This window comes from Mesocricetus auratus, unplaced genomic scaffold, assembly GCF_017639785.1.
Source record: "Mesocricetus auratus isolate SY011 unplaced genomic scaffold, BCM_Maur_2.0 Super-Scaffold_100018, whole genome shotgun sequence".
Taxonomy (NCBI): domain Eukaryota; kingdom Metazoa; phylum Chordata; class Mammalia; order Rodentia; family Cricetidae; genus Mesocricetus; species Mesocricetus auratus.
Window position 1 is genome coordinate 22,978,542 of NW_024429199.1, and position 72,089 is coordinate 23,050,630.

At 41.3% G+C, this 72,089-nt stretch overlaps 1 protein-coding gene across 2 annotated transcripts; it reads right to left on the reverse strand.

Moving 5' to 3' along the window:
• Window positions 1-16,933: 16,933 nt before the first annotated feature.
• Window positions 16,934-55,369, reverse strand: Stx7 (syntaxin 7). Of its 2 annotated transcripts, none has more exons than XM_040758302.1 (10): window positions 55,250-55,369; window positions 48,249-48,398; window positions 27,993-28,062; window positions 25,826-25,919; window positions 25,030-25,167; window positions 24,206-24,258; window positions 23,515-23,611; window positions 22,247-22,319; window positions 20,102-20,184; window positions 16,934-18,360 (listed from the first exon to the last, which is right to left on the reverse strand). In XM_040758302.1, exons 2-10 carry the CDS (start codon window positions 48,331-48,333, stop codon window positions 18,268-18,270), a joined length of 786 nt encoding a protein of 261 aa, XP_040614236.1. In that variant the 5' UTR covers window positions 48,334-48,398; window positions 55,250-55,369; the 3' UTR covers window positions 16,934-18,267. The 2 variants fall into 2 exon arrangements, with proteins under 2 accessions (XP_040614236.1, XP_040614235.1); XM_040758301.1 differs by having other exon boundaries at window positions 55,244-55,369.
• Between the last annotated feature and the right edge of the window lie 16,720 nt (window positions 55,370-72,089).

The following is a 72,089-nucleotide window of genomic DNA, read 5'->3' on the forward strand; positions in this document are numbered from 1 at the left end:
CCTAGCTTACTAGAGATCCCTGGAGTGTGTGCAGTGACACACAGGAACATGTGTGTTGCAGCCAAAAAGAGAATACAGAAGGAGGCACCTTTCTCCATGACTCTTGCTACTCTGAGACTGAGCTGCTAGGGCCCTGTTTCTGGCAGTACATGGACCACTTCCAGCAAGGTTGTTCAAAACCTGTGGATGTGTAACTGCTCTGGGGAAACCAATGCATTTATGACCATATGTGCTATTCCAGTAGGTATTCTGGGAAATCAAAACTATATTAATTTAGCATGAGCCAATAGTAAAATCTCTGTGTGATACCAATCAGTGATTATTTGATGACAGACAGTGAGAATTCAAAGATTCAGGTCTCATAGTTGGGCAAGGAAAGACTATGTTAATCATTAGACCATTCAGATACCAGTCTAGGAAGGGGTGGAGAACTGCAATGAATGTGGGAACATTTGTAAGACAGGATCAGATTCAAGTGGAACCCCAAATCCTTACATGAAAATACTTAGTACTTACTTCACTTTGTGGACTCTACATACCAAACATAATCCTGAGAGAAACTCAACATGTTTTCTTGTTGGGAAAATTTTTCCAGTATAAGAAAAGGGAGTTGGTGCTCTCTTCAATGCCGAAAAATACCTATGTCTATCCATAAATGCATCCCATAGATACTTACTCCTGACTCTGTCTGCTATTCTCAGTTGGGACTTTCTATAGTTTGAATACAAAGTACATCCCACATGTTTGTTTTAGGTACTTAGTTCTCAGCCATAGTCACTGTTTAGAACAGGGGTTCTCAACCTGTGGGTTACAACCTCTTGGAGGGTCAAATAACCCTTTCAAGTAGGTTGTATATCAGATATCCTTCATATCTGATATTTACATTATGATTCATAACAGTAAGTAGCAAAATTACAGTAATGAAGTAACAATGACCATTATTTTATGGTTGGGGGTCACCACAAGATATGGAATTCTATCCTAAAGGGTCCCAGCATCAGGAAGGTTGAGAAACACTGGTTTAGAAGGCTATGGAACCTTCAGGTATTAGAGCTTCAATGGAAGAAGCAGATCACTGGGGTCTTGGGGTTTATAGCCCAGATCTACTTCCTGTCTCGTCTTTGTTTCCTGGTCTCCCAACAAGTGCTGCCACGGAGTGTTCAGCTGCCATGCGCTCTCCACCATGATAGGCTGACTGTACTCCTGCAAACTATGAGCCAAAGTAAATTCTTCCTCTCTTAAATTACTAGAGGTAGGAATTTGCATCGCAGTCAAGAGAAAAATGACTAATATGGCAATCCTGGACATGATTTCCCAAGACATTTCTTTGTTTCTTATAATACCTCAATTATTCCCTCAAAGCTGAAAACAATAAATATTTACCAACTAACTGCAAACTACTAACTCCACAGTTTGAAGTGTTGTGAAAAAGCCATGGGTGAAAATGCAAAACATAAGTATGAAATTCAAACTCTAACTGAAATAAGTTCTCATTCCATTTTAACCATTGAAAAGTTCTCTGGTCAAAACGGTAAAACATTTACATACATAATGTATTCTGTTGTACATATTTAATGCCACATAAAATTTTTGTCTGAATATTCTGGATATAAATTTTCAGTTGGCTACTTGATTCATACCTCTCTATGGACTTGGTATCCTTTTACCTTTGTGTTGACTTGTCCAGTCATCTTTCTTCTGAAGAAAGACTTAAGCATAGAATATGTGAGAATTGTGATCATTGACTGCCATGAACAGATGGCCTCTTTTATGCCGTTTACAGTTATTGAACTTTAGGGAAGTATATAATTGAAGGACAGTAATATAAACATACAACACAATTTACCCAAGTATTTATAAATCTCTTTAAATTCATGGGATAAGAACTTCTGGCAGATTATCCTAAATATAAACAGTATTGATTTTTAAATGTCAAAAGTTGCTACTCAGTCATGTTCTTTGTTCAAATGGAGCCAAATGAAATAATAACTGCCACTGCACAAAATGATTTTAAATAAAAATACAAGACTGGAAACAGTGAACAGCTTCTTTACTCTCTTCCTTCTAAACTTTAGAAACATTTAATAGCTTCTGACATCTTACGTCTGTGTTACGTTGGGTACTTAACATCTGTCATTATCAGTGATAATCTTAAATGATATTAGATGTATAATTTACTTGATTAATCTTACTGATTTCCCTCCTGCAGAATATCTTGTCTACCCATCTTCATTTTACCTCTAGTCAACTGATTCAAATTATATGCCAAGAAATGTGGACTATTCAATTTTTAAACAGCAAGTTTTCTAACTGAGAAAAACAAATTTGCCATTCAATGTTTCAAGCTCTGTCTTAGAGAAAACTTGTGATATTACACTTGAAACTAACATATATATATAATCAACAAGTATATATATACATATAATTTTGTTTCAGAGTTATTTATCCTTTACACATGAATATTTAAGAACCATAACACCTGGGCTGGAGAGATGGCTCAGTCTTTAAAGGCTAGGCTCACAACAAAAAAATATAAGAACCATAACACCACACAAATACCCTAAAAAACAAAATCCAGTTAAAGCAAGTTTTCTTGGCTACCACCCGTAGGATTGTAATAGAATGTCTGTAAGCATGGCAAGAGCCACATACATCCACAGCATCCAAAAGCATACTTCCAAGGGACCAAAACGAACATAGTAAGTGTTATACACAATCTGATCAACTAATGTTACTCACAGGCCTTCAGATAGGAAGAAGAGTCATCTACTCACTGATACTTTCCATTGAATCTATAATCTGTTTAGTTCTAGTGAGGCCTCTCCTAGAGTCAGAAGAGAAAGTTACCTTTCTCTATGCCAAATGGGAGAGCATACTCTACAGAGGGAGTTCCTATTCTGAAGCAAAAGGAGGCACATGTTCCATTCTGATCAAGGTGTTGAGTTAAAACTTTTTATTTTTATTTATCAAATAAAACAATGAGTTTCCTTATGGCATGTTCAGATATAAATGATAGTATTATGTTCATACTCACCTCCTCACATTGCCCTTCCACATCTCTCTTCTCTCTTGTTGCCTCTCTTCCTTCTCCCAAACAGTCCTCTCTCTGCTTTCATGTCACATGAGGAGAGAGAGAGAGAGAGAGAGAGAGAGAGAGAGAGAGAGAGAGAGATTCCACAAAGGAGATAATACTTATTTCTGCTTCTCATTCCCTTTCTTGTTCCCCTTCCATTTTGCCCTATTCCTCCATCATAACAGTATCCATTCTCTCTGACTAGATTGCATGTATGTGATAAAATGTATTTATCTGAGTCTGACTTATTTTTGCTTCATATAATGATCACTAGTTCCATCCTTGTCTTAATCACTGTGCTATTGCTGTGAAGGGGCACCATGACCAAGGCAACTCTTAAAGCAAAGTGTTTAACTGGGAGAGTTGCTTGCTCTTCAGAAGTTTAGTCCTTTATCATCATGGCAAAGAACATGACAGCATGCAGACAGGTACTGAAGTGCTGGCTGAGAGCCACATTCTGATCTAAAGGCAGAAAGAGAGACAGAGACTGAGCCTGGGGTAAGCTTTGTGAAACCTCAAACCCCACCACTAGAAACATGCTTCCTTTAACAAAGCCACACCTCCTAATCCTTATGATCCTTTCAAACAGTGCCGCTCCTTGATGAGTAAGCATCCAAATACACGAGTCTTCAGGGGCCACCTCTATCCAAAACACCACAGTCCTTTTACCTGAAAATGACATAATTTCATTTCCCTTTATTGCTGAATAAAACAATGTATATGTATTCATCTGTTTGGCATTCATCTATTGTCAAGAAGCTACTTTGTTCCCATACCTTAGCTCTTGTGAATTCAACCCTTTTTTAAAAAGCTGCTGCTATTTTAAGGGAGATTATGAGCTCATGTGACCCACGAAGACTTCAACTCAAGCATGATGCAGTATGTATTGACAGTTAATGTCCCCAGAATGTTCAGATATTAAAGCTATGTCATAAAGCCTAGGCGTTTCCCACTGGCAGGAGAGCAACAGGAGCAGTTTAACCTTAGGCAAAGAACATGAAAGGTACCCAGGAATGCATTTTGGGGAAGTGAAAAGAAAAAAAAACTCAATGCATCTCGTCTTCAAGTATCAAATTGGTAGAGAAAATGATCTCTAACCAGCCATTTAGTTCCTGGAGTCATGAGCTATATGTGTTCCCAGACTGCAGACTTTTTGCATTTAGAAGTGGTTCTCATAGTGGAAGCTCACCTCCTGCACCAATACGCACCTCCACCTGGACATATGTGTTCATTGATTCTTCCGTTTTAGGTAAGGTCTCCCGTAGAGCACTACATGGCCTTTATCATGTAGTTCAGGCTGCCCCTTATCATGTAGTTCAGGCTGCCATCACACTTGCCAGAATCCTGGCCTCACTTCCCAATTGCTAGGCTATAGGCATGCAACACCACTTCTGGCATTATCTTCAGTTTTAAATGTTTTTTTTTTTCTTTCTTCCAAAAATATAGATGATGGATGTAAAAAAAATCAACACCAGAATTTTCTTTTAAATTCATTTGTTTTATTGAAAGTTAATTAATAATAACCCTTTTCTAGTGAAACTATCTTAGAAGGGCAAGTTGGAATTTGTGATGTGTAATTGAAATTGTCTTTAAATCAGGTATTGCTGATTTTTTTCATTGATAGAGACAAGAAAAACTCTACCACCAAGTATTTTAATAAATTAAAAACAAAAGACAACTTTGAAGTACTTTTTAAAAATTCTATAAAGGACTTAAAAATGCTATAGGCATATATTCATTGCACACAGAGATGGGTTTCATAAAGTCATTTTCATTCAATTAGGGTTTCTGCTTTGTTTTATTTTGTTTTGCTCCCCCCCCCCCACACACACACTGGTTCAGATTTGAGGAGTGCATTCATATGACAGGAAAGGGCTGAGGGGTTGGCCACATTTTGAAAGGAATGTATTAGTGACTGTTACTACCCTCACCTCTCACATCCGAGTTTCTCATGCATCTTCCCATGGTGGCTGGGCTCAGGACAAGAGTGGACAGAGTTAGAGGGACAGAGTAAGGTGCCAAGCATCGGAGATTTGGCTAAATGCTCCTCAAACACATAAAAAAAAAAACAAGGGAACTTACTCCAAGTCAAACACATCTAAAGCCTGGCAGCTAGGAATGCTGATAAGAAAGAACATGTGAGTCTGTCTGTCTGTCTGTCGGCCTGTCTGCTTCTGGGTTACCTCACTCAATATAATCTTTTCTAGTTCTGTCCATTTTGTTATTTCACTTTCCTTTATAGCTGAAAAATATTCTATAGTGTGTATGTAAGACATTTTCATCTTATACCCGTCAGTGGAAGATCACTGGGTTGTTTCTCTTCCTTAACTACTGTGAATAGAGCAGTAATGATAATGACTGGATAAGCATCAATGGAGTAGGATGTCCTTTGGACACACGTCTAGAAGTGATATCACTGGCTCATATGGTGGACTTATTTTTAGCTTCTTGAGAGTCCTCCACACCCATTTCCAGAGTGGCTAGACCATTTTGCAATTTCACAGACGGTGAATGAGGGTTCCCTTTCCCCCACATCCTCTCTAGCATTTGCTGTCAGCTGTTTTATTAGATCTTTGCCATTTTGACAAGGGTAGATGACCCCTCAACTTTGCTTTGACTTGCATTTCCCTAATCGCAAGGGATGATGAACATTTTTTTGAGATATTTCTAAGCCATTTTTATTTTCTCTTCTGAGAACTCTATGTTCAAATCCCGAACCCATTTTCTAATGCATTGTTTCTCTTTGGCCAGGAAAGTGAAATGAGACCATGAGGTAAGGGTAGCAATGGAGAGGGGAATATCAGGGTACAAGTGATTCAAAGGGGGAAATGGGGGGGGGAATGCATGCAGGGACTTTATATAGAGAGGGGAGATACATACAGAAGAAGAAAGAGGATAAAATAATAATAAGTATGACAGGAAAATCCATAAGGAATCATTATTTATCTGCCTAAAATTACATATAAGTCTGTGTATACACATATACTTTAAATGAAATTTTTTCATATGGGCTGACAAAGATTCCCCAGTCAAAATCCACAGACTATCTAATAAGAGTCCTAATACTAGGTATTAGAAATCTTTGTTAAATTATTGGTCAAGGCTGTCTACGAGACTACCAAAACATTGTAGGCTATTCCAAGAGGTGGAATGTAAGTCCTTGTTGGGGAAGACACCATGCACTTTAGATGTAGGACCTAGGGGACCTGAGATGGCTCTGGTCTGAAAGCCTTCTCCCTGAGGACTAGCTTCCATGGTACCAGAAAGCTTCATGCAAGCTTTCAAGGGAAGGAATTGTCCTTTCAAGGGAAGGACCAATTGTCCTATCCAGTGGTGAAGCCGATGTACCACGACAATGACCAGTGTGGCATGATAACTGGAGGGACAGTAGTGGCCCACATACCTGAGCAGTAGCCAACAGCACTCTACTTGGACTTTACAGCTGCTCAACAAAAGGGAAACTATGCCTGGTTCGAGAAACCCAGACAACTACCCAGTGCTAGCGGATCTTAGATAAAAACCTATAATCACCAGGCACCTTAATAAACTAGCATAGCTCTAAACTAACTATTAATATTTATCTTTATATCCACAGATTAGTATAGTCCTCAACCTTCATCAAACAAAGTTCTCATCATAACAGATGGGGATCATTACAGAAGCTACAAGTGATAAAAAAAATGCAAGAGAATAAGAGATTGTGTGGTGCCCAGTCCCGATGGATACATACACAACACCGTTTCTGCAGGCAAGACAGGGATTATTGAGGAAGAGAGGGAAAGATTGAAAGAGACAGAGAAACACGAAGTTTTCTATGAGATTGAGTCTCCTAGAAACAACAGAGAGCCTACCCGCCTGAAGTCTTATTAACATGGCTGCCTAAACAAGAGCTGAACAATGACACTAAATGACATGCTAACAACTTGGAAGGAAAGCTTGCAGGACCTCAACCTTAGACTAATAACTACTGGCCAACTGGGGAATGTTCAGAGCAGGAGAAATGAGTTTCTCAATTGGTTATGCAATTCCAAATGGTCTATCTTGAGATCCTATACATACAAGTAACATTATATAAGGACTCAGAAGGTTGTATGTTTACATTTATATATTTAAGATATATAATACACATATACAGTATATGTATGAAACAATAAAGAAAAAGAGGTCATGATTTGAGGAAGAACAAGGGGGGTGTATGGGAGAAAAGGGAAAGGGAAAATGATGTAATTATAGTTAATAAAAAATAAAATATAGGAAATAAAACAAATCAGTATTTTGTAGTTACAAAACAACAAAAAAGGACAGGCTCTGCTTGAAAACGATTGGAAGTCGCAGGCCTGAGACCCACATATCTGAGGAATCATGAGGATCAGAGGTCTCAGAGTGGAGGACTGGGGACACAGAGCTGTAGGAGCGGCACTAGTGAGCCAGGACTAGCAGAGAAAGGCCAAGGTTGCAATAGCACAGCACAGTTCTGTCCTGAGAATCCTGAGAATCCTGGAGCGCTGGCTGTGTGCATATTCCAACAAACACAGAGACTGCAGGTTGAGCCCACACTCAGGAATCTACTCTTTAATCAATACAATTTATTGAATTTGTTCCAATTTGGGGTCTACTGACTGTACTTCAAAAGCCCCAATTTAAGAGATCAGAGGCTGTGGAGTGGAGAGTTGGCTCAGTGGTTAAGAGCACACACTGGGCTATCATTATCAACACAACACGGGAATCAACAAGAATGTTTTGGGGATCATTGTTTTCATGTGTTTGTACAAAATGACAAGCCTGTCATCATTGAGCTGATAGTATTATGTAGAAGATGTAAGCTTTATCCTTTCCACTCATCACTGGCTGGCCCCACATGTTCTAGGAGATTCTTTTGAGGAACACAAGGACGGAAACTCCTTGCTGGCCAGCTGCAAAGCAGGCCAATGCAGGTACATGTTTCCAGATCTGGAAAGGAGGGAACCAAACAGCTCTTCCCTGAGAATTTTTAGTCCAAAGACAGTTCAACAAAGAGCAGCTTTTTAATATGTTTTAACCCTAAATTTAATAGAGTAATAGTCCCGGTTGTTAGTTAGATGACAAAATCTCAGGCCCTTCTGTCTTTTGGAATTCCTCAGGTTACAAAAGATGTGTTGCCTTCAGTCAGCATCCTACCTCCAGTTCCCTTCCTGCCAGCAGCTCCTGTTTTATAGGTTTCATTTGATTTTCTGCTCAATGATAACTGCAGGAAATGAAGCTTTGCTTCTTCATTTCCCACTTGGATGTTTTGAGTTTCCCTTTCTTACCTTATTATAACAACCAAAAGCATGCTCTGATGTTAAATGGAATTGGTGAAAATGGTCCAACTTGTCATTTCCATACTCAATCTCAAACATTTTTCAGAAAGTTTCCTTGTCTTCATAGTTTGTTGAGGGCTTTATTGTGAGTGGATGTTGGATTTTGTCAAGCACGTTTCTACATCATGCGGGATTTACTTATTCTATTAGAATTGTATATTGCAGTAATTGCTTATTGCCTCTAAGATGTTGTAATTCTTTTTAAATGACACAGGGTCTTACTGTGTAGCTCAAGCTGGCCTGGAACACACTGTGGTTGGCTTGGAACTTGACACCTTCATGCTTTAACTTCCTAAGTGCCACTATGCTTAGCTCAAACTCACATACTAATATTTATTAACACAGATACATAGTTTTTAATCACCCTTTTAATATCAGTGAAAAAAGAATAACTCTTTACAAACAAAATTATCATAAAACTCAATTATGCTGCCAAGCTTAGATAATTTCAAAACCATCCTAAATAAAAATAGGTAAGATGTACTGAGATAGTAGATAAGGTAAGAGAACAAAAGATTTTGTTGCTTCGCCAAGGGCAATATTTCTACTTGCTTCAACATCTTGCTCTGTCCAATGTTTCCCAACCAACAATTTATGCAATTTTTTTCAACTTCTCTTTGCTCTGTTGCAAAGAGCTCCAGCCAAGGTTATTAGAAGAGATGATAATCAAGTGTCGATTGGAAACATTAGGCGGGAGCAGTGGAGCCTTTAAGATGCTCTCAATACTATGATTTTTTTTAAGGAATAGAAACAAAAGCAAGGAACACTGTCTGTAACAAGTCATAAACAGCTCTGACAATGAGGAATGACCCTCAAGCACTCTTCTTTACTTCAATCATCCTTCTCTGGACCATTCCACCAAGTCTTAAAAGTTGAAATTGCAGACAAGAGGCATGCCCTGCATTGCAGTGAATTTTTCCCACCTGCATGTTTTCTACCAGCATACTTGATCTAAACATGAATCTCACAGCACGAACAATAAGACCTATTGTTTTGGATTTTCCATATCCCCCTGAAGATCATTTATTGAAGGCCTTTTCCGCAGCTGGTGGCACCAATGGAAGATAGCCTTTTACTAGGTAAGGCTGGAGGTTACTGAGGTGTGGTCTCAATGAAAGTGTGGGGACCATGGCTTCTTCCTCTCTTCCCTCACAGTTTTGCAGCCACCATGATGTAAGCAGCTTTGTTCCCGACTGACAGCCTGCCTCAAGTCCAAAGGGACAGGCTCAAGTGACAGTGGGTTGAACCTTTGAGACTGTGAGTCAAAGCCAACCTTTTCTCCTTTGAATGGTTTATCTCGGGTGTTCTCTGACAGCGATGGAAAGCTGGCTGGGACACCTACATGGTTTTTTCTAAACCTGTATTCTGTGATCATTATGAAAGGAATGGTGTGTTTAGAGTGGAAAGGTACTCCTTATTCTATCTATTCAATATAATAAGCCTAGAGGAGTCCAAACCAAAACATGTCGTTTCCTATAAGTGATCAAATCCTTTCCTCAATAATATTATCCCTTTCCATATATTTTGTAAAACTACGGCAAGATCAGTAGGTACTTTAAATGCAGTCAGTGCCAAATTAGTCAACAACTAAGTACATGATGAGGGTACCCACAAAACAGAGAACTCAGAAATGAGCAAGGAAAGCTTAACTAATAATTTTTTTATTATTTTGAAATAAGGAAGAATCACTTTAATGCCAGTATTGGTACAAGTTTTATAACATTTTGAATTTCAAATAGGGTTGTCATCATAACTGCTACATGCTTGAGATGTCTAAATTTCTCAGCCTAGCCCCCAAAGCACTCTAAACATGGAGGGCAAAGGCATGACAGATGAGAGCTAGCTATTTTTATTGCGAGGGCTTTGCGGTTCTCCAAGAACATGCAGTTTCCCTGACACCAGCCTCTCTTCACAGGGTCATGCTTATTCGCTGATCCATAGCTCAATAGCAACACTGTTCATCCTTGCTTCGATTCAGATTGTAATTTCTTTTTAAACTACCTGACCCTTATAATCCTATGGTGAGTGGGTCTGGTCATTCATCTTCCCAGGGTCAAGTACTCGGTCTGAACACAGCATCATTTGTGTTTCTAAGGCCTCTCAGCTCTTGGTGAGCAGAGCAGGAAAACGGCCGATTGGAGAGGTTTGAAAGGAACTTGTTATGTGTTGTTTTCATTGTCTTATTTTCCTTCGGGAACCGAGATTCCCGGTTGGAAAGCAAGACTTCCTAGATTCGAGGATGGAATTTTTAAAGATACTTTTTGTTTCTAATTGAGCATGGAAAATTATCAATTACTTTATTACTATTAGAAAGTATTGCATGAGATTTTGCTCTCATTCAGGGCACAGCACTCAGGAAGCACCCAGTAAATGCATTCTGAATAAAGGAAGGAGGGACTCTACACATTCATGTTTTTGTCTGGAAGATGTCTTTTATCATTAAGATGAAAATGTTTCCTTAGGGTCTGGCTTCACCATCAGAGGATACTGTTTTGTATGTTGCTCAATTTGTATCACAGGTTGGAGAGAAAGCCATAAGCCGACTGATGATTGAGACTAGGTTTCTGCCTATCTCTGAATCATCACTGAAACCAATTTGATTAGACTGGCTGCTTCCCTCACACATCTCCAAATAAGCTGTACCATCTATCTCATTGTTGACCAACTGATATTAACAGAGGAGCAAAATCAACTTCATAGGGGGATGTAAGGATAACATCTTATACAAACACAGTCCTGAGCTACTGGACATCAACAGGCAATGAAATGGATCTAGATTCAAGCCTCACTCTATACTAAATTAACTCAAAATGCATCTGTACTTAATGGTAATATAAAGAGACATTACTCATAAACACAAAGCAGAAAACTTTTGGAGACTAGGGCTAGGCACAGAGTTCTTAGTACCAGAAACATGAGCACCAAATGAAAAATTGATAAATGAGATTTCATTAGAATTAAAATCTTTCACTCTGCAACAGGTGCAGTTGAGAGGCTGAGAAGGCAAGACACTTACTGGAAGAAAATATCTATGAGCCATATATATATCCAATGGAGGACTATCTTGTGAATATATGTTTTTAAACCAAAGCTTAATTAGACAAATGGGAAGACCTGAAGAAATTTGTCATTACTGAAGAAATAGTGTTGGCAATAAACGTAAGAGACAGGATGCTCCACACAAGTCAAGACTAAAATGCAAACAGCAGTCAGTTAGCATTGCACACCTAACAGAAGGTCTAACATAAAAAGCAATGGCACCATGAAGTGAAGGCATGAAGAAACGGGCTCATTCTCACACCATTGGTGGGATTAAAAAAGGGAAAAGTTCTATGGCAACCAGCGATCTTCATGTTTACTTAAAAGCTAACTATTCAGTGGCTAGAGAAGTGACTCAGTGGTTAATATACTGGCTGCTCTTCCAGAGGACCTGGATTCAATTCCCAGTACCCACATGGTGGCTCTCAACCATCGTAACTTCAGTTACAAAGGCTCCAATGTCATATTCTGGCTACCAAGGGCATCAGACATGCATATGATATACAGACATATACATAAGCAAAATACATATTCACATTAAAATAGTAAGAGTAAAATAATAAAAAAAACTGTTCAACTAGCATAGGACCTAACAATTGCATTTATCCCATAGAAAAGAAAAGTTTATTAATATAAAGCAGATGCATGTTCACAACTATTTCATTCCTAATCACACAGAAAGCCAGATGCTTCTCAGCAGGTAAATAAAGCAGGGTAAATGCACACTTTGGAACCACACCCACATTGCACAGACAATGCTGGCTGAATTGATATCTTACCTGGGGTGAACTGCCTAAGAACTGAAATTTAAAATGTGAACCATAAAGGTTACATGCTGTGATAATATACATATACCAACAACAATGACACCCTCAATACATCCCAGACAGAACTAGGTGAATGACATGTGACAAAGATTGTATTATTAAACCATGGAATTAACCACTGCATATTAAATCACATTAAAAACATGGTAACCTTTTCAGGCATTACACCATTAAATCTGGCACCAGAAAGAGGTCAGACGTGGCCAGGCACATCGAAAACAAACCGAGGCACCTTCACACAATCTCATAGCACCTAGTTTTGGAAAATGAACTAAAATGTAATACATTCCTCACTAAAGCACGCCCTGTGTGTCCTGGATCCCCCTGGTGGAAAGACTGTTTTGGACCTGAAGCGTTCACCACTTAGTCTTTAGTGACGAAAAATTTTAAAAAGAGTAAATCTTCCACGTTACTTGGGTTAGATCCCTGATTTTTAGACGATTTTTCTTTGTCAAACTCAGGATTTCAGTTCTAGTGTTAAATCACTGAAAAGCAGGCATTCTGAAGAAAGAGCACGAGTCAGCACATCTTAGCTGAGGCTTGGTGAGTTCATCTCTAAACGTCTGCCAGTGCCCATAGCTTTTGGAGTGAGCAACTACTGTCTAGCGGTACTTACAGTAAACACTTAAAAATTTGTACTTTGGGTTGGTCCAAGTGGGAATTAATGCTCTTTCAAGTTTATTTAAAGGCTCAGTTCAGTTCTTGAAGACTCCCTTGAAAACAAGTAGGGGTGTTATACATGCAGAGCCTGCACAGGAAATCTGGTTTTGCCTTCCACCACTCAAATGAAAAAAAAAAAAACCCAGTCTGAGTAATTAAACGGCTGACTTCTTAAAACCCTGCCACAAAGAACAGTGTCAGCTATTTAGCTCAATTGTAGTGTTTAAAATTAGGATTATTTGGGTAATAATGTTCATTGGTTAACTTTGTGTGTGTGTGTGTGTGCGCGTGGGTGAATCACAATATGAAGACAATGGTTTAAAATCAGCATGTTGACGCAATGGCTGAATTACAGGAAATTACAGGAGCATCAGCTACTAGGTGAGTCTTCATTCTCCCTTGTTCTTCCTGCTCTTGTCACTCTCCCTTACCTCTTTCCTCCCCCTCCACTTTGCTTGGTTTTAAGACAGGATCCACAGGTAGCCCAACCTGGCTTGGACCTTTCTATGTGGCCAGTGGAGGCTAGTATTAAATTCCTGTTCCGTCTGCCTTCACTTCCCAAGGGCCAGGATTCCAAGTACAGATCCTGCCTGGCTGAGGATTTTCTTTAACTCCTTTTCACTAAATATAAAACAAAACAACAAACAACTTTTGAAGGTGGGATAAGGTTAAATTAAAACATTTTGTGGTGTATTTCGCAAGGCACATACGCAATGCTTTTGTTCGACGGTGCTGTGTTGCAATCCAAATTCCCCTTGCTTCCTCCTTCTTTATGTAACTCTGCCCTCTAGTGGAAGTGGTAATTCTGTGACTGTCTTACAAATGTGGGATGTGATTGATGTTCAAGATACAGAGTCTAGCCTCAGACAAAAGAACAACTCCATCTGGCAACTTTTTAGATGGACCGTCAAAATAGATTCTTTCTAGAAAACTTGACTTTCTAGAGGTCTTCTAAATGAGGAGAGAAAATGAAATTCAGTCACTTTGTGAGTGGGAAATAGGAGCAAGAGAGACCGGACCAGCCCTTAAAGTGGTATGGCCAATTGTTTAAATGCCCAGTGATCCCTTGCACGCAGCCCTTTCTTCCTTCCCCTCCTTCCACTTTAGTGGGAGACAGCCTTGAACTTCTGATCATCCTGACTCCACTTCCCAGAGTTCTGACTGGTTTATGCGGTGCAAGAGATTGAGCCCCTGGCCTTGTGAACGCTGTGTTAGCTGTATCAGCACTCTGCCAATGGAGCATTCACAGGCCCTGCACTAAGTGCTTTTCTATGCATCAAATGTCAAAACACAGGCTATCTGGGGGAAAGGACTACATTCATTTGGTTCATTCATACTTTTTATGCCCAGACATAAGCAGCCTGGCAAAAAGCTGACCCCCAAATAAATCCCAAGTGAAGTCAAGTATGTATTGAGAAACTATTGTGGGGATGGAAGTGGGGGGGGGGAATCAGGGAAGTGAAGAAGAAGGAGACAGTTGGATGCTGGGGTCCTAACAAGCACATCCTGTTGTGGCTGGAGAAAAAGTCACTGCTCTCTTCAACACTGAGGGCAGTTCCCAGGAATGGCTTACTCACTGTCCACTGAAAGTCAAACTCAAGTTTCTTAACATGTGACAGTGGCTTTTTATTTTTCACCATGAACTTCACTTCTCTGCAGGAAGAAACAAAAGCTAATCAAAACAAACAAACAAATAAAAAAGCTATACAAAGTCTTTTTCCTCTCTCTCTCTCTCTCTCTCTCTCTCTCTCTCTCTCTCTCTCTCTCTATCTCTTTGCTAAAACCACACACCTGTTTCATGAGCCAAACGTGAACAGAGTCACTTTGTTTTCATTATATATTTACCTAAACATATTGGTATTTAAAACATTCTGAATATTTTTTTTACCCAAAGCAGTAAGGACCATAACTGGCCTAAGGGTGATATTTTCAAGGTAAGGTGTTAGCAGTTACCACTGCAGATATTGTTGGGGTACTTGGAATGCTCACGAGGCCTCTTCAAGACAGTGCACATGGCTTGCTGTCCTATCCTAGGCCCCATCTGTGCCCATGTGTATAAGAGAAGATGTCATCCCCACTGAAAAACATTGCACTATATTCAAAGGAAGCAGTTGTTCTTTTGCTGTCAACTGTTTTGCAAAAAAAAATCATATTTTCATTATAGTTAAATAACCTAAACACTGAATGTTAGACTGCCATTCAATTTACGAAGCCAGTTCATTTCACTCTCATGTCTGAGAACACTGAACAGCATGGCACTCAGCGGGGAAATCTCTTCAGTTTGAGTAAGACTCAGACACAGTCAGTCACAAAAGCCTCTCACTTTATTTCCCAGTGTAAGGATGCGATGAGAGTGTAAGAGCTGGAGGATGGGAAGGAATGCTGTCAAACGCTCTCCCCTGGACACACTACACCTATCACACCCATGAACTCATTCATGAACTCAGAGCAGCCGGGAAGACCAGCCCAAGACTGGCGCATGATCAAGCGAGTCAAACTTCCAGCACAGGCACGATGGTGGATCTCCACATCCCACCCTTACTGAGAAGGCAATGGCGGTGAATAGGTGCTAGGGGTGGGGATAATCTTTTTTAAGGATGTGGTCATGGGTAGAATCTCCATGCTCCCAGAGAAGATTCTACACTCACACATATAGAAACAGCACTAAGCCGGGTGTTGGTGGCCCACGCCTTTAATCCCAGCACTGGGGAGGCAGAGGCAGGTGGATCTCTGTGAGTTCGATGCCAGCCTGGTCTACAAAGCGAGTTCCAGGACAGCCTCCAAAACAATACAGAGAAACCCTGTCTCGAAAAACCAAAAAAAAAAAAAAAATAGAAACAGCATTAACTAGACTTCATGAGCTATAAAAAAATTAAAGCAAATAACAACAACAAAAAAAACCATAAAGTTGATATGGGAATGTGTTGAAGAGAATATGGGCAGAATTGGAGAAGGAGATAGAGAGTAAATATGACATATTTCATTGTATGTTTATGTAAAATTCTCAATAACAAACACATTTTTTAAGAGTTAACATTTCTGCCAGACTTTGTTGACTCCTCATGGAAGCCCTTACCCAGCTGGGAGGAGTGGATGGGGGGGTGGACTGGGGAGGGGAGGCAAGGGAGATGGGAGGAGGGGTGGGAGGGAGAACTGTGGTTAGAATATAAAACAAAATTTAAAAAATAAACAAATAAGGACTGAACATTTCAGAGAAATTCTAAAACTGACCTGAAGGAAGCCTCAAGCTTTTAGTTTTCTCACTCAGCTACTCTGTTATGTTTTGCATTTAAATCTTTCTTCAGTCAAAAGTTTTATGTTTTAAATATCTTGTGAAAGTTTCCTCAGGTTAATGCTTTTTCAAAGAATACAAGCTGTCTTAGATCACTGGTCAGTGACCTATCTAAAACAACAACTTAAGATCCAATTTTAGGTAAAGTGGCTAAGGTGATGTCCTGGTCTTTGAAAGGGGTCTGCTGCTTTGGAACACTGGTTACAAAGGTCACAGGAGTAAGTGGGCATGGCCCATGTGAGAACGACCTGGTTAGTAAGGAGAGCTTGGCACAAGGTGTTTGCAGATGCCACTGAAACTTACCTTTAGCTACAAGGTGGCAGTGCACTGTTTGACACGGCGCACACTATGGGGACATCTAGAAGAGAAGTCCTTGTGGGATCCGTCAGGGGGGAAGGGGGTGGCACTGGCCTGGCAGCATTTGTATGAATTCTTTCCAACCACGAAATCAGTCTGACTCTGGCACCAGAAAACCTCAACGTTCCAATCTCTCACAGTTGTCACTTTTACAGAAAAAAGAAGTTCTGCTGAGAGGTGAAGCAACTTCTGCTTATTCGTAAACGACCCATTTGATACTCCGAAATTAAAATGTTAAGCAGCGATCCAGGAAAGTGGAGGATGTCCCACCAGGGTGCACATGCCTCCTTCGGCAGCAAATGTGAGGGAAGCCAGGTTCCACAGAAGGAGTCTCCAGAATTCAGAATTAGCAGACATCTCTGAAATCACCTTTATTCTGCTTGCAAGGATACAATTACTTAGCTACTATTTCACTTGTTCCCATTTAAAAGTTTCAGAGCCTGCCACATTAAACAATGACTTCACTAGCAAATTGCTATATAAGACCATCATAAAACACAAATGTTAAACTAAGACAACTCCTTTTACAGCATTCAGATTAGTGCATTAAAACATTGATTTAAAAAGGCAAATGAGTTCATTGGCAGATGTCTGATTCTTATTCTAATGAAGGATGATAAAAAAACGGATGTCGAGGTTGGGGCAGATAGTGCTGAAGGAGATGATGAGTGAAGATTATTAGCCCATGGGCTTCATCGTCTTGTATTTGTCTTTGTATGTGTGTGTAACTGTCCTACACTATCGAGAAAGATGCTTCCAGTTTAAGTGGGGGAAAAACTGGCACTCTAAATAAACTCTAAATTTAAGTGTCAAACTTGTGTTCAAATTATGTCCCAAATCTGTAACCATGGGAAGGTTACTTTGTGGTGATGACTCAAAGATACTTGTCTAATCAGTGCTCTGTAGAACACAGGTCCAGGCAGTATGAAGATTGCTCAATGCAGGAAGAAATTGGAATAGATAGCAGTATGGGTTTTTCAGACACTTCCTCCAAGTTACATCTAACATTACAGTAACTATATTTTCTTCAGGACACATCAAATTAAATAGACCATATATAAAGTCAATCTATCCTTACTATCTTTTCTATGCAATCTACAGCAAATGCACATATACACATTGGGAAATGGTTCACTGATTCTATTTAGAGACGGCAAAAGCAATCCAATAATGAAAGATCACCAATGATCTGCACTGCTGTGGTCCGCAGGGGGTAACACATCCCACAAACAGGTATGTTAAGGTTTGGTTTTTTGGGAATATTGGCTGGACAAATCAAATTTAAACTTGAAGTTTTAAAAGTAAGACAGCACAGTCTGGGTTCATGTTACACAGTCAGAGAGGTATAAGTGGTGTACACACATCAATCAAATAATTCCCCAAGCTCAGTCAAATAATATAAATAAATTATAAATGAGAGTCATGTACAATGTGAACAAAACCCAACAGTCATTGAACTAACAAGTATGGACGCTATACCAGCAATGGTACTTAGAAAAACCTCCAGTATTAGAAAATATCAGATAGAATTCAAAAGAATCTCCTGCCCCCAATAAAAATGACAAAGTATGGGACCATCCTTTACACCGCAGTCTTAAAATAACAATAGAAAGTGGCCTCGGGAGTCTGCCTACGGAACCTAGACGACGTCATGCGTGCAGTGGTCCTCTCCTTCACCACTCAGCCTTTCAGTCCCCATATGATGAGACAGATAACCACAAGTCCGAGGACGAGGATAAAAATGATGATGCAGAGCGTTTTTCTGGATTTGCGCTGCAGAAGCAAGAGCAAGACACAGACACATTCAGTGCGGTGACCCCACAATAGCTGAAAGTACCTCAAGTTCACTGGAGTCAGTTTGCAGCTCTCGCATTCGGGGTTGCGATCTTTCTCCTTAAAAATCTCTACAACACACACGTTGCTAACAGTTCACAGCTGAAGCATGAGTTGTATTTCACAGATACATATGGACTCCCCATGTTCACGAGACTCCCTTGAGACATAAACTTATAGCTATTGTAAGATCTCTACTACATAATGACATAGTATATAATGATTAATGGCACTCCCAGCTAACAGTTTCCAGAGACTTTGAAGAGACCTCTCTAGTACAAGGACCTTTGTCACTTCAGTCTGGAGGACCACTTGACATGAAAGAAAAGTGGTTAGTAGGGCAGTGGTGGCACACACCTTTAATCGCAGCATTTGGGATGCAGAAGTAGGTGGATCTCTGAGTTCAAGGTAAGCCTGGTCTACGCAGAGAGTTTCAGGACATCCAGGGCTACATACAGAAACTGTCTTAAAAATCAAAACTAAAAAGTGTTGGGGAAGTCCTGTGTATATGTCAATAAATTACTGCTGGCCAATAGGAATCTAGATAGGTGGGGCTAGGAGTCCAGGAGGATTCTGGGAAGGAGAAACACGAGGAGTTGACATGTAACGCCATGGGGTAGGAAGCCTGGAACTATTCTCCGGTAAGAAACATACTTAGATTAACAATTATGGGGTAATTACTTAAGTCAGAGCTAGCCAGTAAGAAACAAGCAAGGCCAACAACTTCATAATTAATACAGCGTCTTGTGTGTTTATTTGGGGACTACAATGCGGCAAAGCCCAGGCGACTGGCGGGGGATAAACCAAAGCGGCTAGCAAAGAAAAAGCTTCTCTTAACAAAAAAGTAACAGGGAAGAATGGGAAATGAGAGCTTTCGAAAGGCTACCAAAGAGGTCTCTCCATATGTTGGGTTGTCACTGTCACTTAAGAGACCATCATGGGATACAGATGGCACAGTTTACAGAGAGCACTAGTAAAATTCACCTTTTTTATCTTTGATGGAAGAAACTGACAATGTTTTCCATCCAGAAGGATGGGAATCGATATGTCAATACTTGGTAATCTTTACTGTTCTGTAAAGCTAGCCCTCATAGAATCATCAAGAATTCTGAGCAATGTCTGTCAGTCAACAGACCCCATCCTTATGCATATTACAAACCCTTCCTCCCTAGGCCCAGACTCCTGAGCACTGCTTCCCGGTCAATAGACTCATTCTTGTGAAAAGGCCACATGTGCTTTACTAAAGAGATGTACTTGGATGTAGCCATGCCTGAAGCTTTCGTGTAATAATTCCTACATGGAAGCTTTTTCCCAAAGTTTTACTGTGTTTAAATGTGTGAAAATAAATTGCCTAGTATCAGACTCCAGAAGTTTTTGATCCAGCACCAGCTAAGTTGTGCTGACCCAAGTTTCATTTGTACCTTACCTGGACTGCTTCCCTGCCATCTGTGATGCTTGCTTCCCACAATGGGAAAAGTATGGAGTAGTAGTCTCTTGCAGGCTTCATGATTTCCTATTTCTGTAGATTCATGTAAGAATACACATGCCCAAACCAATTTTAAATTGACTGGCACATTTCTGATCCTCCCCTTCCACAGAATTCTAAAGTCAGCCTATGCAACCACTTCAAGCATAAGTCAAAACTCTAAGTTTTAAGAAAATGGATTACAGTTAATGTTACCTGATAATTTGCCGCTCTTGACAGCTGCTGGTTTGCCTGTTGAACGTGTACCTCTGCAGTTTCTACATTGGCTTCTATGCTGTCTTTTATTTAAAATAAAACGCACATACACATAGAATTGTTAGACACGAACTGATGTGCCAATAATAAATCACCAAATTTCATTCAGCAGACATGTAAAGAAAAGATGTAACCCAACCAATATACGAATGCATAAGAAAAAGACCTTAATCATCATCTCTAGCTCTATGGGACACAACAAAAGTACAGTCATTTTACAAATATCAGATCCACATCTGCACAAACTCCTGTCCGTTTCTAACCCCAGAGCTTTCACTGTCTCAAGACCAATGCACCAAACAGATAAGCCAGATAAGCCCTCTTCTGCCCAGGTCCGAAGACTTTCATCATCACATAGAAAATAAGCTACCTCAGCTTCTCAAGAACACTCTCCTCAAGACCAAGGAGGGATCCAAACACATTCAGTCCTTTGTATGTTTATTTAGTCAAACTGCCCGGCTAGTTCTTAGTGTTTCTCAGTTTTGTATTTAATTCTGTAAATATAACCCACCTCAAATTATTTACATAAACACAGTGCTCTACCTACTTAGCATGGGACAGTGGGCATCTTCACAGTAAGAATTTGATAACTGTATTCTGTTTTCACTAACCTAACTGCAGTGAAATGTAGTCCTCACCCAGGACACATAGACCTTCTCAGTGTGGCACTCTCCTTTCCAATCTAGGGATACAATAGACACTGACTTGTGGGACTGGAGACTCTTGCTTCTCCCTACCAACTCTCAGTTTTAAAGGTCATTGTGTCATGTTCTTGTAGACAACCGCCCCCCCCCCGCCCCCAGCAGTAGACATTCAAAGATTTCATAGCTTCTTCAGTTCTGGAATACCTTGAGCCCTGACTCAGTGGTGTTCTTTTCAATATTTCTCTTAGTGTCCCAGGTGCTGGTTTCATTAATCAGTGGTGGACCCTTGTAATGAATACCTTGGTCTCGCTATAAATCAACCACTTACTCTGTGTATCTGTGCCCATGTAGATGTGCACATACCTGTGCACATGGGTATGGAGGCCAGAAGTTGACTTCAGGTGTCTTCCTCTGATGTCTTTCTCACTACTTTTTGAGTGAGAATCTAGAGCTCATCAATTCAGCAAGACTAACTGGCCAGTGAGCTCCAGGGGTGCCACTGTGTCTGCCTCTTTAGTTCTAGGGTTAGGGCAAGGGTAGCATGTGCCTACACTATGCTCAGTCTTTTTATGTTGGTGATAAGGATGTAAACTCAGGTTCCCATTGCTCATGTGCCAAGTTATTTTAATAACTGAGCCATTTGCCCAGCTTTACCATACTCTGTGTGTGTGTGTGTGTGTGTGTGTGTGTGTGTGTGTCCACTTTACAACTTTGAAAGAGGGTCAATCACTGGACCTGAAGTTTGCAGGGAGCAAACCTCAAAGTTCCTGCCTTTACACTTCATATTTCTAGGGTTAGGAACATGTGTCGCCACACCCAGCTTCCTCTTCTGTGGACTCTGATCTCAGACCCCCTGCCTACACAACAAGAGCTCTTACCCACTGAACTCTACCTCCAGTTCCCATACTTATTTTTAATGACCTTGTCTATGACCCACCCATTTCCATGGTTACATCCCAAACCGAAAGATTTAATGCCAAGTGTCTCAGTCCCCTGGCATCTAAATGAGCTGCATTAATCTATGAAAAGCTGTTTGGTAGTTGGTAGGACTAATGACCAGGCAAACAGCTAACTATTTCCCATAAAACAAGACAGTATCCAGAATTACAAGTATCATGAGTTCCCCCAGTCCTTAGCATGATATTACTAGATATGGATAAGGAAACTGAAGCCCTGGAAGTAGGCTGGGGCGCCACAGGGGCTCTTATGGTCTCAGTAAGAGGCGGCCCTGATTAAACTATGAGCTTCTGGAGCAGGTGGATCTTGCTTCAATCGGCAGGATTGCAAACCAAGGCAGGGGCAGCAGACTGTAGAGACGATGCCTTTGATTTCAGAGGAGCCCAACGAATAGAAAGCAAGTGATTGCTTGCTTGAAATAGCTGCTGCAGGTGAACTACAGTTAACCTGCTCCCACCTCACAGTCCACACCAGCAGGACTCACCAATCACATCTCCTTGTTCATGAATCATCATGCCCAAGTCTTTAAAGATTTCATTAATGTCCATAATATCAGCCTAAGATGAGAAAAAAGCACACATTATGCATTATTAGAAATTCAGCCCCCACTCCCACAAATGAGGAAATTCAAAAGAGAAAGAAAGGAACGATTTTGTCCCCACTCACACATATATAAGTATGCATTTGGAAGTAATATATAAATCTTGGGCACATTAGAAAAATATACTACTATACGCAATCCTAGCAAAAGAGCTCCCGGATGACCACTAGTTATCCAGAGTAAATCTGTGACACTTGCTTTATTAAGGGAACAGGATGGAAATTGGGGACCTATAGTGGAGCAAGGCCATGGAGCACTAAGTCCAACCTGTTTTCTTGTGACAGGAAATATTTTCTTAAAGAATATGGATATTATTATATTTCAATAAAAAATTTGCCTATCGGTTCGACACTTTTGATGAATAAAATTATGTATAAGTGTAAAACCCTACATTAATAAACTTGAATACCCAACAGACTATAGTGAAACTATAAATGTCATTAGTGGGTAAACAAATTATAAATTTATCGGCAGAAGAAATTACAGCTTTACATTTCTTAATTATACATACTTAATTTTTCCCAAGGAATGACTTTATTTAACCGTGTAAGGAAGTTTGCACACCTACCGTGGCCTTAGTTTCCCCATCTGTAAAGTGTCACTGTTAGCAAGTGTAAGGAGCTTTTACGAGGACGGAATGAGAAAATGACAGTTATCACAGCACCTTGGCACATGGAAGACCTTCAGTGAACAGCAGCTACTGGTAACTATTATTAACCCACTTATTAGGGCCAGATTGGTTCCCCAAGAACTACAACTTAACAAATCCTTCGTCTCTGTGATGCAATAGACACCCCCAAAGGAAGCACAGTTCTTTTAATGCTGTTGTGAAAGTCTTACTCATGGAGGGATGGTGTGTACAGGCTGAAGGATGTCAGTTCCCCAGACTCCCTGGACAGAGGTTTATTTCTAGAATGGTATTTTCTCAACACTAAGGAGAACCGTGAGTGATTTAACGATGTGGAAGGAATATGGCCTCTCACTCTAGCACCAACAGCACCGTTTCTTAAACAGGAATTATTCCAAATTCTACAACTAGAAATTTCACTAAACTGACAGATGTTCTTAAAAGTTTTCCTCCCCAGCATTATCCGGTTCTGTGAACATGCCCAAAGAACACAGCAGCAGCAGGGCATGCCTGTAAGGCTTACTTCCAGCTGCCTGATTGAAGACTCTCTCTCATGGATAAGGCGGAGGTCATCCTCTGTAATCTCTTCATCTTGGACCTGCACTTGAGGCTGTGTTTGACTATAAAAATAAATACAGAAAGAAGTATTATCCACTACATGGGACATTTTGATCCTCACGACCAGAATATTGCTCATTTTAAAAAGTGCCAAAATAAGTTAAGCATGGTGGTACATGCCTATAATCCCAGTGTGCAACAGATGAGGCAGAAAGATCTGGAATTACTTAGTCCTGGCAACACGGTGAATCCTAGGCTAACCTGGACAACACAGTGATATCTTGCCTCCAAAAAACCTCAATAAACAAATAAACTTCTAAGTATAGATATTTTATCCAAACCTTATCTCAATTTCATTATACTCATGATTTCATCATTATAGGTTTAAATTCACTTAAGTATTAAAAAATTATACTTGCCAATTTTGCATATGAATATTTAAAATTAAGTAAATAAATTTATTTGGGTGACATATGTGCACATTACATTTTAAAAACTTTATATTTATTTTTCCAAAATTTACTATTTATTTATAAATAAAAAGCTGTCTATGCTATAATAAAATACAAGGTTACATGTGTTCTGCTCCATGAACTATAATATATGAAACTTGAAAATTATCTTTTGATTTACAAAGTGTTTCTTTTTTCTCCTACCTTTCCCAGGACACAAGACTCTTTTCCTTCGAGCTGTCTTCTGGAAAACCACCCTGAATAATTTAGTTAGAAGACAGAAAGAAAGCAAGAATAAGGAAAAGTAAACGCTCAAATTTCCCCTTAAGATGGCTGATCTGTATTTTGTATGGGTATGTGTTCATGTGTGTGTGTACACATGCGAGTGTGTGAATACATGTGAGTGTGTGCCTGTGTGTGCATACATATGGGTGTGTGCACATGCAATGGGAGCAGGAAAGGATATGTTCTTTCTAATTTTCTAGGTCAATTGCTTAAGTAAAGACAAAATAATATCTTAAACTGATGAGGATGGAATTCACTATTACAAGAACCAAATAACAAATGTAATTTAACTAATACTTAATGTCATTGTAAAACCTCTACATTAGTGACTGAAATAGCAACTAATGGTGGATCCTGTAAGAATTACAAACTAGATTAACTCAAAAGTTCATTTTATCCTTTCCAGGCTCATATTCACTTTCAGAATCCCTTGGCACATGCCCTGAGTTCATCACCATACCCCGGCACACACCCAAGCACCAAGCCTCAAACCGACTTGCCATGAAAAGTCCACCTGGACCTGCACTCTAACCTTTGACAAGACAGGTTTTTCTGTTTTTCAGGAGTCTGTACTCTGCTATTACTCCACAAGGAATAACTACAACAATACACAACACTATTCTCAAAACCTGGGGTGAGAACCCCTTAAATAGTCACAGATTTGAGAGGGTCACAGACCACTACAACTTTGTACATCAGGATGATGCTAATGCCACATTCACTGCATCACTCACAATACTCACCGATACCCTGGAGCCGGCTCTCACTCGAGCAACAAACTCTTTCTCTCTCTCAGCAGCTTGCCTCTGGGCCTTTTGAAAGTTTGTCAGCGATGTTGTGAATTCCGCCACTAATCTGTCCTTCTGTATCTTTCTTTGACGCTAGAGGGAAGGGAGAAAACTGAACCAAACGGAGAAGCTCACTAGGATTTGCAGTAGTTGCTTCACTGCTCTTTGGCTCTTTATTTGATCCTAAAATTGCCACTCAGTCCCCAGTTACAGAAACCATCTGATGGACTCTCAGGAACCTTTATAATGGCTTCAAACACCTGCACTTTTATCTTAAGGCAAAATGGGCTTCTGTGCAGGATTTCTCACCTTTAGTGTGGCTGACAAGTGGGTTTTAAGATTAAATTTAGGTAATCATCCTTTTAGGCAATAAAATCTATGCACACATATACACTAAGTAAACAAGGAGCTAACTTGTACCCACAGGCACATCTTGAGTGCATGCAGCTGGGGGTGTGTGTGGGGGCAACAGCCCTACAAAGCCAGGATGCAATTACACAGGAGGCATTTTCTCAGTATGTACTTAATTATGGGTCAGGGCAACTACATGGAAATAATTTCTGTTTTATGAAACTACATGATACTACCTGAACGACTAAATACAGTTTTGTGTTCTGGTTGGTAACTAATCTAAAATACAATGTTTTTTGTTGCCTAATTTCCTTTGTAGCATAACCATTCAAAGACCTGACCACACATTTCATTTCTTTCACATTCAATTCTTCAAAACATGTGTTTGAAAGCCTGGTACCTGTTCACTGGGGGTGGTGGGCAGTGATCCAAACTCTTTGATGTACTTATCTGTTTCTTTTGCAAGTTGGTTAGTATATTGCTGCTTTTGCTGCCTAAGGTGAAAAGAAAAAAAAAAAACAAAGAGAAACAGAAGGCAAAAATACATTATCACCCAAGAAAAACCCTGCCACTTGTGTCAACATTAGTAAATGGTTGTAGAAGAACTAGCTTTTTGTCTGGGCATTTATAGTTTCAAACTATAAACTGTAAAAGTACTCATAGCATTCAGAACAGGCAGTCAATTTCTTCTGCCAAACCAAATCTTTAGGTTCTATTTTTCTGATAAATACTAAGAACCATGACATAGAAGGGTCTTCATTCACCTAAAATAACCATGCTTAGAGAAACATGAATTGTTATTACCTATAAGTATAGATCATTAGCTATAGATGAAAATAACTCCAGTGAGAAGGGCATGTAGTCAGGACAGAGGTGACTGTCTGGTCCTTTATATTTGAAAGACTGAAAATGTGTACAGCTCTTATCTGTGCCTCCCTAGTAGAGCATCTGAGAAAGAAAGACTATTTGATTTTGTCCAGTTTCCAGGTATGAGGTACATTTTCTATGTCTTATTTCTTTCTATGAATACAAGTGCAAAGATGGAGAGAAGTGGTGACAGTACAAATTTACTAGTTGTTAAACTTGATGTAGAAAATCTAACATGGCTTCCTTATAAGTAGACTGAATACAAAGAAAGGGGGGGGTGTAAATTATACCTATACCTGTATTTTCCTAGGTATCTTATAAAGAAAAGAGTATGAATTTTAATGAGAAAATTTGATATTCAACAATATAATCTTGTATTAAAGGGATGCTTAGAAACGACACCAAGACCTCCCTTGTACATCCCTTATGTTACACATGAACTGCCAGTGAGGCTCACAATAAAAAGGTGCTCAGATGCAGATGCCTGCATAGAGCTAGTGAAGAAGGAAAATAACCAGCTCACAGTTCTAGACACCAAACCACCTTGCTTGGACGTGCTTCCCTAAGTCTTTAGAACAGGATAGTCAAAGTTCTCAAAATGCATGATCATTGTCTATGGATTCAAAATGTCCACTGCTGATGCCACATAAATAATGTGACTATTTAGTATGTACTTCCATTGCATTGCATTTCAATGAGTGTTTGTGTATTAGCTATGATTCTCCCCCAACACTTACTTTATTCTAGAGAATAAAATATAAACTACAGACAACTACAAATACTTCAAATGGTACTTCTTAAAAACATGAGTTTATATTATATATCTTTTCATATCTTATTTTACTTTTATTCTAGCTAATGTTATATGGAGATAATGCTGTGTGTGTGTACATATATATGTGTATATGTGTTTGTGCATGTGTGTTTGTGAATCTGTATGTATATGTTTGTCTGTGTCCCTGTGTGTATATATACATGCATGCGCAGCCGTGTGTGTGTGTGTGTGTGTGTGTGTGTGTGTGTGTGTGTGTGTGTATCACTTGTAATCTGTAGCTACCTAAAGTGCTTAGAACTTAAGAAGTTCTGAATAATATTGGGCAGATCATCAAGGCCCTAAAAGAAAGATTTCCCTTATGAGCAACTAAAAATGGTTCTGTGTGTGGACATCACTCAAATTTTACAAAGTTCAGATGAGAAAAGATGACAAACACTATGAAATCTATAAAACACACAAAGTACTATTATTATTTCTCTACTGGCATATTTACTGATACATATGTAACGTGAGTGTGTGTGTGTGTGTGTGTGTGTGTGTGTGTGTGTGTGTGTGTGTGTTTGGAAGTTTTGACAGAGTTTCACTGTGCAGCCCAAGATGATCTGGAACTTACTCTGGAGCTCAGACTGGCTTTACATTCTCAACAATATTTTTGCCTTTTCTCCAATAAAAACCTATTATAGAAGCATCATAAAAATAGTTTTCTCTTTTCTCTGTCTGAAAAAAAAAGCTGAGTGATTGTGCACAAGTGCGGGTATTTAATCCCATCATCCCAGCACTTAGAAGTCAGAGCCAGGTGAATTTCTGTGAGTTTGAAGCCATCCTGGTCTACAGAGCGAGTTCCAGAATAGCCAGGGCAGCTACACAGAGAAACCCTGATTCCAAAAACAACAAAGAAACAAAAAACCCAAAAAGCAAAACTTACAGTTGCTGCCTCAGTTCCTGTGAGTCTTGGGGTGTTCCAAGTTGATTCAGAGTCCTTTGGATTTCCACAGCTATGGTAACAGAAAATTAATGAATAATTGTTACAAAAGTAACAGCCACGGAAAAATATTACATTAGAAGCAATTAGGTAATTAAATGATGAAAAGAAAGCAAAGCAAAGCATAATGATAGATAATAACAATTTGAAACAAAAAGAAAAAAGAAGTGGTTTGTTGCCGGCTAATCAGTAACAGCAACAGACTAATTTTCCCAGAGAAAACTGAGTTTCGAGAATACTGACATGTGAAACTTGCTCATGTCCAAAATGGCAGCAATCTCGTCCCTGTGCTACAAGGACTGAATGGAGAGCAAAGCTATGCTGTTGTCTTAGAGGATGCATTTAATTGACAAGTGCATGGATGCAGATGGAGGGGAAGGCATGGGACACAGGATCCAGCCCAGAAAAGTTAAGAAAAGTATCATGAAGACCCAGTGAGGATTCAGAGAAACAGATGCTGCAAAAAGGGATTCAAACAAGAACCTAAAATATCTGTGTTCTTCTGGAGGACACTCCCCAGAGCGCCAATGGGGTGACATCTCTGTTGGTTTGGAATAGTAATTAGAAGAACAACCTCCAGTTTGGAGACTCAGTTGTCTAATTCTGTACTTAGATGCAGAGTGAAATGACCAGATTACTACTATATACCACAAGTACAAAGTAAAATATTTATAGGTAAGGACTAGAACTATATTTTTATCCATTTCTGTATTTACAGGACTGATCATTGTATTGATACTCAATGGATATTTTTATAGCACAACTATAAAAATGTATTGAATAGATCAATTATTTAAGAAATACCATGCATTTCTAAAATACAAAAGTAGGAAGTGATTTTAAAATTGCTAAGTGCTCATCTGTAATTAATTCACTCATTCAGTAATCCCTGGCTAACCTCTGTTCTGGATATGAACAGCAATTCTGCAGTGTCCTTTGATTAGAGCAGGTGTATGCGTGAAAATCAACTAAATCATTGAACACTAGATAAAGGCATATGGAAACATAAATCTGAAATTACCAAATCCATTCCATTTATATGTGTGCGTGCGTACACATATATACATATAAATGTATGTGATATTGACTCAATCTCATTTTACAAAGACATTGATAGCCATAGAGAATAACTGATGTCCAAGAAACTTTATCTATTTGGTAAAGGAGCTGGGATTAAACTAGTGATTTCCTGGCTTTCAAAATTGTATTATTTCAGTGTGGTAGACGTACTGAAAGAAAAGGTCACTTCATGGTCTGAGTCTGTGATGACCAAGGAGACAAAAGTCCAGCGTGCCTAACTTGAAGAAGCAAAGGAGAGGCGCCAGGGGGAGGTTCTATGTACCGGGCACCCCCCAGTGAGGTCCATGCATCACCAGGGCACAGCAAGGCCCTCTCTATGCAGATGAAACTAGCCTGCTTTTGTTTCCCCGTGGTACTGTGGGCTAACAAAATTCTAGAGTCATCATTTTACACACCACTATCACTACCTTCTCATACCAGGGTCATCAAATGCCCTGATAAGCTCAGGATCTTGTTTTGTAGTTTTCCAACCTAAGATGGCTAATTAAATACAAAGAGTAAACACAAACAATAACATGAAGAACTTGTAGGAAATCATGCATTGCCTGCAAAAGTCTAAAGTATTGACTGTCAGATGCCTTAACAGAAAAGCTAATATCTCTGTTCTGACTTGTTAAATATTAACTAAATTCTGTATTCACAAGCTCCACTCAGCCCTGAGTGTACTAAGAACTCCCTATGTTACTATTTGCCATAAACCGAAGTCTATTTGCTGTAAATACTTAACAGTGTTGCAACCTTTCCACAAAGGGTGCCTGGGCATCAAGCTGAAACCCTGTGATTTTCAGAAAGTATGTGTTACTAGTGCCTGGGAGGCACAGGCTTGAGCAGGTTCTTCTTATCTGTTAAGTTAATTTAGAAGCTAGATTGCAGTGACTGCATTGCTGATGAACTTCCTTGTAGAAGACTCAATAAACATGGTGTTATTTTGTGAGCCTGCGGCTTCCACACTCTTGGAGAGGAATGAGGATAACTGGCTAAAGGGATTCCCTTGGCCCAGCTCAGCTGACCACACAGCATGAAGAAGCCTGAGGGAAAAATGCACCTTCAGGGAAAGGGCAAGATGCTATGAGACTGGTGGCAGGCAGGCCAGTGATAATGATCCTCCCCGCCCTTCTCTAGATGGTTCCATTTCAATTTATGGTCTAGGGTGTTTTGAGTTTACAGGATGGCCACATTTCATTTCAATTGGAATAAATTCAATTAAGCGAAAACATGAAGCAGCAATATTAAGGAATACTTTTCAAATTACAAAAGGGATTCTAGACATTCCTAATTTACTACATAAGAAGAAAATGTAAATCAAGACTTCCCATGAGAATGAAATAAAAAATAGTAACTTTTGCCATCGTCTGCCATTTTGTACTGTCTGTACTATTGCTCACTTCCAGGGAGGGGGCGCTATGGGATATACTACAGTTTTCACAACAGAAATGCAACAGTAGCTCCAACACATCCACCTAAAGTGCATTATTGTTTCATCAAAAACAAGCAATTCCTACTCTCTCTTCCTGTTAAGTATGTGTGAGTGTGCTGCCCTCTAGTGGACTAGGACATAAGAAAAATGCTTTTTAACAAAGTGTACACTTTCGGTCATAAAATTGCAGGTACACTGGATGAGGGCTATGAAGCCTTGCAGTCTGGGGAATGTGGAGCTCTTGCAAATGTTTGACAAGTGACTATGACAGGCTGTTGGGGACAACAGACCCTGCTCTAACCCACACAGAGCACCTTCAAATAACCTCCAAACAGCTGAGGGCAAGCTGTACCACCATCGTATTTTAACAGAAAATGAACCTCTCACTGAATCCAGAGTGACAGAGTTATGACATGTCAGAAACAAAATGGTTGGTGAAACCTTTGTGTGACCCTGACGCTCAGATTCAGTCTTTAATCCCACAGAGGACGGACAAGTCCGCACCAACCAGGAAAGGCCACCGGCAAGGGCACCCGAGTCAGCCCGGCTCGGAAATGTGATCCCACTTCCTGCTGCTGACTCTGGGCATTGACCTCATCACTCCAGCCACCGCTACTTGGCATCGTCAAGCACAGAAACCACCCGGTTCCCACCCGTCATTAACTCTGGCTGATAACAACGTGAAGAAGCAGCTCCTACTGGAGACAGCGAGAGCCAACACACGGACACTAACAGAAGCAAGCAGTTGTCATTCTTTCTTCTGAGTCAGACCTAAATAGTAAGAAAATCCTTATCAACCACTGTGACTCGTGCTTGAGTGGAATTCAATAGCATCAATGTCTTGGTTCGTTTTGTGTCCACTTGACACAAGCTAGAATCAGTAAGAGGGACTCTCAATTGAGAAAATGCCTCCATGAAATCAGGCTGTAGCAAGCACAGAGCACATTTTTAAAAGCAGGGGTGGAACCAGCCCTGCATGGTGGTCCTGGGTTCCATAAAAAAGCAGGCTGAGCAAGCCATGAGGAGCATGGCAGTAAGCAGCACTCCTCCATGGCCTCTGCACCAGCTACTGCCTCCGGGTTCCTGCCTGGTTTGAGTTCCTACCTTGGCTTCCCTCAATGGATTGTGATTCAGGACATGCAAACCCAATAAACCCTTTCCTCCCCAAGTTGCTTTTGGCCATGGTGCTTTATCATAGTAATAGGCATTTTAGCTGCAATAAATAGTCTGCAATATAGTGCCAGAATTAGAGGTAATGATATCAACAGGAAGACGAGAGTTACGTCTTAATTAGGAGGGATGAATCAGCTAGTACCTGATGGTGGCATGTACTCAACAGCTGTTACAAGTGACGTAACTGAAACATTAAGAAGCCTTAAACATTAAAAGACTCAAACCTTCCCTCATCTATCAGTTTCTCCCTGTGTTGCTGAGTGGTTAGGAGTATTACAAAGAAATGTATGGGAAAACTGGAAATGACCTAGATCTCTATAAGAATGTAAGACATTTTTACTTGTTAGTGAGAGCTGAAATTCAGGTTCATCATGGAGCATGAGGGGTACAGGGAATGCTCACTTAGTTGAAAAAGTGTAAGTCATCAACACAAAACAGGTTTAAGAGTTAAAGTCAAATGAACTTGGTCTATTTAATATCGCTAAGACTGTACTCTAATTCCAAAAAAGCAGATCACACATGGAAGTTTTCCAGAGCATGCGTTTGTTCACACGTACACACGTACACACACACACACACACACACACACACACACACACACACACACACTGGCTGCTGAAAGCGCAGTGGCCTCTTTTCAAAGTGTTTTATCTCTTGTCCTGTCTTGTGACTTCAGCAGAAGGGAGATAATTGTCTGGGAGGCTTCAAGCAAACCATGGAGGGCATCTCCTGGTGGAGAGGCAAGAGAAGCCTTTGGCTCCAGAGGCCCAGTGGCTAGCTCCCGGCCTTCTGCCGCCCAGCTCAGCATCCCTTCATGCAGAAATACCACCCTTGGTCTGTAAAGCAATCCCAGGTCTAGAACATGTCTAGTTTTCTCATCAGCTGCGCACCCCAGGGAGAAAGCCATGTAAGTCAGCAAAGTAACAAATACCATCAGTTTACTGCTACCCTGGATTGACAGAGGTAATTCTGTGGGTCTGGATTTTAATAATAGAGCTCAAGAGTAACTGGGTTTTGTTTGTTTTTGTTTTAAACTGGATTTCCAGACAAGCAGATATGACAGGCTGGGCTTCTTGGCAAGGGTACTTTGCATTCTGTTTTAACACACGCACTGCTGAGCCACTCTGCTCTTGGGTAAATTGCTGAGTTGTTTGGTGAGGTCTTGGCTTTACAGGGTGGATCTGAGTGAGAAGCCAACAGAGAAGGACCTGGCTGTGGAGGTGTCCTACCCCTTGCAGTAATCCAGCATTCTTGATATGAGATTGCTGGTGATATCCCCATCTCCCTTTTCTTACACACAGGAGGTAGCCCGGGCATTCTGTCTGAAAGCAGCAGCAGAGGACAAGCTGTGTCACCAGCTCACCTCAAACATACAGGCAGTGATTTCTGAACCCATACCTCTGTCCCAGTGGCTGAGCTATGCTCACTGCCAGGATAGCACTCGGCGTTTCTAAGTCACCACAGACAGGTGTCTGTTTCTGTCAGGAATGCAGTGGAAGCTTGGCTCTGCATCTTTCCCTCCTTCCCTCCACCCATCCAGGTGCACAGAACAGACACGAAGGGGAGGGGTAGGAAATCCCTATTAATTATATTTCCAGAGGAATTAAAGTAAGCTTAAGACGGGATAGACGTAGGCCAAAGGACCAGAAACAAGCTGGTACCAGGCAGGCAGCCAACCACATGGATAGGCAGGGATCCAGAACCAGTGCTAAGTCAAGTAAGGGAGGAAGAGCCGCTGTCACACACACAGCCCCACTCGGAATGGAGCATCCCTGATGCAAATTCAAAACTGGTTCTGAACAGGTACACAGTGACACGAGAAGGAAACTGTGAACTGTGACTTCTTTCCTGTACAAAATCACTATAAAAAGATTGTACGTAATTATCTTTAGACCATGTATTGTATGAAGTTTTTTTCTCTTTTGGGGGGTCCACCACTCGGCTGCCAAATGAATCACACACAGAGGCTTATTCTTAAGTTACCAATGCCCGGCCTTAGCTTGGCTTGTTTCATGCCAGCTTTTCTTAATGTTAAAGAGCCTTGTGTCTCTGGGCTTTTCCTGTTCTCTTACTTCTGTAAATCTTACTCTTACTCGGTGGATTGCTGTGTAGCTGGAAGGCTGGGTGGCTGGGTGGTTGGCCCCTGCCGTCCTCTTCCCCTTGTTCTCTTGCTCCTCCCCCTTCCTCCTTCTATTTATACTCGGCCTGCCAGCCCCGCCTATCGTTGCTTCTGCCTCGCTATTGGCCATTCAGCTCTTTGTTAGGCCATCAGGTGTTTTAGACAAGCAAAGAATCACAGCTTTACTAAGTGCAGCATAAACCAAAGTCACACAACTGAAAATCATATTCTGCCACACCACGTGTTCAAGGTATATATGCAACATAATTAAGTTCCAACCTGAAAGAGGAAGAGGAAGAGAGAAGAAAGAGAGGGAGATTCCCCTCCCACTGGCTAGTGCTGGGCAGTAAAGAACAGGGCGGTCTGCCAAGGCAGGTGGGTAGAGGAGATGTGAACTTAACGGAAGCCTAGCTGTTTCCTAAAAGGAGAGGAACAGCTTGGAAAGAGGTGGCTGTGTATCTTGGGACACTAATATTACCGAATGATCAAGACTTGGGAACAACCCTCCAAAGCCAAGACAATCCTGGGAGGCAAAGAAGAAAGTAATTACGTCATTTCCCCTGCCCTGGGTGGAGCCCAGACTGGGGAAGGGGGGTTCCTTGAGCAGGGTAAAGGATCGTTTTCTTTTCTACACATCAACCTCTTGACCAGAAAATCAAAGTCACCCCTGGGGACGAAGAGGCACTGCAGCTACACAAAAGATGATCCTAAAATGTGCAAAGGAAGACCACGAAAGAACGTGAAGACCCCGTCAGATAGTGAGCACTACAGAGGTTAGAGCTAGCGGCACCCAGGAAAGAAAGAAAGAAAAGGCAAATTCTGAAATGAAGTCTGAGGGGTACCAGAGGATTTGATGTGCAGAAAGTGCCAAAACCCATCTCCTCTTTCCAAAGCCGTTTTAGGCATTCTGGTACCTTGGCCACACTTGTCTCTTTTGGTAGCTGTAGCTCTTGGCTCACTTTTATCTTGCTCGCCCAAACCCTGTCTTAAATCCTGAGGGTTCCAATACAAAAGTGGATGATCCTTCCACTGCTCCCCAAAATGACTTCACCCTTGGGCCATGACTGCATGCTCCTAGCATTTGTCACGTGCTGTGCCTCGTGCACAATTCCAGTGTCATGCGAGGAGTATCACTTACAATCACACCTCCTGTGCATGCAGCTCTGTCTCTCTGGCATGCTGGCTCCACAAGCCTACTCTCTACCAGCCCCGCCTCTTCCCACCTTCCTCTCTACTGGCCTTTCAATACAACACGCGCTATAGTCTATCACCTGTATCTGCTCCCGTGCACACATCCTCTAGTCTAATCACTTTGACACATCTAAAACCATGCACCCTCTGCTTCCGCAGTGTCACTGTGAAGCCACCGGCCAAACCCTTGTGCTAGCCATGGCAAAAGGCTTTACAATGGCCGGTGAAGATGATCTATCCTGGCACTGGCTCCTCCTCCCCTCTAATACCTCAAGTGAGCTGCCATCTCAGCAGCCCTCTGTATGTCTTTCCCCAGTCGAAACATCCTCAGATAACTGCAAGGTGCATTCTGCTAATTGCTTCGAATGATGAGTTCAAATAGCTCAACCATTAAGTCCTGCAAACCTACCTGGTCCCTAGGTAATCTCCTCATCATACAGTCCCCCTCCAGCATACAGTATGTTTTTGTTATTGTCACTGTTCAAACTACTTAACCTTTCCTTTTAACTCACATCTTTACCTTATGCCTTTTCCCACTAAACATTCACTCTACAGATGTAAACATCTGTTTTACTCACTAACAGGCCTTTAGCATCCAGAATGTCTAGCACACAATAGACACTTCATACATAGGGACAAGTTATACAGACACAGACATTACACTCTGATCTAAATACATAGTGTTATACGAACCAGTGTCATGAGATCCAACATAAAACTCCCATAACTCAATGAACTTGAGCATGTGACTTAAGCATTCCAAAACTAAGTTTACTCATCTTATAGACTTGACGGTAAAATTGGACAACGTTTTTAAGACACAAGATGCTTAAAATGAGGCACAGACTATGCAATTTAAAGTGCCTTAAATTTCTGGGCTAAGGCTGAGGAGAAGGCGTGGTAGGTAAAGCGTTTGCTTTGCAAGCATGAGACCCTGAATTAAAAACCTTAGAATACACGTAGAGCATGCACAGTCACATGTGTCTATATTCTCAGTGCTCCCTTGGTAAGATGGAAGGCTGAGACAGGACATCCCCCAGAAGCTCACTGGCCAGCTAACCTGGTTTCTACAACACAGCAAAAACACCCTCTCCCAAGTGAGGTCCTGAGGTTGTCCTTTGACCTCTACACTATGGGACATATGTCTGTATCTACATACTTAAATATAAACACACATGCACACACACACACCATACACATATCATACACAAACACACACACACACAATGAAAGACTAAAAAATAAATAATATACTAGATTAAGACAGTGGTTGTACATGCTATAATCTCAGCACTCTGGAAGCAGATGGTTTACAAATTCAAAACCAACAGATGCCACACAGAAAGATTCACTCTCAAACCAACCAACCAACCAACCAACAAGACAAACAAACACAAAAGGAGCTTAGATACCTTCCCAAAAGACAATATAACTAAAATCACCTATTTCCTGACCAGCCCACTTGTAACCCATGCCCAGCAGCAAGGCAATACTCTAAGTTTTCCCAGTGAGCAGACCTCAGTGGGCATTATTAAATGCAAGGGCTTCTACATTCCCAGTAGAGCCATGGTTCATGGCTACAAGCAGATCTTGGTTATGTCTTTGACTTCACAGGGGATGAAGGCAAACCCATCCTATAGAAGTAAATTGTCACAACCCACATCACTAACTCATTACTGCAGCAGCCATGGTCTCTTCAATGATAATGATAACTATACCATAGAAGAAGGAATAAGAGTAATAAATACAACAATGCAGAATGCTGTGCATGTCCTATATGGGTTCTTCCAAAGTAACCAACAGTATCAACTACTTTAAGAAAACCCGGTTATTAAACATGTAAAAGGCAATTACTCTATAATGAAAAAGTTTATTCAGGAAAGAACAAACAAGCAAACAGTTTTATAAAGAAATCAAAGAGACAAGGACAAGAACTGTCAAAATTTCCAGGAAACAAGTACTAGTGAAAATTAAAGCAAGCCAAGCAAATACACATGAGGCCATTGCACAACTAACCACAAATTGTAATTTCATAAAAGGGAAGCAACATTGTAATATAGTCAATCACTAGAAATAGATTGTATTCATGGTGAATAAAGCTAATGATAACTGCAATTGTTTAAATAAATGTAGCATGATATGGGCAATATTGCACTTTATCCATGTAGATCTCCGAGTCCGGTTGAAGAAAGGAAGGAGGGATTGTATGAGCAAGGGAGGTTAATACCATGACAGGGGACAGAGACAGCCAACCTGAGCTAGTGGAGCTCACAGATTCTGGACAGTTAGGGAGCCTGCATAGGATTAAGGTAGGCCCTCTGCAGATGGGTGACAGTTGTGTAGCTTGGTCTGCCCCTGGCACATGAGCTGGCCTTTTGGAACCTATTCCCCATGCTGGGATGCCTCACCCAGCCTTGACGCAGAAGCTTGACCCTACCTCGACTTGATGTGCCATGCTTGGTTGACTCCCTCAGGAGGCCTGCCCCTTTCTGCATGGATGGGGGAGGGTGGACAGGAGGTGGAAGGAGGGAACCAGCAGAGAGGAGGGAGGGTAAACTGTGGCTAGTACGTAAAACACATAAAATTTTAGTACAAAGAAAAAAACTTTCCATATAAACACTGATGTCTGAGACATTAAAACCTTTCTCTCAAACACTAACATTTTAATGGGGGAACACAGGGACAAAAGACACTATAAAACAGAGCAGGCTGATGAGGACTTTACTAGAGAAAAGTCAAATAAGACATCATAAGGATGTACCGAGACAACCTGAATGGCCCAAAGGGGTCATCTGAGAAGAAAGCAAGTACAGAGGCTCTGAGGTGACGAAGGGCCAGCCCAAGAAGCTGTAGGAAGATCCAGAGGTAGATGATGAGTGGGGGTAGGGCAGATTAGGATGTGAGCAGTATTACACTTAATTACAGAGCCAAGAAAGTCCTAGATGAATTTTAAACGGGGGGGGGGGGGGGAGCATGGGTTGATCTATAGTTTTTTAAGTCTGCCTTGTTTACTCTGTAAGGAAGGAAGCAGAGAGAACAATTTGGAGGCTGCTATCATTTGAAGTAGTGTAAGAACAATGTGGACCTAGCTGATGACAGTAGAAATGGAAATAAATGGTCAAGATGAAATACACAACCAGTGGGCTGTGCACTTAGACTGGATCCCACCAGGGAAGTCTCCCAAATCAGCGTGTGTACGATAGGTACCAAAGGGAAGAGAGTTCATGCTCAGGGCACCAGTCCATAGATGATTCACACACAGGGAAGTGAGAAAGTTCCAGGAAATACCTTACAGCCACGAACTAAGAATTTAGTACAGAAGCCAAGTAAGTGTGTATTCATGCTTCACAGGGAGCAGTCGCGCTCGACCTGTAGGACAAGTCACTAGAGAATAAAAAAGGTGTCTTTCCCTTTAAGATTTCCATGGATAAAAAATAATCTCTGTACTGTGTCAACAATTGAAGCATGACAAAATTATGACAACACCAAAGTTGTTGTTATGCAAGGGGGTAGAGATAATACCAACCACATATGTTCAGAGGCTGTGGGAAGAGAAATTGTTACATTAGACTGCACAGGAGGAAGGGGCGAGGTTTCAACTCCTTTTTCTCCACTAACCACCTTCTTTTTCTTCCAGAAGACCCCTGGAGAAAATCACTTCCCATTTCCAAGTAAATCTGCTCACTTCTTGGGACTGGAGTGCTTTTTACAGGAAAGGCTTACTCCGACTCCAAAGAGAAAAGTCAAGACACTGGCTTCTCTTTTGTACAGTCATGTATTAAGGGGAAAAAACTAGCGTCTCTTCACTAAACCGGAACGTATTTCCTCCCAGACCAACAAAATGACCTACAGTTTAAAAAATATTTTTGTTAATTCTTGGAGAATGTCAGACAGTGTATTTGAACTAGACTCACTCCTAACTCCTCCCCCCATTCTTCCAGATCCACTCCCACTTAAAAAACTACACTTTTATAGAGACATCGTACCTCATTTGAAAGTCCTAAGAACTTTATGGAGTCATGTTCTAAGCAGAGATTCTTCTCAATAAACAAGAACAGTAGGTGTGAAGTAAGAACAGTTAACGAACAGCACAGGGACACTGTGCTTCTTTTAAAATTCTAATTAAGATTATGTAAGGAAATAGTTGAGTCTATAGGAGACATATGATTAAAACATGAAACAAATGACTAGACATAAAGCATTTATCTACATTTAATGTTATCTACATTTAATATTTATAGCAGAGGCTCAAGTTTTTACTTGAGCTTCCCAAAGAGCTTCTGAAAACAAATCTACACAGGAAAGCACATGTGATCTTATTACCCACGCTTTAGCAGAAACTTCTGCATTCACATTCTGATGGGAAGGTTGTTCTCATTTTTTTTCTTTTGAGAGTTGTTTACTTCCTATTTTATGTGTGTGAGTGTTTTGCTTCCATGTATGTTTGTGTATTGTGTGCATGCAGTACCCACGAGGGTCAGAAGAGGGTGTTACATCCCCTGAAACTGGAGTTACAGATGTTTGGGAGTCACCATGTGTGTGCTGGGGACTGACCCCCAGTGCTCTGCAAGAGCAGCAAGTATTCTTAACTGCTGAGCCATCTCTCCAGCCCCCAGCGGGAAGATTTTGTTACCAGTGGCTTTGATTAGCTTGTTTTTGGAAAGTTTTTAGCCACCTAAGATTATCTTTGAAAACCAAAAATACTCAAGTGCCAGAGTTCTATTTTCTATTGATAAATTTTATTCTCTGACAATTTCACACATGTATATAATACATTCTGGTAACTCCCTCTTCAGCCTCTCATTGCTCTTCTGTTTTTGCCAGCCATACGTCTTTATAGATCTCTTTCCCATACCCATTACTTTTGGTTTTGTCCCACAGAATGTAAGTAGGGCTACCTGTGTGACATTGGGTATGGAACTATCCACTAATGGCATAGACTTAACTACAACAACTATGTATGGACTTTTTTCCTCAAACACTGTTTTATAGTTATTCTAGATTCCATTTATCAAGTTCTTTCAGTTCTTAAATTAATCCTGGCGTGATTAACCCTAAAACCATCTACGCCTATAACCCCTACCTTTAACTACCATAAAATACTACATAATCCTAGTGGTACTCTAGCCCAGCAGTTCTCAACCTGTGGATTGTAACTCCTTTGGGACCACATATCAGATATCCTACATATCAGATACTTACATTACAATTCATAGAAAAATTACAGTTATGAAGTAGCAATGAAATAATTTTATGGTAGGAGGTCACCTCAACAGGAGGAACCCTAACGGTCACAGCATTAGAAGACTAAGAACAGCTACTGTAGCCGCTCTTATGAATGCTGCTTCCATTCTGGGATCTTGTAAACATGCATGGCAGATCTCAAGATAAACGGCCTCTTGGCAGAAAAGCACAACCCTGCACAAGTAAGAAGAGTTCTGAGGAGTCCCCCAGACACTGGTTGTGATGCTTTATAAATTAGAAAAAGACCATAATCCACCCATAAAACCCAAGAAAACCACACTCTAGGAAAGAAAGAGCTTGTGCAAGCGCCTATGCTGTCTCTCATCTCAGGAAAGGTACAGACACCCACATGGCTTGACACACACATTCAGACACACACGGCTTGACACATACATTCAGACACACACATGGCTTGACACACACATTCAGACACCCACATGGCTTGGCACACACATTCAGACACCCACATGGCTTGACACACACATTCAGACACCCACATGGCTTGACACACACGGCTTGACACACACGGCTTGACACACACATTCAGACACCCACATGGCTTGACACACACATTCAGACACACACATGGCTTGACACACACATTCAGACACCCACATGGCTTGACACACACATTCAGACACCCACATGGCTTGACACACACATTCAGACACCCACATGGCTTGACACACACATTCAGACACACACATGGCTTGACACACACATTCAGACACACACATGGCTTGACACACACATTCAGACACACACATGGCTTGACACACACATTCAGACACACACACGGCTTGACACATACATTCAGACACACACATGGCTTGACACACACATTCAGACACCCACATGGCTTGACACACACATTCAGACACACACATGGCTTGCTGGCTTACGGGATGTTCTGACCTCTGAGTTTCCTAACAGCTACTTTCTCAAAAATCCCGATTTAAATTAGAGAGATGCAAATTAAGCCACAGCGAGATAAGAACCTTGCTGAAATGAATAAAACTTTAGGCTGTTGACAGTTGGAACAGGATTGGAACTATGTGAACTCTGACACACCTGCTGGTGGAACAAGCACTTCAGGAAGCTTTTTGTTGTTTCCAACACCTATCATGCACAAATCCTAACCTACCAACCCAGTAACAGAAGCAACGTTGCTTATAACAGTTAAGGGCAGAAACAAAAAACAACAGCAAAACGCAAAGACTTATGTTTGCAGATAGTAGAAAGGGTATGCTGTGGTATAAATATTAGAATAAGGAATGCTACAAATGACATATAGACAAATAGATGCATCTCACAGACTCAAGAAAGAGTGAAGCCCAACACACACACACACACACACACACACACACACACACACACACAAATTAACTCTACCTGAAGATGAACCTGAAGAATCCGGTAAATTAATCAATCAGTGATGCTGAAAACTTGAGGTCTTGCTTGTCCTTGATGGACAGGGAGGAAGGGTAAGCATGCAAAGGACGTTGGGGGCTACCTGATCTTCATGATACGGTGGTGGATAGTGATGACTGCACACCCGTCAGTCATCTACACCACTTAATAATAAATGGATGCCAACTTTTTAAAGAAAAAGATGTTCTGCTGAAGATTTCAATACAGTTCTTCTGTTCGTCCAAAATACAAGTTCTCTTTTGTGTTCTAAAGACATTTTTTTTCCTATGAGGTCTTTGAGGAAGCATGAATGGCCCATGTAAAAACACCATTCTCTGGCCAGTCCTCAAAGGCTTGCTGACCTCATATGTCACAGACAGAAGTTGTCTCAAGGAAAATACTGAGGACAAGAGAAGGTAATGAGTGAATATCCCAATTCCAGACATTCTAATGAAAATGCTACTTTTGAACATCAGCTCAAGCTTTTCTGAGTCACACGCTGAGTTTCTAGACCTAGGAGACTCGTTTGCACAGTGACTCTAGCCTGCTGGGAACAGCTCTCAGAAACCTTGAGCTAGGCAAGAGTAGATGCCATATCAAGGCTGGGACAGAAAGCACTGCCTATGGCATACAGGCACAGAAGGGAAGGCTGGCGGCACACATGTCTTACCAACAGCCTACACCAAGGCATAAAAATATCTGCTACATCATTTTAATGTTCCATATTAGAGTTCATATAGAAATCCATAAAGTTCTAGCACGTTCCATCTATTCAGCTTGTCACTGAAAGGTCAGATTGTTTCAAAGTAAGCAAACATCTGCAATATGTAGCTTATACCTGTTAATATATGCATACACAATGTCTAAATACTTTGTTTAGTATAAATTATATCACTGCCATAGTATAAATGTTTCCTAATGAAGCAGATTCATAACAGTAAAGATCCCCTTCAAAAAAGTGATTGAATAGCAAAAACCATTTAAGTTTAAAATGCTTTGTTTTGGGGCTAAGGATTCTGGAGGCACAGCTGAGTGGTAGAACACTTGCTTCACATGTATAAGGCCTTCAATTCAACACCCACTACTTCAAAAACAAAATCTATCCTGTGCTTTGTAAAACAGAATTCCCAGAATACTGTTAAGAGAAAAAAAATACATTCTTGCTGTTATTCTTGGGTTTCCCTAATAATAAAAAAATTGATTGTTTTATTTTTGGCATAAAATAAGCTACAAGACTCAATATTTGTGTAAGTCTTTATTTATTTGATCAAGACTAGCAGGAACATAAACTTTTCCCACGGCAGTCCCAGGAAGCCTCGGGTTCTGTTTGAGCAGATGCCCACCCTCTAGCAACATTACTCACAATACCTTCCCTGGACTCATTTATAAAACCAGGCAATCTGGAAGGACACAAGTTAAAAGATGCAAATGTTGTCAAAGGAAGAAGCGACCTACGGTGCAGAGAACACCTCATCCCACCAAGTCTGTCTGTATTAATAGCACTGTCAGGCTGGGGGAAAGAGAACTGAAATTTCACACTTCTGCCTTTCACTTCCGTGTGTGTCTGCACAGCTCTTACAGAACGGCCGGCGAGACGTGGACCACTCACGGAGTTTCACTCTGAACTCCCTTTCTTTCAGACACCGAACTTCAGAATAGGAAAACGTGCACAGCGGTGCTGGTCACTAACACCGTGAACGAGGCTCAGGTTTGCATTCAACCAAGGAAATCAGTCCTTCTCGGCCTCCCCGGCTCACTACCTCAGTTCACACCATACAAGCCCTCCCTTTCCTCTCTTTCCTTACATGATGCTTTTACTTCCTGTTTCACTGAAAGGCAAAGGGACTCAGAAGAGGATTATACTTCCGCCAGTATCACCCCTGGCTTCACCTTGCAGAGGGGTTGAAAGGCAAACCACTCTGTCCAGCAGTGGTTCCCAACCTGCCTGAGGCTGCGACCCCTTAATACAGTTCTTCATGTGGGGTGACCCCAACCATAAAAATGTTTTCATTGCTATTTCATAACTGTGATTTTGCTACTGTTATGAATCATAATGTAAATATCTGTGTTTTCCAATGGTCTTGGGAGACCCCTGTGGCGTTATCTTGCTTGTACACATAAAGTTTGTCTGAAGATCAGAGGATGGAGCTTGCCATAGAGGACTGGAGGTCTGCACAGACAGACAGGAAGTGACATAGCTGGGGGAAAGAGGATAGAAGCGGGAACAGAAACTTTGACTTGCTTGTTCTTCTCGCTCAGCATTTTCCTCTGTGTATGACTCCAGGTTTGATTATTGAGACCAATTAAGAACTCCATTTACAGACCCCAGTGAAAGGGTCATTTGATCCCCCAAAGGGTCGTGACCCAAAGGTTGAGAATTCCTGCTCTAGAGTTACATTCCCAGTCCCCTCTGGCCTTGAAAGTCATTTCTTTTACAATTACACTCTAAAGTTCTAGAGTTCTCCTTTTCAAGTAGAAAAATACAACTGCTGCTCTGACTATAATATACTTCCAAGGCAGAGTCAGTCAGTTGCTTACAAGATGGTGATTCATCCTTTCTTTCTCAAACAGAACAATCCCAAGATCAAACACACTCCTGGCAGATAGGCATGGGTGAGCAGAAGTCTGGGATATTTTTTTAAATGAACATAGCTCTTTTTTACCCCACACTGGGAATACAGACATGAGATTACTATTCAGCGCCATTTGCCCAATGTAATTCTCTACTTCTCCGCCTACCCCGCCCCAGAACCTCAGCAGCATTAAACATAGATGAAGCCTCAACATTCTTTTTTTAAAAATCTTGTTTTGATTTCTAGTAAGCTATCTCATATTTATTTTGTCCTTGGTTCTCTGGTCCCTCAAATTCTTCATGCTGCTTTCTTCCTGACTTCCACAGTTCTTAACACCCCATTCTTTTACTCTGAATCCTTTTGGACTTAATTCAGATCCAAGGTTTTAAATATCACTTGTGCTGTGATCCCATATTCTAAATTCCAAATTGTGACAGGGTTCCCAGTTTCTAAATTCATGTATCTCAACTGTCTGATATCTCCATATGGAGGTCCAAAAGACATTTCAAAGTTTACTTGGCCATGGGTGAAGTGATCCAGTGGCAGCAAACTTCCCCAGGACTGTAGTAAAAATAAAAACAATCTACTAGAAGGAAGCATAATCCTCCCCAACTCATCCTGGATGGCAGTCTTTCTCATCTCATCCTACACTCTATGCAAAAAGTATGACTCCTCTGCTTGCCTCCCGGCCTGCCCACACGCACCTCCAAGTCCTCCTGGCTCTGTGTCTAAACACACTCTTTCTTCATGGCTCACCATGCAGCCCGACACATGACAAAAATCTCTCAGTAGACCTCTACAAAGACCAAAATATGCCCTGGTGTTCTCCTCACATCTGTGCTCTAAGTAACAACCCCAGTGGTCCTTTCTAAGTGCAGATCTCCTTGTCTCTACTCCTCATGAGCTTTGAGTGATTTCACTGCCTTGTGCTCTCTGCAGAGCAAAGTCCTAGGCAACTCACCCAGCCTCCTCTGATTTGCCTCCAGCAGCAACTCTAGCCTCAAATCCTGTGCTTTGGACATGGAAGTTTGTTCTTTCTCCCTATGTTGTGAGCAACTCAAGCTCTTAACTGCTTTGAGATGTTCGTTACTGATAATCTTCATGCAGCTTACTCCTGTATCTCTCTCTGTCAGGCCTTCCTCTTACATCCAGGGTGCATCTAAGCAACAAAGCACCCCAGCTGCCTGCTATCCCATCGTTTTCACTATATTTCCCTCATGGGAGACTGTGTTGCTTATTAACTTTTATAACACATGTTGCTTCTGACTCCACTATACACTATGAAGACAGGACCTTATATTTGTTTACAGCCACAGTCACATGATCTGAAACAGTGTCTAATGTGCAACAGATACTTAAAGAACTACTGTAGAGAGTACCACACAGAGTATCACAATAGAAAGTCACTTAGTCTGAGACATCACTTGAATATATAAATTTCTGAATAAGGGCTTATCTGGCCACTCTTTCTAGTCTCTTGGTAACAACAGTCACTCTTGAGAGACAAAGCCATCCTTTAGCAATTTGGATTATTCCAAAGCCCTTCCTCCTTCTCAGCTTGGGGTCTAATTCCCAGTAGCTGTGAAATTGTGTAGCTGCCCCGGTATACAGTATATGGGGCTTCGGTTTCATGCTTGACAGACAGTATCTTCCATATCTGAAGAGAACGGTTAAATCTTTTCTTGATTTAATGATCTCAGTCTTCATTTAAAAATTATCTTAATTATTTGAATTGAATCTAGGGCCATGCACATGCTAACTAAAAGCCCTATCACTGAACTGTATCCATAGACCTCTTTTTACTCTTTTACTTTGAGACAGGGATCTCACTAAGTTGCACAGGCTGGACTTGAACTTCCTCTGTAGCCCAGGCAAGCCTTGAGCTTGCAATGTTCTTGCCTCAGACTCCTGAGTATCTGGAATTATGGGCCTGGACCATGAGGTTCAGTTTGACCCCGTCTTAAGAGTTGGGAACAGTTGGGGGAAGCCTTCTGCACGATCCAAGAGTGCTAGGGATTATAATTAGGTTGCATATTTAGCTGTCATCCACACTGTAGTAGTCAAACCTGGGGCAGATTATCGTGTGTCATCTGGCTGGAACAACTTTCTCAGCAGCACAGCCTGATTTAAACTAGCCCTTTCCTCCTTCCAGTCCAAGCGTCCACCGTGTCCAGTTCAGGTACCTCCTATACTGTCTGTGCTTGCCACTTCTCTAATCTCAGAGTGGTAAAGTCACTCTTCAGCCTCTTGAATTCCTGGCACCATTTAATGATATGAGCCAAGAGGACCTATTCTATTTTGGCATCCTTTCTTGCAAAAGGTCTGGATTTTCCATATGAGTAAACTGAACTGTCAACCTCCTTAACCTTCACGTAGATGATTACATTCACCTGAAGCCAATCAGTGTTTTGTACAAGCAGCAAGGAAGCCATGGAGTGATCAGAGAAATCTGAAACCAGAAGAGCACGAAGCTGGGATAGTCTTGATGATAGTCTTAACTGCCTGTCATGAATAGCCTGACGTGCAATGCTACTCCTTCCTGGCTCCCCTGACAACAGCCAAAGAAAACACAAATTACTCCAAGTCAAAGTAGACATCAGTAGCTTCTAGAATCATCTAGATTGTAACTTTATTCCCTTGACCTCCAAAGTACATGGGCATCTCATTTAAATCACTTGTGTAGAACAGTAGTATCGAGGGGTAAGTGATTAAGTTAAAAAAAAAAAAGGTAGGCTCATTTGAAAACATTCTGCATTTTAGTAGTGTGTTCGAATGTTGACAAGGTTGAAGAATAAAAGTATATTAACATGAAGTCAAGGAGTTCTGGTGTCATATGTGGTGATGTACACCTTTAATCCCAGCACTCTAGAGGCAAAAACAGGTGAATCTCTGTGAGTTCCAGGCCAGCCTGGTCTGCACAGCAAGTTCTGAGTCAGATACATATAGTGAGAACCTGTCTCAGAAAGAAAAAGAAAAAAAAAAGAGTTCTGGCAATGCCCCAAAGCACTGAGAGAATGATGCCTAGAATGGTCTGAAGAGTATGATTAGCTGTAATTCAGGAACTAGGTTGAAAATCAAAGCCTGTATGCCTATGCATATGCACACACGTACAGGTGCCAATGGGTAAATTGGGTCTGTTTCCGCTGACTTGCTGTCTCTGTAGCAAGGGAAGTTCACCATCTACACCATCTTGCATAATTTCTCTCTCCACAGATTAATATCCCTTCCTGCCACAGTTTGAATGTCATGTTAAGGCTTGATCCCCGAAGCAGTGGTGTTGGGAGGGCCGGCTGAGAGGTGATTAATACATTTCTCGGTCTCTCTGAGCTAGGTTGGTCCTCACAACACGAGTGTGGCTACCTCACCTCACTCTCCCGCTTCTCTTCCTGCCATGTGACATCTTGTGTCGACAGGTCCTCACCAGGAGTCAAGAAGATGCTGGTGCTGTGTTCTTTGTCCTCCCAAACTGTCGCTAAATAACAGATTCCTTTATAACCTGTCCATCTTGTGTATTTTGTTACAGCAACACAGAAAGGAACTAAAGTGCATGCTTATTTCTTTCCTGCCTCTTTTCATGTTATACCACATATTTGCAGGTGTGAAATTAGCCTAAGCCCTATCTGCTCAGATTTTACTCTTATTAAGTATAAATTTTTTGACCTGTTACTAGTACTCATTAGAGCTTAGCCTATGAGACTAAACCAACAGATCTCAACTTCAAGAACCAGGTGGTCTCAGAGTAAATACAAGCATGGACCTGCAAATCTTTATTCTGTTAGTGAAACAATACAGCCTGGGCCTGCGCTGGCACTCTGCTCTTGTACTAAATTATGCCCAGACTTACTCTAAAGAGCTCTAGTCTCTTCAAACGCGTCCTTAGAAGGATGCACCTTTCTCCCTCCTCCCTGAATTGCTGGAGTTTTATCATGTTTACTCTCAAGCTCAATTAAGAATTGGAAACAGCAGTGAAGTCTATTTGAAATGGAACTCACAGCATTGTGTGATCTTTTGGATGTTAGAAGAGATGCGCTGTGCCAGCTGGGCAGGATCCCCACCAATCCCTGGAGTGTAAGACATGGCCGGTTGCCTGACTGGCTGATTTCATCAGATGCAAGTGGGCTGTGTGGTTTTCTAGGAGTCACCTAAAAAATATAAAAGTTGCACAATTATATTTTTGAAATCATTTCTGTACATTTACCAAATTACCTACCTGGGAGACAAGAGGGTTGGAAAAGGAAAATTACTAAAAGTTTTCTAAAAAGCATTTATCAAGCATAAACATGTAAGTTGTATACTTTTGTATGATTAATATGGAGAACAAAGGCTTAGAAATGAAGACCAATGGGAGGGATCTAGAACATGTGGAAAAGATAAATGATATGTATCCAAGGAAGGGGAAGCTGGTGGCTAGCCCTGGACCAAATGATTCATGGCTCATATCAGTGGAAGGCAACCCAGAAAGGGAAAGAGAGGAATGACCTAACAGTTACTATATATCCGTGAAATGAAAATAGTTCACACAGCTGTCCAGCTTAACTTCAAAACCTCCCCTTTTTTGGCCATTTTTTAAAATTTCATTTTACATTCCAACCACAGTTCAACCTCCTACTCCCCTTACCTCCCCTCATCCCCTCTCACCTCCCCCCTGCAGCCCACTTCCAGTCCACTCCTCCTCACAGGTAAGGACTCCCATGAGGAGTCAACATAGGCTGACACAACAGGCTGGGGAAGAGCCAGGCCCCTCTCCCAGGCAATAAGGCTGAGCACGGCATCCCACCACAGGGAGTAGGCTCCAAAAGCTAGCTCACGTACCAGGATTATATCGTGGTCCTACTGCCACTGGGCATGGGATCCCACCCTATGGGATGGGCTCCAAGTTAGCTCATGTATCAGTTTTGTACCATGGTCCTATTGCCAGGGGTCCCTCTGACAGTCCAAGCCTCAGAACTGTCTCCCACATACAGTGGACCTAGTTAGGTCACCTCGAGTCTCCACAGTTATAGGGCTAGAGTTCATGAGTTTCCACAAGCTTGGTTCAGCTGACTCTGTAGATTTCTCCATCATGATCCTGACCTCCCTTCCTTATCTATTCCCTCCTCCCTCTCTTTGACTGGATTCCCAGAGCTCAGCCTAGTTCTTGATTGTGGATCTCTGCATCTGGTTCCATCAATTACTAGATGAAGGCTCTATGATGACAGGGTAGTCATCAATCTGATTACAGGGGTAAGCCAATTTGGGCATTTTCTCCACTACTCCTAGGTGTCTTAGCTGGGGTCCTCCTTGTGGATTCTTGGGAATTACCCTAGGACCAGGCTTCTCCCTAAGCCCACAGTGACTCTCTCTGTTAAGATATCCCTTTCATTGCTCTTCTGCTGCATCTCTCCTGAGCTCAGCCATCTTATACCCTCCTGTTACAAGCATCCACCCCCAGTTTACCCTGTAGATCCCATCTGATTTCCCTTCCCAGGGCGATCAATGTGTTCTATGAAGCTGTGGATTGTAGTCTGGTTATCCTTTGCTTTACATCTAATATCTACTTATGAGTGAGTACATATTGTGTTTGTCTTTCTGAGTCTACAACCTCCCCCTTTAAAGTCCTCCATAACTGTTCTTTGGCACAAACTATGTCTTATAACGATTAAGTAACTGGTCCAAAGTAACAAAACCACCCATTGATGAAGGTGAGATTTAAGCCTAGGGTTCAGGTTCCAAAGTTACCCGTGTTGGCTAACATGGAGAATAATTATCTCAGAAGTATGAGTCTTGGTTTCCAGGTTTACTTTGACCATAATCCTACAAAAACCACTATGATTTCCAACAGATGAGAATACAAGGTCACTAAAACTGGTTATGCTCAAGTTTCTTAGGTTTTGTACATGGTTGTTACAGTGTATTACTTAGGGAATAAATTTTTAAAAAAGAACCCTGTATGTATGTTCTACACTGATATAACTAAGTAATGTTTTTGATGCCCGGTGGGTTGAATCCACAAGCAAGGAGCATGATCGTAGGGAAGGCACACAGGGATAGTGCTGGAGGGACGTGTCACAGCTGAGTTGGCTGTGTGCATTGTGGAATGTGCCTGGTCATCAGACAGTCTTGAGAGCTTTGGTATATTTTCCACTCTCCTTCCTTGCTCCACACAAACCAGGTCATAAACAGAGACTCAAAACCAATTTCATTAAAAGCAAATTCAAACCTTAAACAACAGCTGACCCACAACAACAGGGTAGCAGGAAGACATTCCCTTCCAGGACTACTCCATGTGGAGAGCTGGGAACCAGGCTGAGTAAGACCAGACCTGAAAAGGTAGGTGTGATGTTACACTTTAGTCACAGCACTGAAGTCGTTAAATCGTGAGGACCTAGAGTTCAAGATCAGCTTAGGCCTGGTAATTACTCTAACGCCATTTTAATTATTCTATGAACCAATTAAACCGATTAGATCTCTCTTTTCATATCTTTAGATTTTTTAACATTTCTATGTATGTGTGTGTGTGTGTGTGTGTGTGTGTGTGTGTGTGTGTGTGCTACTGTGTGTGGAGATCAAAGGACAACTTTCAAGAGTTGGTTGTCTCCTCCCTCCCTGTGAGTCCTGGGGATCAAACTCAAGTCATCAGGCTTGGCAGCAGGTGCCCTTACCTGCTGAGCCAGGTTGCTAGCCCCATCCTTTAAAAAGTAAGATATAATCCATACACCATTCAATCCAGCCATTTAAATCCTATAATCCAGTGGTTTTTAATGTTAACAGAGCCGAGTGGCAATCACCATGTAACTTTTAAAATGCACATTATTTCTGAGAAGCAAGTCCCTACCCATCATTTTTCATTTCCTGTCTGTCCTCAACTTTCTCAGCCATAAAAACCAGTAATCTGCTTGCATGCTTTTCTATTCCAGGTGTTTCACAAAAGCAGAATCATACAATATGTGTTCTTTTGAGTGATTTGTGTCTCTTCCTTGTGATTTCAAGGACCATCTTGCTGTAGCATCTCTCAGAGTACCTCAATCCTTTTAATTGACAAATAATATTGTAATACATGGACAAAGGCTATTTTCTCTTGGTTTAGTGGCATCTTTCTCTGTCAGCCAGGCTTACAAAACACCTGTGGTTTACAGCTACCATCAACACACTGCGAATGACTCCTTTAGCCATGGGCAAAAGTAAGTCTCACATCCATATCTACAAGTCACACCCTTAGCACACTCTCTCCCCAGTGTCTATTTGTCTTTAAAGTTACTAGAACTCGCTAACTGCCTGTTAAGCTGCCAGTATAACCAGCAACCAGAAATATCTACCTTGGGCAAGACAATTAGAGCCTGGGCCTCCTGCCAGAATCAAAATAAGATGCACATCCAGGCACAAAGTGCTTTTCCACTGTACACAGAGGACAGATCCCATTTGGTCCTGCACCTGCAGGGCCCTCATTAGAGACACACAGCCACACACTCCCCTGAAGGCTAATTTCTCCCCCCGCCTAAAGAGACTAATATCAGAGTCCTGCTAATTCATGCAAAGGATTTTGGCTGCCCCTTAACTCTCAAAATCCACGTACATATATACTAGTCCAAACCTCAGGGTTTTCTTTTTAATTTACAAAAAGTTAAATCAGCCGGGCGTTGGTGGCGCACGCCTTTAATCCCAGCACTCGGGAGGCAGAGGCAGGAGGATCTCTGTGAGTTCGAGGCCAGCCTGGTCTACAAAGTGAGTTCCAGGACAGCCTCCAAAGCTACAGAGAAACCCTGTCTCAAAAAACCAAAAAAAAAAAAAAAAAAAAAAAAAAAAAGTTAAATCAGTCAGTCAATCAGTCACAATCACAGCCTGTTGCTCTCATCCTTGGACTCAAGCAAGCTAATTGGAGAATGCCCCTGCTGGTGACACAAGTGGGCTCCATCCATTCTACGAGCTATGCTCTTCTCATGTTCAGAATTTGTCAGAGGAAGGGTATGGAGGTGGCCACCTCAGTGCAACCTTGAGTGATGAAGGAACAGCGGTCTGAGAAAGGGATGGATATTTTCTACACGTGGTGCTTCTTACAATCATCTCCTCGAAAGCCTACGTAGTCGGTATGATTATCATTGTAGTTTCTCACAAAGACACTGCGGCATCACTGTAAACAAATAACGTGTTTATGATAAGCGAAAGACCGTAATCCTGAACATAAATCTGGGAGCTCACATTTTCTCAAACACTAGACTAAGTCCTGCTGCTTTCTGTATAACTTAGGACAGGTGGACCAATTCAACTACACGGCCAAACTCGCCACCTTTCTGGGGGCCCACAGGTAGTTTTGCTATCCTCACTCCTTCAACAAAGAGCACAAGTGGATGGAGGCAATACCACCAAGCAGCACACTCCCTTTCTGTACCGTTCAGCTAGTGAATGATGACATTCATAAGACAAGAGTTGGCCCTTCTAATAAAATACAATGCTATCTTTGCGTAAGAAAAATAACATACAAATACATAGTTATCGATAAATGACTTAAAAGTTTATGACTTTTACAAGTAAGCTAATTAATTCTATGTCCATAAAATGTTTGTGCTCTATAACCATCCCCAGTACCTAGCTTGAACTGCAAGACACTAAAGTATTCTTGTTGCAAACCCATTTGGAATTCCTAGTGTCCTTGCGCAAAATAATTCTATAACTCATCACCTGCGCCTGCGCTGCCTGGAGAGTAGCTACTATTGACATGGACTATTACAGTAAATTAAGTAAAATGGAAGCCACCCAAGCCACCTTTCGAGTGCTCAGAAATTGTATGTGGCCAGCGGCCAGCAGCTTGGACAGCTCACATGTCCATTTCTATCACCACAGAAAGTTCTACTGGACAGTGTTCAACTCAACATCTTAGTAATTATCTTTTTATGAAGATATATAAACACTCTAAGGTGAAAGAGGAGAAGGGCGATCAAAGTGCAACGCCCACAATGAGAGCCGTCTTACGACTGTGTCTAAAGAACAAAAGAGAAATGAGCAGAGACATTTTTGCCACAGAATGTTGAATGTAAAGTACTGCCCTGGAGATACTGCTGTACGTACTGTTGAATCCTTAAGACTTCCACTAAGCATAAACTGGTTTAAAATCCAGCCTGCTTGAAACAAACGGTCAGTTTCACTTTCATAATCATGCATACATACCATCGTAACAAACTGGGCTTCCTTCTCCCTTGTCTCCCAGGGTTTTAATTGTGTGTGTAGTGTGAGGTGAAATGTAAATTGTGGACCTGTTCCATTCTCTAGTACTTGGCTACAAAATAGGTCAGGAATCAATGTTTGTAGTGGGAATGAACAAGTGCACCAATTTCCTAAGAACACATACCCAGCCTGAGAGTAAATATTAACATTCCTAAAACACTACATGTCAGGTTTATTGCTGCCTTGACTTTTCTGGGTGCCATTTTCCTGTCTCGAGAAGGCCCGCCCCAAGGTGCTCACGTGACCACTAGCTCCTTTTCTCAGGAAGCTGTTATCACATGCTAGAAACTCCAGAGGTGAAATGAGAAGTCACAACTACTGCTCTCTGTCAATGTACCTTCTGCTTCAAACCATTCCTAGTACTTAAAAGACCCAAAGACACACAATGTTTACTTTCAGCGCCTAACAAAAACAAGAGAGGGATCAATCATAGGACATCATCATTGGAAGTGAGGACACTCCATCTTCCATCACAGTTTCCGTTCCACAAACTACCACAGTGCACTTCAGCCCAGCTCCTTCATCAATTAAACTATTATGCTACACTATTTGGATTTAGCTTAGTTCACCAAGAATTTCCCACCATGGTTTTACACATTAGTCTTTCAAGTTACACTGAACCACTGCAAAATCCATGCAGACTTAACTGTAGGTGTCCATCTAATAATAATTGTAGATACAGCAATGATAGTTTGTAATGCTGAGGACTGAGCCAGGACCTCGTGCGCACAAAGCAAGCAATCCACCATTGAACTACATATACCTCAACGAAATCATTAATAATTTTCAACCAGCAGCACTTGGATGAACTTGGGCTAAGAATCAAAATTAGTAATGACTGCTATTCGGGAAGAATATAAGAAGTAAACTACCTGAAGGAAAAATGACTTAGACGAGTTAATATGGTGTCACATTAACTTCCCCAGACACTGGGAAACTGCAGTCTAATTCTTAACTAGTTACAAGTCTGGAGTGAACTTCGGAAGCAGCAAGCCAAAGGCTTTCACATCACAAGACACAATTTAACAGTTTTTATCAGTCTCTGCCCAGTGCAGCTCGGAGTACACCTAAAAGAAATGCCCACATCCAACAGGACCAAACTGAAGTGTTTCACGGTTAGTTTTTTTTTTTTTCCTGATTGTGGATCACCTATAAATGATAATTATTGCCAGAATACAAGATCTGAAGCGACCAAAAAAATGAGATATGTATATAAAATCCAAGTATATTATCAGAAGGGAAAAATTAGCATTTGACTAGAAGGCTATTTCCTCCCTCTCCACCCTTACCCAAGCTTTTGTTGTTGTTGTTGTTGTTATTGTTCTGAATTTAACCTAGAAAACACAGATGCGAATTCTTGAAATACTTTTGTTAAGGGTCTTTGGGGTAAATCAATTAAAGTCATGCACAATTTAGGTCAAAGAAAGTTAGCTTGTGGAAGTCACGGCCAGCAGCACAGCAAACTCAAGGGGCCGCAGAAATAACCGATGGCCAGGTGATCAGGGCCCAGTGCTTTTGCTTTTCTGTTCTGGAAGGGAAGTTGACAGAGAATGCGGAGCTGGCCTTGGGATCGGCCTCCAAAGCGGACAGGCAGCCCGTGTTCCCCGCCGCGCGCCCGGGAGTGCAAGCGCGTCGCGTCCCCGAGTCCGCGGCGGGGCGTGGGAGCCCCAGAGGCGCCGGCCCCGCGCCCCAGGGAAGCCCGACTCTGCGCGCACCCAAAAGCAGCCACCGCGAACTGCGCTTCTGGGGCGCCCCTCCCGAACCCTCCGGTTCTGCAACCTCCTCTTACCCTAACCTCATCGGCTTCCTTCTCCTTCTCCTCCAGCCACTGTCACCCTGGGGCCCACAGACCACCGCGGCTAGCTTCAGCTGATGGGCGGTGGTGCAAGCCTGCCCACTGCGCATGCTCAGGGGACAGCCCAGGGAAGAAGGAGGCGGGGTTCGCTTCTCTCCCTTTGGCCAATAACCGCTAAAGCTTGAAGGGACTAGCAAAATTGCTAGGGAGCCTTGCCTGGAAGCCTGACACTTTGATGGTGAAGGCCTGCGTGCAAGGGAAGAGGTAGGGATAGAGGAGAGCTGTCTTCTTCATTCGGTAGCGCCATCCTCCCTGGACTCAGGCCTCATCAACTCCTGTCCGTCCTGTTTCCCAGTTCTCAACTCTGCAGTTGACTTTATTAGCAACCCCATTTTAAAATGTCACCGGAAAAAAAAAAACTGTTAAAGGAATTCTAGCTGAATCCACGAAAGAATAAATGAAGAATCACCTCTGGGTGCTCATTTGGTAAAGATGTTTTCTTAGTTCGCAATCATCCAAAATAAAGGATGCAGTTTTCCCAGGCTTTAAGTGCACGGAATGATTCAACAGTGAGAAGCATCGGCGGCTGGGGTGAAAGAAATTCTTTGTCAAATTAATTAGAATATAGATTGCCTTAATCTTTGCCTATAATTGAGACGGTGTTATTTTCTGAAAAGAGCATGAAAACACGTGATACCAAAGTGCAGAAGAATTTAAGTGGGGGGTAGGGGTGAAGGGAATCCAGAATACTGTGAACCAGAACCACACAGTCTTACACACGCAGGCATACGAAGATGATAAAGCCCTTCCTCTACCAAGTAGGATCCACACAGTGGAGTGATTCCCTGGTCAGAGGACTTACACCCATTTAAAGCGATGGGATTCAGATAGAGCTACTGTGAACTTTCAAGTTCTGCTTGTTCTGCTTTATTTTGTCGGGTACTGGAGATAGAACCAAGGACCTTGCACATGGGAAACAAGGGCCTTAACTGTGTTCTGTATCCCCAGGCTTTTGTTTTTGAAACAGGGTCTTCATAGGTTGCCCAAACTAACCTTGGTCTCACTCTATAGCACAGTCAGGCCTTGAACTTGCAATCTTGCCTTGTCCTTCTGAGTAGCCGGAAGTACAGCCCTGTGTCATTTGCTAGGTTGTTTGAGGTTTTGCTTTGAGATGCTACAGATCAAACCCAAAGCCTCACATTTTGGGAAGATGATCCACCACTGAGCTATACCCATAGTCCCCACTGTGAACTGTTAGAAATATCAGCCCGATACAGTGGTATTATATGTTTTTCCATGATACTGAGCATATTTCAGTTTCTGTTTGAAGCCTCTCCTTTTTTCAAAATTGTTATAATTTTAAAAATCATTCTCTGGCAAGGAAACAACCTCTGTAATAAAAAGACATGCTAACTATTAAAGCCACAGAGATCCTTTCAGACAACCTGGTTCTGTTTCCTCATTACACAGATTAAGGAACCTGAAACATGAAACACTTCCAAGTCACACAAATAATTCAGAGTAGCACAGGCTTGAGTCCTAATCCTGCCTCTGGAGTCCTTCCTACCTACCTCCTGACTCATTCAACAAATGTCTGCAGGGAGTCTACCTGCACCAACTATCAAGTCTTTCATGGAGTATGGCATTTTCCTATGGAGGTAGTGGTGACCTTCACATGACGCCATAAGCTGTTCTGTTGTGGAGATCTGTACAGAGCACAGTGGCAGCCCAAAGATGGGTGACCTTATTTTAGAGTCAGCAATGATTTTTGAAGTGGAAACAGGAGTAGGATTTTTGTGGGGACACCAGACCTTGAGCAGAGACCCACTTCCCCTTCAGCCTGGGAGTAGGCAGCTGTAAGACAATGTTTACTAAAAACATGTTTACTAAGAACAATACAATGCCCGGGGCAATAAGGTCCTGGAAAAGGCCTGCCCACGAAACCGCCCTGCCCTCGACCTTGTCCAAAGACTAACCGCCTCTTCTGACCCGCCCAGATCAGTTTTTGGTGTCAGAGCAGAACCAGCCAGGGTGGAGGAGAGAGCAGAAGCTTCTCTGGAAGGAGCCTTTCTTAGGAAGTTTTCTTGAACCTTTTTGGGGCCTGCTTAAAGTTTTCTTTACATGGTTGAACGAGTCTCTGTGTTGTCAATCCCTGACACCCTCCACACGTTCTCGGATACAGGCTGTGCAGCAGATGCGACAGATTTTTGAAAGTTATATAAAAATTCCACTGGAAGACAAGATGGAACAGGGCATTCTGGCAAAAGAAGGTATGTGCAAATGTGTATAATGTATGTAAATGTTTACTTTATTTGGAGAAAGCATGATTCATGGATCCAAAAGAAGAGACACTAGAAATGCAATTTTGGTTCTTAAAACAAAAGCCTCTGTCTTGTGTTAAGTGACTGAGAGTTGAGCTACTATAAGATTTTTATTAAAAGGTACAAAGTGCTCTTAATTTCATGCCCCAAAAGAAACAATGGGAGAAGTTAGGAAAATTAAAGGGAAATATGACAGAGAAGAAAGGCACTTAGGAGATATTTGTAGTAACTACATGCCTAAGTAAAGAATTTCATCAGTGTTGGAGATATTGAAGGCCTATATGATAGAGAAGGAGAAGGCTAATGTGACAAATATTTAGTAATACTTGCACATCAACTGGCTATGGAGAATGAAAGAGAAGTTTAGTGAAATGGAGCCAATATCTTAGTGCCTATTTTTGTATACCCTTCTGAGTTATTTTCACTAGAAATTTGGAGATGGGGGATGACCTACTGTATATATGTTTCTCTTATTGGTAGATGAATAAAACACTGTTGGCCAATAAGGCAGGAAGATAGGCAGGACTAGGAGAATTCTGGGAAAGGTAGGCAGAAGCATTTGCCATATAGCCGCCAAAAGACTAACAGGTCCAGGAATTCTCTGGTAAGCCAAGACCACATGGAAATACTTAGATTAATAGAAATGGGTTAATAATTAAGGCAGAGCCAATAAGAAGCCTTAAATAGGAGCATCACTGTGTTTATTTGGGGCTCAAGGACAAGAAACTTACCCGTGGGCTGGGTAAAGGGGAGGACACAGGACCCTAGAGAAGTCCTGGGGCTCAGAAACCCCGTTAGGTTTCCCTGCTAGTCAATGGCTATACTGGGACCAAAGCTGATGGTTACAAATCAAACTTTGGGCTTGTTCCAGTTGTCATTTCAAAAACTATGCTATTTAATTGGATTCCTTCCTGGTCATTTTAATTCAAAGAGAAAAAATAAGTGTAATACTCTATTAAACTTAGAGGCCCAAAGAATAAATGATTTCTGAAGGAGTTCCTGATAATTGTGGTACTACGTTTTATTATTTAGCACCTATTAAGTGAGATCCAGACAGATATTGTAAGCCCAGTGAGGTCCAGTACTACTCGGCTACTGATTAAACAAGCAACCATTTCACCTCCCACAAAGTGAATGCTTTTACACTTCTAGGAATCTGTCCTTATTTGTTACACTTGTTTCTATGAAGAGACACCACATCCAGGGCTACTTATGAAAGAAAAGCATTTAATTGGGAACTTGTTTACAGTTTCAGAGTGAGTTCATAACCTTCATGGCAGGGAACATGGAAGCAAATCCGCAGGCATGGCATTGCAGAAATAGCTGAGGTCCTATATCTGATTCGTAAGAACAAAGCAGAAAGAGAACTGGCAGGAATGGAGTGGGCTTTTGAAACCTCAAAGCCTACCTCCACTTATATAGCTCCTCCAACAAGGCCACACCTCCTAATCCTTCCCAAATAGTTCTACCAGCTGGGGGCATTCAAACTTCAAGCATAAGAACCTATGGGGTCATTCTCATTCAAACCATCACAGAGTCGGTTACCTATGGGAGAGAGAGAGGGGTGGGGGGAGGGGGGAGGGTGGAAGGGAGAGAGGGGGGGTGGAAGGGAGGGAGGGAGGGAGAGACAGATGCAATTTGGGTTTTTCAGAAGTAGTTATTGTTTTTTCGGTAGAGTTTGAGAGGCAATCAGAGCAAGCCATTGCATAACTGTCAGCATCCTTCTTTCCCTGTGCAAATCTGACCTGTTTAAACTTCCTTTGCAGGATAGGCAGCTACCCACTAGTCTTTTCAACTGCCTCTGAGTAGCATTCTTGTGGAAGGAAATAGATAAATAATAATTCGCTTTTGTTTACTAACCACCCAACTTAAAAAAAATAAGTTTTTAAATTATTGTGTGATTTGTGGAAAATCTAGAGAAATAGAAGATACAAAAAGATAACTATAGATATCAAGGCAAACAATATGTTGGTGAGACATGTAGTTTGACTTAAGAAAGCTTGTGACTTATAATGTGAAAATCATGGGTGTTTTCTGAAGTCTGTGCTAGAGAAAAAAATGTTCACAATATTCAACAGATGAGAGTTAGTTTTGGATACTGTAGTTTAAAGTACCTTGCAGCGTCCCGGGGGGTGGCTTATTTTCTACATCATATAAGTGCCTGGACAAGTAAGTGCCAGCATGGGTTTTGCTCTGATGATGAAACACTTGGATTTTAACTGTGCATCCAAACAGGCACTTAATCTGGAATCATGTTTATATTTATGTCAGTCCATTTTTGTTACTACAACAAAATATGAGACTTGGTGACTTATAAAGTGTAGAAGTCCATTCAAGTTTATATTCTGGAGACCACTGAGCCTAAGGCCATGGTGCTTTTCTTTCCTTCTGCTGAGGGCCACGAGCTGTGTCATTATCCTGCACATTCGCACATCAGAGGCCCTGAGAAGTGGCTCAGTAAAGAAATGGGCATAACTTCATTTTCTCTAACATTTCATAGTTAATATGCAACATACGATGACATTTTGAAGATTAAAGAAGCACATGTAAGCCAGCAATCTTCATATAAAGCTATTAATGCCCTCATGATCTTTTCTAATCCCAGGGTTTATTTTAGCCCACACTTTGAAGTTACAGTTTACCATGACAAGGAAGTCCAAGCAGCAGGAACATGAGGCAGCTGGTCACATTACACCTACAGTCTAGTGGCAGAGTGACAAATGCCTGTGTTCAGCTCACCTCTTTTTTCCAGTACAGAATTTAAGCTCAGGGAATGGTGCCACCTAGAGTGGATGGATCTTCCTGCCTCTGTGAATCAAATCAAGACAATCTCCCACAGGCATGTTCTAAGGCCTGTTACAAAGTGATTCTAAATTTCGCTGCTTGAGATTATCCATGAATTGGATCAACTGGGGACTCCATTTTTTTTTTTTTTTGCTAACACATAAACCTTAGAAGGCACATAAAACCATACCCAATTGTTTGTATCCTTGCTTTTGAAACACTGTTTCCATGAGTCTTCTTTTTGTCCACCATTGTTCATTCACGGTCCCCTACAGTAGCAATGAAAGTGGCAAACCCAGTTCTGCTTCATTTTAGTATTATCATAGCAACCACTCACCTCCTGGAAGCTGTATCTAGAAACCAGCACTCCAGGCTTGCAGTAAACCCCGAAGTGGACTGCTTCAAGATGGAAGGGTTAGCAGCTAGAGGGTGGAATTTCCAGCGTGAAAGAAGGAAGCTGGGAATTGGTCTACAGAGAAATGCTTGAGTAACATATGGCATTTTGAAGATGACAGAGGGCATTGCACATTCATAAATTCATAAATCAGAGGCCATGAGGAGATCAATAAAGAAACAAACATGACTTTTTTAATCCAATATTTCTGAATTATTTCACTGTGAGTATTTTCCTACTTAACATTTGAGAAGACCTTTGTGCTGGCTAGTTTTACGCCAACTTTAGATAAGCTAGAGTCATTTGGCAAGAGGAAACATCAATTGAGAAAATGGCGCCATTGGATTGTGGGCATTTTCTTGATTGATGAATGCTGGAGGAAATGCCGACTTCACTGTGCGTGGTGCTATCCCTGGACTGGTGGGTACTGGATTCTATTGTGAGTAAGCTATGAAGAGCAAGCCAGTACACAGCATTGCTGCATCTGTTTCTGCCCGAGTCCCTGCCTTGAATCCCGGCTGTGTCTTCCTTAGATGAAGGAGTACCAGCTATAAGATGAAATATAATCTTCCCTCTCCAAACCGCTTATGGTCATAGTGTTTTATCACGGCAGCAGAAACCCTTAAGACAACTTTCAAGTATGCGATATTGAAAGCACCACTCTCAAAATTAAGTTCAGAGCTCTTTATCACGACAAGCTTTCAGAATGATGCCCAAGCTTCTTACGGTGACAAAACATGGGTGATCACATCTACTTTGTTTTGGTCAGTCCCACTTTATGGTTTTGGTCCCCGCATCCTGCCTGCTGAGCATTCCGTCCATACTCAGAGGTGCTGCGGTTCAGACCATACATTGCTGAGTCACCTCACATCGAAGGACCACTTTATAGTTTGGGTTCCACATCCTGCCTGCTGAGCATCCCATTCACTCTCAAAGTCCCCACGATTCAGACCATACATTGCTGAGTCAGCTCACATCGAAGGACCACATGCTTTGGATCCTGATTTTCCATGCACTGTAATACGCTTCCCTAAGGAACTTCTCTGTCTGCTCCTCCCTCCCTGCCCCTCCCTCCCTACAACAGCATAACCACACGCTGCGGGTTTTCTTATTCCTGTCCTTGGCTCGCAGTTATCTTTAACTATCATCTGCTGTTCCCACTTCCTCATTTTAAAGTGGTATTTTTTTTTTACATTTTAGAATAATTTTAGACTGAGGAAAGTTGCAAGCTGAGCATGGTAGCTCATGCTGGAAACCCCAGAACTCTGGAGGTGAAGGCAAGAGGACAGCTGTGCATTTGATAGCAACTCGACCTACACAGAAAGCTAGAGGCCAGGCCAAGCCATAGAGTGGGGCCTTGCAAATAAATAAATAAATACATAAGAACAGGGGCAGGGAAAAGGCATTTGTCATCAAGCGTGGCAACAGGACTTCAACTCATAGTACTTACATAGTGGAAGAGGAATAGGGACTCCCACAAGTAGCCTTCTGAACGTCACATGTGTTATAAGTAAATAAATGTAGAAAAAGTTTAGAAGAGTCCTAAATATCCTCCAGAATTTGTATATGAAGCTCGTTCAGATGCTTTGAGGTAAGCAACTTATTGCACAAATAAGCAATGAATCTGTGAAAGTAGTATCAATTAAACCACTGACCTCAGCTAAACAGCTCCACTGATGTCGGTTTGTTCTGGGACCCAATCCAGGAATTTACCCTGTGTCTATACAGTGTTTCCTTTGTCTCCTCCCACCAGTGACTATTTCTGTTTTCCTTTGTCATGACCTTGACACTTTGTAAGCCAAGCCTTCTGCATAGTATGCCTCAGTTTAGCTTTCTTTGACACTTTGTAAGCCAAGCCTTCTGCATAGTTGACACTTTGTAAGCCAAGCCTTCTGCATAGTATGCCTCAGTTTAGCTTTCTCTGCTGAGTTCTATGATTGGGCAGGATCAGAGGTGTTTGGAAAACAAACCGGACAGAAAGTGGCCCTCCCGTCACATTATGTCACCTTGTACAGAACAGGACACAGGCATGAGCTGTTGTTGGTGATGACAATTTCAGTCTCTTGATTAAGATGGTGTCTGAGTTTCCTCCAAGAGCAAAGGACTGCTTCTATTCCCATGTTATATTAGAAAGCATTCCACACCTGTTTTATAATCAAGGGGTGTAGACTGGAACCCCATAATTATAAGGAAAGAGCATTAAGTTGTGGACTGGGCAAATAACCTGAAATCTCAGTACTTGAGAAGCTAAGGCAGGAGGATTTCTGTGAGTTTGAGGCCAGCCTGGGGTACTTAGTGAAGCAATGTCTCAACTTCACCACCACTGTAAGCAAGAGTAACAACAAAAATTTATGGGATATACTGAAACCACAACACTAGTTAATCAATCTTTGGAGAGAATATTTTGAGGTAGTGTACATATTTCACATTTCCTTAAAGTCTTATAAATCAATTGAAAATTCATCAATGTATTTTGAACAGCATTCACCAGAACTCTTGTGATTGTTTTTCTAGGGTGGGTTTTCTGTGGTTTTTTTTTCTATGTTTACCTAACAAGAATTCTGTCCATTCTCCCAGATTTATTTGTAATCATCTATTTGTATCAGCATGGGTTCGGGGACCTTTATTTTTTTCTTTATCCTTTAATTCAATAGTCCCTCAGTTGTTCCATCATTTAGTGTGTGTGTGTGTGTGTGTGTGTGTGTGTGTGTGTGTGTGTGTGTGTGTGTGTTTAAATTGGTTTTTGACAGGCACATAATGCATCTACCTCCTCAGGGTGGTTCAGAACATTTCCATTGCCCTAAACATTTCCTTCTACACCCTTTAACCCTTTAACCTTTTGCTCTAACCTGGCAGCTATGGTGGTTTCTGTTCCTAACGGAGCAGGATAGAAAGACAAGGAACTTTATGGGGACTTGGGAGGGAAAGGAACCAGGTTGAACTCACCAGCAATGAAGCAAGAATCCAATGCAGTTAGCAACTGCTCAAGGCCTTTCTCCCTTCCCAGCAGTAAGTGTGTGCTGTTTTCCGGAATGTCACCAGAAACACTACTTTCAGGAAGATGACATCACTAACCCCTTTTGCAACCCTAGTGGCTTCTGGTTCCAGTTTATCAGATTATAATTCCACCCAGGGTGTCTCCTGGGTCACCCCACATATCTCACTTATTGCAGGAGACAAAAGTTGGAGGAGGGGTGGGTTCTAAGCAACCTTTTCAGTTGTATCTTGAGAACCAGAAAAAAAAAGATGATATACTGAGACAGTGAATTGCCATGCTCCTTCAGAAGCCGGTACCCACGCTGGGGTGTGCCTTCCTGTCAGGTACTGTTTTTCCAGAGGTCTACACCCATGCCTCTCATGTGTGTTTTACTGCTCCCCTGAGCTCCTGTCTTTATGTCATTACAAAAAATCTCCAGTTCTGCTTCAAAGTAGCTATCCAGAAATGGTTTTTTTGTTTTTTATATTGAAGCCACAAGTCCTATTTTGGCCTGAATCAAGATCCCTAAGAGAAGAAAGCAACTCCTTAGATTGCTTGGGGTGAGATGGCAGAGCTGTAGCTCCGTCCCTTCGCCACTAACACCAGTACAAACGTAGAATTTGCAGTATATCGCCTTTTGTGTCTCTTGTTTCATGTAGCAAAATGCATTTAAGGCGCTTTCACATTGTTGTATGAATCCATATTTTGTTCTTCTTTGTTTGAATGCTCTGATATGATATAGCATATTATCATTATCAGGTGGCTACTTCTAGTTTGGGGTTATTACAAACAAAATGTCTATAAATATCAGAATACAGATTTTCAATAACAAAAATATTTTTTCATTTGACTAATTATCTAGAAATGGGATTGAGGGATTGATTGGTACACACACAAATAAATATTTTTAAATGAAAAAAAGAATAAAGCTACGATCAGAAGGAGTGGTTTACAATCATCAGTGAGTTCAAAGTGGTTCAAGTATATAAGGGATTTACTAATTTTCCTGCTTACTCATCTCATAAATTACAAAAAAGCAAGGGTCAAAGTCTCCAACTGGTTGTGATTTGTCTACTTTTCTTTCTGTGTCAATCAGAATTTCCTTCTCAACTTTCAAAGAAAAGATGCTATGTATATGTCCCGTAGTGTGACTATGTCTTCTGTTAATTGATCTTTTTTTTTTTTTTTTGGTTTTTACGAGACTGGGTTTCTCAGTATTGTTTTGGAGGCTGTCGGTCCAGCCTGGCCTTGAACTCACAGAGATCCGCCTGCCTCTGCCTCCCGAGTGCTGGGATTAAAGGCGTGCGCCACCACTGCCCGGCTGTTAATTGATCTTTTATTATTATTCAATTCCCCATATTTTCCTGTTGTGGCAATCCAGGGTTAAATTTACATTGATTTTAGATCCTTTAACCTTCATTTGGTTTGGATTTTCATGGTCTATCTTTATCTGTATATTTAATTTTACCATCTTCACATCTAAAGTCAGTGGTCTGTAGTTGTATAAAGTATTTTCTTGACTTTTTGTTAAACCCCCATCTTTTAATTAGTGCATACAGACCATCCACATGTAAAGTCATTCATGTGTTCAGCGTTACAACATTTTCCTAGTTGTTGTCTGATTGCTCCATTTGTTCTTTATTTTTGCTCATTTTCCTTCTTTGCCAGTTTCATTAAGAATTTGTTTTTTAAAAAACTGTATTTTATCTCTGCTAGTAAATTATTGTATGTGCTTACAATAAAGCAATTCATAACTTCAAAAATTTATCTCCGTTTCCTTCAAATAAAGTGCTTTAAGAAACTTGTGGTTTCTTCTCAAGCTCCTACTCAAGTCTTGGTTCTCATTCTGTGAACTGTTGTCATATATTGTACTTTAAAAACCCAATGCAGTTTTTGACTTTTTAAAAACTATTCATCTTTTTTAATTCTTTAAAGGAAAATGGTTTTCATTGTACATTTGTTTGTTTATTTATTTATTTATTTTGATTTTTCGAGACAGGGTTTCTCTGTGGCTTTGGAGGCTGTCCTGGAACTCACTCTGTAGACCAGGCTGGCCTTGAACTCACAAAGATCTGCCTGCCTCTGCCTCCAGAGTGCTGGGATTAAAGGCGTGTGCGACCACCTCCTGGCTATGTACCTTTATACAATCCATTTCTTACTTTCTTCAATTCTACATGTAGAATCAAGTTCAGATTTCTTTATGCACATTGTGTTGTCTCCTTGAAGCAGAAACTTCACAGGCATGAAGACATGAAACAAAATGAACCATTTTTCATTAAAGTAAAAGATAACATCTGCAAGTCTAAGACTTTATGTTCTCTCACAAATATTAGAGACACACTTCATGCAATAGTTGCTAATGATGCAACAGCCAGATTCTCTTACATTACCATGGCAACTGATCATTGATGACTGTGGGTAACGTTAAATTAATTTGACGTAAAATTGCTTCTCTACATATTTAAATTTGTCTTAAAGGTTTCTTGAAACCAGAATTTGTTGTGATCTTGTCTTTTAATTAAGCAATTGATCAAAAACAAACAAAAAAGTGGGGGCTTGGAGAGATATTCAGTGGTCAAGAGCACTTGTTGCCCTCACAGATGACCTAGGATTATGTGGCAATTTACAATCAGCTGTAACTCCAGGTCCAAGGGACCCTGATGCCTTCTTCTGATCTCTGAGGACACAAGACATTAACGTGGTACAAAGACATATATGCAGGTAAAACTCTTACACATGGCAGAGACTTTGCGGGACCACTTGGTGTAGAGGAGGCCTTGAGGTCCAGAAGCGATAGGGTAATTAATGTTCCCAGTGACTCTAATCTCGCAGAAATCCCTGAGGCTTCTGGGAACGAGCACATCGGCCTGGGATTTTATAGACTATATAGAAAGAAACAAAAGGGGCCAGGAATTACATTTAAATAACAAAAAGACCACCGTACTTGGGAAGATCCTTAGATTATGAAATCTACACGAGGCTCCTGGATTCACACAAAGGAGTTCCTTGTGTAGAAAAAGACCAGAATAGACTGGGCGTGGAGAAATGAACAATGGGAGACACGGTCTCAGATAATGCTTCACCGGGGGGGGGAGGCTTCCTGTTCTCCTGAAGGGTTAAGAGGGGCGGGCTGTTAACTGGTTCAGGCCAATAGACACACCTTTATGACTTGGAGAAAGAAGTCTCAACCGAAGATTCCTTAATAAGAGTTTTGCTGTTGTTCACTAGTGGAGAACAGAAGTTGGAGCTGAGCCAGCTGGGGACGGAGTACATGTGCGTGCCTGTGTGTGAGCATGGGGTGGGGGGAGGAGTGTTCCTCTCTATCTGGCCTTATCACAGGGAGAGATGGGGAGGGAGGACGACGAGGACATTGTATCAGTCCTATGAGGACTATCTTTTCCAAAACACAAAACACAGGGAGACAGGGGTTCTTATTCCTTACTGTTTTTGAGGATCTTGGAGCCCAAGTGAAATTTAGTACTGTTGGACCCTGGCTATAGCCATACGAAAAAGGGTGAAATTTGTATTGACAATGAGTCCACACAGGGGGACTGGTAGTCTTACAGTCCCACCACTCTGATGAGGAGAACCTTTCTGCAAATGTGTAAAAGTTACAAATATAGTTGAATAAATCTTTAGCACATCAGCTCTACATTTGGAGATGTAGTCCAAGTATATGCTGGGAAATGACATATCACTCTAGTGCTCTTAAAAGCTCAACAGGGCTGGTGAGATGGCTTAGTGGGTAAAGAAGGTATTCCACCAATCATGACTATTTACATTTGATTCCCAGAACTCACACTGCAGGAGAGAACTGACCCCATAAAGTTGTCCTCTGACTTCCACAGAAATGCCATGGAATACCCCCTCCCAAAAAATAAAAGTAATTAAAGAAAATAAATACCACAATGTTTGTGAATAACATAGAAAGAAATCTCAAGGTAAGGGCTTTTCAAGGGCATTTCCACATATTTAAGAGTGAAATAACAAGTGACTACTGTCACCGATAACAACATAGTGTTGCAGTTAACTATATTCTCTGAGCCACTGTGCCTGGTTCAAACACCTGCTCTGGGATTGACAAATACATGATTTAGTTCATTCACTTAATCTCTCAATGCTTTTATTTCCTCACTTGGAAAAGAGGCAGATATATTTCACAGGTTCTCTGTGAGGATTCCCTGAGTGAATAATACGTGGCACACTCCAATATAGCTGTAGTAGAATAGCTGCTATCAGATGTATTACCATTTTATTAAATAAACCGAGGAGAGAAAAAGAAAAGTCTAGAAGAACTTACGTGTAAACATTCACTTTGTACATTTTTGCTTTATATGTTTCTGAACTTCCACTTCTTCTTTAAATGAGATATATGAGAAAAATTAAGTTCTTCTATTTAAAAGTAAATGAGTCACATAGGATCTTGGAGCATGGACTGGTATTTAGCTGGAGAGTGGGCAGGGAATGCTTTAGCTCAGGATGATGTTGAGTGTGGGAAGATAACTCCCTGGTCACAGCAACTCAAGGGAAGATCATTTGATGTGCAGCAAAATTACTCTATAGTTCATTAATACTTTAGAATGTTACTTTTTTATTTGACGTATAGGGAGGGGTGTCTTTTCTGCATGTACGTCTGTGTAGCACTTGTGTGCAGCGCCTGCTGAGGCCAGAAGAGGGCATCAGATCTTTTGGAACTGAACTTAATGACTGTGACCCACTATGGGGGTCTTGTCGAGGCTGGGTTCTTGGAGTGAGCAACAAGTGCTCTTGATGGCTTAATGGCAGCCCCCTTGCGTTTATTATTTCAATTTTAAATGTTTTAATTGAAGGACTGCTTGTGATTGTGGTGATACATTATTTATATCACCTGAGGATTCAGAAAGCAAAGTCAGCCACAAAATATAGAGATCAGGCAGTGGTGATACATACCTTTAAACCCAGCAGCCAGAAACTAGGAGATGGTGGCATACACCATTAATCCTAGGACTCGGGATTAAGAGGCAAATGGATCTCTGTGAGTCCAGGGCCACCTATATTTACACAAGATTGATCCAGTCCTAAAGAGAAATCACTCACACAAAGATGATGACAGCACTTGGGATCACATACCTTTAATTCCAGCACTAGAGGGATATAAATGATAGGAATAGGAATAGGGTCTTCCTTCAGTAGTCAGTATCAGGCATTCATTCTCCAGCCACATTGAGGATAGGAAGACACTGAAGTCTCAGGATTCTCCAGTCATGCTGAGGAGAGGTTACAGTCAGAGGCTTGGTGGAGCCATGATTGCCTTTCATTCTGAGGTAGAGTAAGAGCTAGTGACCAGCTGCTTTGCTTCTCTGATCTTCAGCTTGAAGCTTGAACCCAAATATCTGTCTCTGGGTCTTTTGTTTATCGAGCAACATGTGGTAATAACCAATTCACAATTTATAGTTTAGGAGATAACCAAATGAAACTTGGGCTTACCTATTCCTACTCATGACCAGCCGGCTCCAATTTTTCTCAAAATTTCCTGACTGTTGGCGTCATCGACAAGACATCAGTACCATGTGTGGGTGGCAGTGTTGCTTCAGGAAGGACAGAGAAGGTATTTTGATGGACTACAGCGACAGGAGAATTATCAAAAATGTGAAGGTCACCAAGTAGGGAAATACTTCCTCTGGCTCGCCCTTTCTTTGTCTTTCTATCATTTTTTTCCTTTCCTTTTCTTTTTAAATAATCTATTTCTGTCTGTGGATTTCATGTCTCCTCACATTAGCACACATAATTTTCTACCTGAACCCTTATATATTTTTGTGTCTACTGGTGAGAAGTTTGTGAATAGCTTTATGGATTAAGCTCTGCCACCTGTCACTCACCCAGTAAAACCTGTGACCTCCATCAAGCCACAGGAAAAAAAATCCCCACCAACAAACAGCCAAGCAAGGATAAATTAACATTTGGCCTTTTAAGAGTGATCAAGACATGCTCAGAGTCTTTTGGGGTGTGTGCAGGGTCACACAGATAAGAAAATGAATGCCATTTGCCACAGCTCAATATAGAGTCTGTTTGATAGAACTTTGACAATGAATGTCTTCAACCAGAATTTCCCAAAGTCAGTCTCTCATCCTCCCAGGATGCCTTGCTGCTAGCTTTCCTGAACAGTTTTATTGTTTACTTGGTTCCTCCCTAAGTAGACTATGAACCTACTCAGGATGTTTCCTGCATTCTTAGCACCTGCATAGGTGCCTGGACTGGTAGGTACTCAGCAAGCCTGCCTGAGAAGAAGGGAATGCTACCTTGACTTTGCTAACTCCTGGTTACAGGCTGAGCCCGTGGGAAAGATGTTTGGAAAAGCCTATTCAGGTTCCAGTTTAGACTCAAGAGGAGGATGTCTGCCAAACAGCAGGAGATCTGAAACAAGCACTTTAATGAAGAGTAGTAATGCATTCTGATGAAAATAATAGTTTCAAACCATGGGGTGATTTTTATTGAGGGGTAGGTTGGAAGGCAGAGAATCTCAGGGCATGGACTGGTATACTTTAGCTGGAGACTGGGCAGGAAAAGCTTTAGCCTGAGATGATAACTCTGGTCAAAGCAATTGAAGAGAGAATCATTTGATGTGCAGTGAAATTATTCTATAGTTTGTTAAAATGTTTAAATGTCTATGTGTATGTCTGGTACACTTTCAAAGTGTTTGTTGCAGGGTAGGGGTAGGGGAGAGGTATTATTTTTTAAAAAGGTGGTTTTTAATGGGATGGGAGGTATGGTTAAAATTACTGTAGTCTGACACACAAATCCATGGGCAATCAGGAATTGTTGCTTAAGAAGAATAACACAGGGTGCAGGAAGAAAAGCTGTTCCAGGAGTCCAGGACTCAATATGGCCTCTCTTTGAGATCCTGTCTCTTTTCAGCCCTGGAGTTCATAGACATCTCCGTGCCCCACAGGTACAAACCATGGACAGAGAGGTCTCATTCCAAAGAAATAGCCCAGGTCTCTCTCTCTTGCTTTGGTTTCCATTTTTGGTCTGTCTGGAGTTGTTCGTGGTGACCACTAAGGGGCAGCAAATTATAGCAAAATTAGAGGGCCTTAAACTGGGTTGGAGGCAATATGCTTGAAACAGGCCAGTACTAAAGGCACACATCCCAACTCCCTTCCTGCTTTTACCTATTGTTTTCAAATATAGTTTATATTGTTATTACATATATTATTTCTAAGTTATGAGAGAACTTCCCTCAGAAGCAAGAAAATAATGTCTAGAAACATGATTTTGCTTTATTGCTTTAAAAAATTTTTGTTTCTTTTTTATGAAAATCATTTTACTGGAAAGAAGTCACAAATAAAGATACCACACAGAAAGGCTAGAGTGGTCATTTTGAAGCCATGGGGTTTCTCTTAGGATTTTGCACATTCACTGTCAAATATTCAAAACAACAACAAAAACACACCAGAGTTGTGAGCAGAGAAACAATCCGCTTTGTGTCCTTTTGCACCATTTTGCTTTCCATCCTTCCCTGTCCTTCCTGTGTCTCCTTTCTAAGTGTTATAGTATGCTCACACTTCAGTCTGTTTACATACATATACATGTGATATGTTAGGATCTGCATGTTAGGGAAAACATGAATGATGCTTTCTTTCTGGGATTGCGTGAACTCCTCTTAATATTATGCATTCAAAGTTCATCCATTTTCACTGGAAATTTCTGATCTGATTTTTCTTTAGAGAGGAATGATATTCCCATATATATATATATGTATATATATATATATATGTATATATATATATATGTGTGTGTGTGTGTGTGTGTGTGTGTGTGTGTGCCAGGTTGTCTTTATCCATCCTTTTGATGGACATTTAGATTGGTAGCATTTCCTTGCTGTAGTGAATAGAGCGAGCAGGGTTCCACGTGGATGTGCGGTGTCTCTGTGGTAGGATATGAAGTGGAATATCTGGGTCATATGGTAGTTAGTATTGCTCTATTGTTGTGAAGAGATGTCACCATAACAGCAACTCTGATAAAGGAAAACATTTAGTTGGCTCCTGGACACCCTCACCAGCTGAACCTTTCTGAAGTTTCTTACTAAACCTAACTTGTTCCGTGTCCCAAAATAAGTACAAAATTCAGGTAACGTTTTTCTTCGGTCATAGGGTAGAGCTGTAAAGTCATTCATCTTTTTCCATGTGATCTGAGAAAAGCATTTTCATAATCTTACAGTGACATTTAGGAGATGCCTGAAGATGAGGATTTATTATGAATCATCTTGTTCCTGTTCTTGGTACTCTGGAGGATTAATTATGACATGTGAAATAATGGCCTCCAGGTGTTACCTAGAACCACTACAATGTAAACTTCCAGACCTTCCCAAATGGCTAACAGAAGACT

Coding starts and splice junctions, on each gene's coding strand:
- Stx7 (XM_040758302.1), bottom strand. CDS start 48,333: ATGTCTTACACTCCAGGGATTGGTGGGGATCCTGCCCAGCTGGCACAG. Junction 25,168..25,825: donor CCACCACCCCCAGTGAACAG/GTACCAGGCTTT, acceptor CCTTCCCTCTAG/CGTCAAAGAAAGATACAGAA. Junction 24,259..25,029: donor GAGCCGGCTCCAGGGTATCG/GTGAGTATTGTG, acceptor TAAATTATTCAG/GGTGGTTTTCCAGAAGACAG.